Source organism: Panicum virgatum, chromosome 9K (genome assembly GCF_016808335.1).
Source record: "Panicum virgatum strain AP13 chromosome 9K, P.virgatum_v5, whole genome shotgun sequence".
Lineage (NCBI taxonomy): Eukaryota > Viridiplantae > Streptophyta > Magnoliopsida > Poales > Poaceae > Panicum > Panicum virgatum.
Genome location: NC_053144.1, coordinates 56,803,354 through 56,871,998, shown reverse-complemented (window position 1 = coordinate 56,871,998; position 68,645 = coordinate 56,803,354). Strand labels below are relative to the sequence as shown.

The 68,645-nt window shown below is 46.4% G+C and overlaps 7 protein-coding genes and 1 pseudogene across 10 annotated transcripts; 4 read left to right on the top strand and 4 right to left on the bottom strand.

The window, feature by feature from the left end:
• The first annotated feature begins 16,789 nt into the window (after positions 1–16,789).
• Positions 16,790–22,370, top strand: LOC120652584 (GPN-loop GTPase QQT2-like). The gene is made up of 8 exons (XM_039930450.1): positions 16,790–16,958; positions 17,070–17,214; positions 17,339–17,565; positions 18,331–18,621; positions 18,864–19,069; positions 19,153–19,427; positions 19,793–20,893; positions 21,969–22,370. The coding sequence occupies exons 1-6, from the start codon at positions 16,896–16,898 to the stop codon at positions 19,424–19,426; spliced, it is 1,206 nt and encodes a 401-aa protein (XP_039786384.1). The 5' UTR covers positions 16,790–16,895; the 3' UTR covers position 19,427; positions 19,793–20,893; positions 21,969–22,370.
• On the top strand, positions 20,467–22,421 carry LOC120652585 (probable NADH dehydrogenase [ubiquinone] 1 alpha subcomplex subunit 5, mitochondrial). The gene is made up of 2 exons (XM_039930451.1): positions 20,467–20,893; positions 21,969–22,421. Exons 1-2 carry the CDS (start codon positions 20,557–20,559, stop codon positions 22,151–22,153), a joined length of 522 nt encoding a protein of 173 aa, XP_039786385.1. The 5' UTR covers positions 20,467–20,556; the 3' UTR covers positions 22,154–22,421.
• Positions 22,422–22,690: 269 nt separating this feature from the next.
• Positions 22,691–30,123, bottom strand: LOC120648820 (AP2-like ethylene-responsive transcription factor AIL5). Its single transcript, XM_039925466.1, has 8 exons — positions 29,468–30,123; positions 29,263–29,345; positions 25,030–25,038; positions 24,849–24,937; positions 24,271–24,344; positions 24,129–24,179; positions 23,964–24,040; positions 22,691–23,692 (listed from the first exon to the last, which is right to left on the bottom strand). Exons 1-8 carry the CDS (start codon positions 29,995–29,997, stop codon positions 23,259–23,261), a joined length of 1,347 nt encoding a protein of 448 aa, XP_039781400.1. The 5' UTR covers positions 29,998–30,123; the 3' UTR covers positions 22,691–23,258.
• Positions 30,124–40,876: 10,753 nt separating this feature from the next.
• On the bottom strand, positions 40,877–47,001 carry LOC120652582 (nuclear poly(A) polymerase 3-like). The gene is made up of 10 exons (XM_039930448.1): positions 46,562–47,001; positions 46,374–46,451; positions 46,186–46,284; positions 44,818–44,880; positions 44,576–44,737; positions 43,914–44,027; positions 43,216–43,278; positions 42,832–43,131; positions 41,935–42,099; positions 40,877–41,832 (listed from the first exon to the last, which is right to left on the bottom strand). Exons 1-10 carry the CDS (start codon positions 46,793–46,795, stop codon positions 41,503–41,505), a joined length of 1,608 nt encoding a protein of 535 aa, XP_039786382.1. The 5' UTR covers positions 46,796–47,001; the 3' UTR covers positions 40,877–41,502.
• A 1,095-nt stretch (positions 47,002–48,096) lies between these two features.
• Positions 48,097–52,245, top strand: LOC120652581 (adenylosuccinate lyase-like). The gene is made up of 10 exons (XM_039930447.1): positions 48,097–48,450; positions 48,573–48,755; positions 48,896–49,111; positions 49,209–49,391; positions 49,942–50,163; positions 50,337–50,453; positions 50,588–50,731; positions 50,907–51,008; positions 51,334–51,402; positions 51,727–52,245. The coding sequence occupies exons 1-10, from the start codon at positions 48,289–48,291 to the stop codon at positions 51,958–51,960; spliced, it is 1,632 nt and encodes a 543-aa protein (XP_039786381.1). The 5' UTR covers positions 48,097–48,288; the 3' UTR covers positions 51,961–52,245.
• A 1,176-nt stretch (positions 52,246–53,421) lies between these two features.
• Positions 53,422–54,256, bottom strand: LOC120652583. Its single transcript, XM_039930449.1, has one exon. The coding sequence runs from the start codon at positions 54,062–54,064 to the stop codon at positions 53,765–53,767; it is 300 nt and encodes a 99-aa protein (XP_039786383.1). The 5' UTR covers positions 54,065–54,256; the 3' UTR covers positions 53,422–53,764.
• Positions 54,257–55,437: 1,181 nt separating this feature from the next.
• LOC120652580 (probable pre-mRNA-splicing factor ATP-dependent RNA helicase DEAH2) lies at positions 55,438–59,486 on the top strand. Of its 3 annotated transcripts, none has more exons than XM_039930445.1 (7): positions 55,438–55,873; positions 56,390–56,577; positions 56,725–57,809; positions 58,093–58,218; positions 58,360–58,598; positions 58,694–58,812; positions 58,905–59,486. In XM_039930445.1, exons 1-7 carry the CDS (start codon positions 55,583–55,585, stop codon positions 59,023–59,025), a joined length of 2,169 nt encoding a protein of 722 aa, XP_039786379.1. In that variant the 5' UTR covers positions 55,438–55,582; the 3' UTR covers positions 59,026–59,486. The 3 variants fall into 3 exon arrangements, 2 of the variants coding, with proteins under 2 accessions (XP_039786379.1, XP_039786380.1); XM_039930446.1 differs by having other exon boundaries at positions 55,471–55,873; positions 56,677–57,809; XR_005666614.1 differs by lacking the exons at positions 58,694–58,812; positions 58,905–59,486 and having other exon boundaries at positions 55,487–55,873; positions 58,005–58,218; positions 58,360–58,589.
• Positions 59,487–60,757: 1,271 nt separating this feature from the next.
• Positions 60,758–65,586, bottom strand: LOC120652579 (annotated as a pseudogene). Its single transcript, XR_005666613.1, has 14 exons — positions 65,358–65,586; positions 64,532–64,623; positions 64,094–64,225; positions 63,938–63,994; positions 63,784–63,856; positions 63,438–63,596; positions 62,659–62,808; positions 62,264–62,585; positions 62,053–62,139; positions 61,886–61,974; positions 61,721–61,783; positions 61,565–61,621; positions 61,355–61,451; positions 60,758–61,280 (listed from the first exon to the last, which is right to left on the bottom strand). The product of XR_005666613.1 is annotated as a protein REDUCED WALL ACETYLATION 1-like (transcript).
• Between the last annotated feature and the right edge of the window lie 3,059 nt (positions 65,587–68,645).

Below are 68,645 nucleotides of genomic sequence, written 5' to 3'. Positions count from 1 at the left end.
CGAAGCAGCCGCCCCGCCGCTTGGCAGCAGCAGCAAGCGCATGTGGCCTGTCGACCGCCCGGCGGGTAGGCGCTGGCGGCGAGCCCCGGTGGCGTACGTCGGATCGCTCGCTGTGTAGTCTCGTGCGCGCGGGACTCTTTCTGGCGTCTGGACCACCAATAATGGACGGAGGAGGCCGGCGCGGGCGGAAGGAAGGCCGCCGCATGCGGTGGCGTCCATGAGTCCATCCATCTGCTGCTCCTGCGCGCGCGACTTTGCACGGCGTCGGCACATGCGCGTACGACCGATGCGGCTGCCGCTCGCTCTCCACGATCCGGTATCGGGAGCGCGCTTTGGCTGCGGCCCCGCGCCGGCGTCGCGCTGAAAGCGTACGGCGGTAGCTGATCTGTGTCGTGGTCGTAAGCTGGTGGATTTTGCTGCGTGCATGCTGGGTCGGGCCATGCCACCCGGCCCTAGCTGTAGCGCAACCGGCCAAGAAGCCCAACACCGTTTGATGCCAAAATGTACCACCGTGCCGGCCGGTCAGGTCAGAGTACTAGTTCTGCATGAATGGCAAACGGTCACGTGCATCTGCTTTAATCCTGGTTTTTCTTTTTCTTTCTTGTGGCGCTTTTGATAACTTTCGTAGATACGCCTAACCAGTGTCGCCGCGAAAGGAACTCGAGAAGACAAGGGGGGAAAAACAGAAGGCACCAATCTCTCACCCTCCGCTAGTCTGTCGCCTGACGCTCAGCTCAAGCGACAAAGGTTCGAGCTTGCCAGCAACAGACCGACCAGCGTGTCTCCCTCCCAAATCTGTTGACCGCCGATCGATCCGGACGCGCGACGGCCGGCCGGCCGGCCGGGCTGGGCCCCTGTCCATGTCGTTAGCCGCCCGGCCGTCGATCTCGAAACGAGCGGCGTACCCGGCCGCCCTCCATGTTCTCGCCAGGCCCAGATTCCCCTTTCCGGAACAGTGGCTTTACACACGGAGGAGAGAAAAGGTGCCTGCGCAGCGCGCACGCGGCGATGTCACTTTGCCACGGTGTGCTTGAGCGTGCCGATGGCGACTGATAGATAGCTCGGGGCTCAGCCCCAGGCCCCAGCCACCCGGCAGGTTAAAGCTAGCGGCCGGCCGCGTACGACCGCGCACCAAAGCAGGGCACCGCCACCAGCAGCACACGCACGCACGCACGCACTAGCTGCTGCTGAGGCTGAGTTGATCGATCGGGACGCGCACGTTGTTAGGCAGGGCCATGCTGTGCATGCTTGCCCCTTGCATCCTGTCGAGGGTCGACGCGTACAGTCCCGTGCACATCCAGGAGGATCGCCCGGGCACTGGTCGTCTCTGATAAGAGGAGGTGCACGTTTTTCTTTATTTATTTTCTGATGATCGGAGACGGGAGGCTAAGGCCATGAACAATCGGCCGGGGATGTCGACATCGGAGAGGACAGGGTTACTCTGTTTCACCACGAGATCCCTTGGGTGTGTTTAGATGCCCCAAATCCCCCCACCCCACAAATCCAAACTTTCCATCACACCTCCATCACATCGAAACATTAAATATAGCAAATGATTCATGCATGCATCACATCGAAACATTAAATATAGCAAATGACTCATGCATGTAGTACTAAATGTAGGTAAATAAAAAAACTAATTGCATAGTTTTGATGTACGTTGCGAGACGAATCTTTTGAGTCTAGTTAGGTCATGGTAGGACAATATTTACATCAAACAAACGAAAAGTGCTACAATGTGCTACAGTATGCGATGTGACTTTTTCTCCCATTTTTCCCGGGATCTAAACACAGCTCTTGTCATTTTCGGCTGCAGCAGTGCAGTGCAGTACAGTGCAGAGACTGATGCGTTACATTCTAGTAGACCATTGGCGTCGAACACGATGAACTAGTTGGGTGTCAGGATCACTCACTGACTCGCACACCAGAATAATCCCTACTGGGGTATAGGTTCGTCGTCGCTGCCCATCCGGACTCGGCGTTTTTTTATTTATATATTTTCTAAAAACGTTTCTTATAAAAATATATTTTTGGTTTCGCAATTTACAGTTGTATACCCCTACCGCCCGACAGAGGGGCGGCCGGCCGCCCCCTGCCGGGCGGTAGGGACCTATATGCAAATAAATTTGGCTTTTCTCACAAGGAGACCCCTGGCCGGGAGGCGGCCGCCCGGCAGCCGGGCGGCAGGCTCGCCGCCTCCTGTTGGGCGGTAGAGACCTATATGCAAATAAATTTGGCTTTTCTCACAAGAAGACCCTTGGCCGGGAGGCGGCCGCCCGGCAGCCGGCGCTGCGTGCGTGGGTGGTATGGTGCGGTAGTGCGCTACGTACGTACGCTAGCTGCAGGTACGGTATGGTGCACCCGCCGCACGCCTGCCTGCGTCTGCGTCCTCGCTTTTGTATGTACACGTACGTCGTGATGAAACAGCAGCGGCTAGCTAGCGTCTTGTCATGTACGTTGCGTATTGTACGTGCTTGTGCGTACACGTACGCGTCGTGCGCAGCAGCACACGTACACTTGCCTGGGGCGCGCAGGGAGGCAGCAGCATGCAGGTGGCGCCGTGGCGGCGGATGGGATCGCGCTCGCGCACGCAAGCGGCCAGCGGCTCGGACGTCGTCGTTCGGCGACGTGGCCCGCATGCACCGCGTGCTTCGTCGCCACGGCACGGCGGCGCTGCCAGCGCTTTCGTACCCTCGACCATCGCGTACGTACACCCAAACGAACAGCACGTCATTGATGGGACTCACACAACGCCTCCTGCTGCCTGCCGCCCCGGCACCGGGCGGCCGGAGCCGGCGGCCGCCTCCCGGCCAGGGGCCTCCTTGCGAGAAAAGCTAAGTTTATTTGCATATAGATCCCTACCGCCCGGCAGGGGGCGGCAGGGGTATAAAACTGTAAATTGTGAAACTAAAAATATATTTCTGTAAAAAACGATTTTAGAAAATATATAAATAAAAAACGCTCCGGACTCGGGATGGGACTCCAACTGTGTGCTTTGTGTGCTCGCTGTTGCTAATCGATAGACAAGACTCGAGTTCCTCAATCCATTTCTTGCTGTACATGGGTGTCATGGTAAGAAAGTAAATGTAAGATTATTAGAAATGCAAGGAGACATGTCAGGAATGTCACCTTCAGGCTCATGCATGTTTAGCTTACAGAATTGGGTCCTCAACTCCTCATAGTACACAGGGGGGGCGTTAAGCTGAAGATGTGCAGTGCAGTGGATGTATTCTGGTTTACTATTTAGCATATACAATTAAATGCAATGTACTAATGCCTAATGCTGGTGTTCTCACAGAGTTTAAGAGCCGAGACGTCCGAGATTCATCATATCAATAGTAGAACACACTGCCCATGAAGTGGACGGTACGGCCGGACAAGTATCTCTCGTATAGGGTTGGGGATGTCACTAGCCTTCATTGTTCAGCACACTAATTCTGAAGAATCTGAAGAAATGTTTCTCTACTGTACTGCCCGACCAGATGTGGCTCAGCGCATCCTTATCCGATCCCTTCAGAGTTCAGACCAGTGTTTGAGCTTGAACCAATCGATACGGACGAGTACATTCCTTCACTAACAAACATGCAAGTAAGTTGATAGCCACAGTCCAGAAATAAAGTCAACAGACTAATGTCTAGCCTAGGTGTACGGTTTACCAAAGATGACCACATTTGTGCAGACTTTTTCACTGTGTAAGTTGTTCAATCCAGACCCACCATCAAAACTTAAAAAAAAAAGCTTTGAGGAGGGGAGCTGAATTAAGAAGAGGAAAAAACGAGTACTGAATAGCTATGTTCTTGATTAGATGTTCTACTTTGATGACCCCCAATAATTTGATTGAAGGCTAATGATGGTTAGGCCGGCTTAATGCTCCTCTGTCTCCTCTCTTAACTATAAACGACACCATGCATGGGCTGGAGGGCACGATACGTGCGGGCCACTCCAGCACTCTCTTTGCGGTTCGCAGCTAGCTAAGCCATGGATGCAGGCACGTGGGGACATGATTCAAAAGCTACAACTGTTTGTTTGATTCCCCCTAATGAACTCCAACTAAACTATACATAAAGGGAGATGAACCCAAATCCTTATCCTAGAAGAGATCAGTGAGAATCTAGGTGCTTATTTATATATATATGCATCCCTCTTTTGCGTGTTTGTTTGCACCGGCATCGACAAGCTTGCACGCGCGTGTACAGGCGTCATTGGAGCACAATGATAGCCACTTGATCGCGGTTTCTTGCAGGGAAGCATAGGCTCCATCTCTATCTCTCCCATGAGGATAATATAATGCGCCATCACATTGGGAGTAACATGCATTGAGTAGTAGTTTATTTTGAGTATCTGCAGGTCTTTCCAAAAAAAAAAGAGTCTCTGCATAGTATGTGTATCTCATTAGAAAAGACGTCGTTAAGAAAATGGTTCAAGTACGCAGTGTGCAGTTTTAATTAACCTTTCGGTGCTGAATTCATTTTCATAATAATCCTACCTATACGTCGATGTCAAAGTTCTGCTTAGCACCAATATATGTTTTTTTTGGGAACCAACTTAGCACTAATATCTTAGACGCAACAATTTTCATTGAGCAGAATACAAGCTCCCTCATCTATAGTCCCACTCCTTTGTTCCAAAAAGAATACAAGTTTTTTGATAGACCAATATATGGTGCAAGATCGACCGCATTTCCAGTTCTCATAAGAGCAACTCCAGTAGTGCTTCTAAATTTGGGTGAGCAAATGTCTATTTAGAAGCCCACTTCTAAATTTTAGTCACCCAAATATGAGCCTCCACTCCAGCAGGCCGAGTAAATTGGGCTTCTATAGAGGGGCCATAGTTGGCAGCCCAAATAGAGGGCCACCAAATTGAGGGGGTGTGGGGAGAAATTTGAAAGGCCTACTAAAATGACAGCCCATTTGGAAGGTCTGTTGGAGATCAATTTTTTACACCCACCAAGCAAATATAGAGATGAAAGCTCATTTAGTAGCCCTGCTGGAGTTGCTCTAAGAGTGAAATTAAATAAGCCTGAAAGTAGTTTATTATTCGTTGAAACTTCAGGGATGGGTCATGGGTGTGGAAAATAAACAACTCCAAATATTGCAGCATGCATTGACATCTGTGCTGTGTGGACCCCGCTCTGTGTGGACCCCGCTTCTTCCGGTGCAAATAAACCCTGCTAGCATATGATTAAAGCGATTGCCAAAACGTTAATCATCTGTATCCTTATTCTGGAACTTTGCCAGATGGTTAGCAGCATGGACGTGTCATCGATGTACCCGATAATAATGCAAACGGCCAAAGTTCGCCGGCTAACTAACTTCGCGTCTCTCTCTCTCTCTCTCTCTCTCTCTCTCTCTCTCTCTCTCTCTCTCTCTCTCTCTCTCTCTCTCTCTCTCTCTCTCTCTCTCTCTCTCTGCAAGCAAGGGACGTAGCGGAAAATGCACCACACTACACTGCTCGTTGAGCTGGAATGACGGTGCGACGGCTGATTAGCGACTAGGAGCACGTCCCTCCCTCCCAGCAGGCCTTCCTCCTAACGTGCTAAAATATATTTTCAGATTGCTGATGGGTACGCGCAACAGAAATTAATTAAAGGTTGCAGAGACGGGGGGAATAATCCAGCAGGGTGTCGCGATGACAAAAGGGCATCGGCATGGCATGGCATGGAACGAAGCTATAGGCAGGCAAGCAGGGCAAGTGACATATCATAGCGCACGCACACAACACACACACAGGGGGGGCGGCCGATATAATAGCGACGGGTGCATCTGCCGCAGCTGGCGTTTCGGTTTGTTGGACGGCAACGGCATACCGTGCATGTGGCCGCATGTGCTCGCCGCGACGCGCCAGCGCCAAACAGGGCACCACCCACCCATGCACGCACGCACGCCCTACCTATCCGTCGCGCGCGGCTGATTGATCTATCAATCCTAGCCGCCAAAAGCGTATCGATAGGTGCGTCGCGCCTACCAGCATGTACGCATCTGCTTGGTCGATACATCGGCTGGCCGCCGGCGCGACGACGCAAACTAACCTTCCGCGAAGCCACCGCGGCGGCGGGCTCGCGGCAAGGCAATATATAATAATCATCGCACCGCGCCGCGCCGCGCTTGGGTACGTCGCCGGCCGGCGTTGTCCCGCCAACCGCAGCAACGGCGCCATTAGAATAGGCCGCGCCCGCGCAACTTTGTGGGTGGTTCGCGGTGACGGTCCGGAGACATGCCCATCTGGAAGCCGCACCGGCGCGCCCGCGCGCGCATGATTGATTGGGTGCGAGCTGCTGCGCGCGCCCATGTTCGCGCGATCATATCCCTATCCATCCATGGTGTAAACAACAAAGATTGCGGCTATATATGCGTGCGCACTCATTGGCCTGCTTTGCCCGGGCGACGTGTGCCTTCTCCCGTGGAAGAGCACGGCCGCTCCTCGCTGCTCCCCATCGATCAGCTAGCTCATCGCTAGCCAGCTCTCGATCGTGTTTTTTTTCCCCTGTTTCGGCGGCCGGTAACAAAGGCGGCGCTGGTGGAGGATGAGAGGAGATGGTAAGAGCAAGGCGGCGGTGGCGGCGATCAGCGAGAGGGAGATCCTGGAGGACGCTAGGCTGGTGAAGCAGGTGAGGGAGCTGCGGAGGCTGGTGCCGGCCTGCCGCGAGCCGTGCGGGCTCGGCGAGCTGTTCCAGGACGCCGCGACCTACATCGAGGGCTTGCAGGTGCAGGTCAAGGTCATGCGGATGCTGCTCGACAAGCTCTCCGACGAGTGACGACGACGAATTCTCTCTCGCGCGCGCGCAAGCGCTTATACAAGGAGTTGTCAGTTTTGTTATTGTGTCCATGATTTGATCGGACCATCGACAGGATCATACTACTACACTACAATACAATTCGTTGTTATTCATTCATACGAATTATTGCTTGATTCTTGTATGTTAGTTACAATTATTGGACACATGTATATGTTATTTGATTTAGTACCGGTCGTACTTGTTTCCCTCCACAGTAATCATTCATTTATACATGTGAACCGCATATCTGTGTATACCTGGTTGCAGTGGAAGTGTTAAGTGTAAGAACAAACACTCGATCATGTTCTTTTACTCTTCTGTCCAGTCCGTTATTATTTTTGGCGCAGCCTTGCTGCGCCGTACTGAATTGGGCCAGTTGGTGTCCACATTCTTATACAAGATGAACAGTTTTTTTTTTTTTTTACATTTGAGTTGGGCTAGATCTTACTGATTATTTAGTTCCCATGTTGAAGTGATCTGCAGTTAGTAATGATCAGTTTTTTGAAGGTTACTTTTCCAGCATAGTCAAGAGTACTTAAAAACTTGAAACAATTAGAAGAATATAAAAAAGAGTGAGGAATGAGCAGTACTCACTCCTGACTGTGATGAGTGAATTGTCAAACGTGCGGTGTGATCGTGTGCTTGGTCTTTGGTTGCAGGGACACGGGCGTCGAGTGTCGACGGAGAGCTGCCGTGGAGGTGCTGTGGCCGATGGACCGTGCGGTGGACGGCGGTGAAGGGCAGCCGTGACCGGAGCTCGGGCCGGGCGGCAGCTGTGGCGTCCACTCCTGGATCAAGGGCGCAAGCACCGGTGGATGGTGGGTTTCTTGGTTTGCGCCACAAAACCAAGTTGGCGGACGGCGGTTGAAGACGCCAAGTCGTGGAGGCACGGGCGTCGGTCTCGGGACTGGCGGAGGAACGGGCGTCGACGACGTCTAGGGCTTCGCTGCGGGCGAGGATGTGACGGGCGTCGGGCGGCGTCTAGGGCCGTCAGGAAGCCGAGGTGGGAACGACGTCCAGGGCCACGGCGTGGAGGCGGGAATCTTCCCGCGTGCGTGGAGTTTTGGCGGTTTTCTCAAAACCGGCCACCTACCCGGGTTTCGTGGACCCTCCAAAACCGCGGACTAGATCTTCATCGACGTGGCAGCATCGCGGAGAAGGCTTCGAGTCGAAGAAAGAAACTCCGCCGTCAAATGAGATCTTGTACCCTTTCCGGTTTTGCCCCTACGGGCGTTTTAGTGTATGAGTCAAGGTGGAGGTCAAATCTGGGAGGGACCGGTCTGACCGGTCTGGCAGACCGGTCTGACCGGTCGCCCCCGAGGATGTATAAATACATCTCACCTGCCCCCTTGGACAGGTGAGCCTCCAAGCCACGAGTCCTTTTCTGTTTTTCCTTGCTCCTCTCTCTGTTCTAGGGTTAGGTCGTGGCCCCCATGGTGAAAGTGGTCTAGATTATAGCTAGGTTCACAAATTTGAGAGGGTGGATGAATGGGTGGAGGTCTAGCTCTTGTATAGGTGAAGTCCTCTGTAAATCACGATGAATTTAAATGAAATCGAGGACCCTTTTTGAGTAGCTCTCTTGTGTTCTCGTTCATTCTTTGGTCATAGATTGATTTCCTCTCTTTTTGGTGATATTTGGGTTCGAAGCTTTCTCTTGATTGGTTTAGGGACTCTGTAATTTGTTTCTCGACCATCTAGCCTAGAGCTAAACTCCTGAGAATCACGAGTCCCTCGGATTGAGGTTTTTGGAAAACCCTCTTTTGCTTCTTTCCCCCATGAAATTCTAGTGATCCTTTGCGTTTTGTGTTGATTCTTTTTGTGGAGAGGTTCGTCTCTATCCCAGGAACATCTCTGCAAATTTTGAGATCTTTTGGTGATGATTTGAATGAGTAATCTTTGAAATTGTGACATCCCATAGTTTTAAAATGCTAAGTAAGAAATATTAAATATGATATTATGCATAATCAACCAAGAAGATGGACTCGAATACATTTATGTGTGCATGCATGTGTATGTGTATAGATGCATAGGACAGAAACCGTAAATAATTTTGTAAACCAATGCAAGTATACATATGAAATCGAATAGGCGTCTCTCTAAAATCATGTTAAATCAAAGTCTTGTTGAAGTCAAAGAGAGAAAATAAAAATTTGAACATAAAATGACAGGTACTTGGAACCGTAGTTTTCAAAGATTTAAACTAACTTTCAAATTTCAAACTAATATGCTTTGAAATTAATTTCTAAAATATAGCTCAAAAGAATTTTTGTCCAAAACCAAAGTTGTAGGTTTTCAAAAGACGAACAACTTTTGTGTTCAAAGTTTTTCGAGTTATCACACAAAAATGGGAGAAAATTTTGAATTTCGAAGCATATAGTACCTTTTCAAATACACTCAAGTTTCAAATTTTTATCTTTCAAACGAAGCCTCAAATGAAAAAGTGCCTAAAACGAAAGTTGTAGATATCGAAATTTTAAGCAAGTTTGGTATTCAAAAGTTTTTCGTTTGAGGCCAAGAAGGAGAAACATTCAGTTTACAAAAGGAAAGTTTGAACTTTGAATTATTTACGAGATTGCCATCAACTCTGTCACTCTCTCTTCCTCACGGCGTTCGCACGCTGGCGAACGTCGGGAACGGCACCGTCTCTGGCTGGCCGGGCACGTGCGTCGCGCCCCGGCCAAAACTGCCTCCGCGCCCCTGGTTTTGCTCCAACCGCCCCTCCCTGGCACCTCGTGACGGCGACATGCGCCCCTGGTGCCCCTCCGCGCGCCACGCCGCCGCACGCCGTCGCCATCGCCGTGCCCGGCCGTTACGTCGTTGCCTCGCCGCCGTTCCAGTCATCTCACGAAGCGAACTCCGATTTCCCCTCAGCCTCCTCCTCGCGCTAGAGCCAAAACTCAGAGCCGCACTCCCTTTTTCCCCGTCGCTCAGCGACGCCGCCGCCCGTCGTTGCTTGCCGTCGAGCCATCTCCCGCGGAGCTCCCTGCTCCACTCGTCCTCGCCCCCAACCAAACCCCTAGCGAGCTTCTTCTCGACGTTCCGCAGCTCCTCGGCCCGGCCATCGCCACCCAGACCCATTGGAACGCCGCCGCCACGAGCCATGTCCACCGTTTTTCCCTGCCCACTGTCGAGCTCCCACCTCCGCCCTCCGACGGCTTCAATTGACCTCGGGAACGGCTTCACCTGGCCCCAACGGAGCTCCCAAGCCCAGTCAAGCCGCCTCCCCCTCGCCGGAGTGCCGCAGCCGCGGTACAGGACCGCCGCCGGCGCCCGCGGACAGCCCGCCACAGGCCACCCCAGCCCCCACCGAGACCATCTACAGGTGCGACTCGAACTCCTCTCCAATTTCCCCAACCTAGCCCCCACCTCCGGTGCCTCTCCTCGCCGGAAAACGGCCGCCCGACCCCCCTGTTCTGTCCAGTTCCGCCATGGACCTCATGTGAGAAGAAACAGAAATCCAGGGGCCTAGATGCAAAAGTTCGTTTCCTTTTTCTTTTGTTTTCAAAAACAGCAAACTTGTAAATTCCATATAAAATCGTATGAAAATCCTAAAAATGCAAACTAAATTTTTTTGGAATCCTTAGATCAAAACCTACAACTTTTGTTACAGTCACATGTTCATATTATGCTTCTATTTTAATCTAGGATAAAGATTATATTAAACAGCACATAAATGTATCTCCTGTTGTATTCATGAACTAAGGCTAGTTTTTGGACAGTGTGCTACACCATAGATGAATAGATTACTGTAAAAAAATTGAGAACATTTTGACAAATCTAGCTATAGGTTTCATTAGATTTTGGTTTATGCCTATGTTAAATAGATTTAAATACACAAGATTCTATACTAGTTTTGTTGAGCTGAAATTTTTATGACAGTCTTAACTTTGTTTCTAGATGTTATATAAAATTTTTGGGAATTTTTAGTAATGTATAGCTAGTTATTTTGATTTATTCATGAATAAGCTTTGTAAATCAAAAACCCTAGTTTCCTTCATTAGAAAATCTCATATTTTTATTAGAGCTTGGTTTTCAGTACATGAGCATGCCTGTAAAATTTTACCAACTGAAACTAAGTAGTTTACTCTATAGATTTTTAGTTAGATAAATGCCTAGGAAAGGAATTTAAATTACTATGCTTGCTGTATAGCTCAATAAATTATGAAAACTTTACCACAAGCTCACATTAAGGAATCCAATCCTCAGTTAAAAGATCATTACCAGCACTTACATTCCCTAGCCTGGAGAATTATTTTTTTAGGTAGAAATGCTTTTTCTGGATTAATATAAAAGAAAAGCAACACACCCAGCTCTTTTTTGAGTTAGTATAGATAAAATTTCTACTCTATAAATGACTGCCCTGGAAATATTAATTGATAAGTTTCCTCTCCAAACTCACATCATGTTGGACTACAACTTTATCGTGAGGGAAAAATAATAAAACCTAAATCGCTAAACAACTCGGAGCTTTGCATTCATACATATGCATTGTTGCATTTCATTTAGGTACGATACATGAACCACGTAAAGGATGTGACGTTGAAGCCGAGCCAGGAGACGGTGAATGGTGGATACATCTAGAAGATGGACGGATGGATTCCGATGTGCACGACCAAGGCAGATGTTCGCCGAACAGTATTCTCTAACTAACACTGACCTAGTGTTATTTCCAGGCAAGCCCCGGAGCATATCCTATCTATTTTAAATTTATGCAACTTATTGCTGTTTCTATCTACTTGCGCATTTAAGTTTGCAGGAGTTGCTTGGAACCTTAGCTGCATGATCCTAGGTACCTATGCTTGAACACTAGTATGTGTAGGTCGCTAGTTGGCTATGCTAATGGTTCGGTAGAAGTCGAGTGATTTCCTGTCACTCGCGAGAATTATAGGAGTTGAATGTCTACTACATACTGCAACTATAAGGCTCACTGGCGGGGTTGTGGTACTTGTGATACCACGTCTGTTTAGTAAAAATGGATAAGGCCGCAGTGTGTGGTAGTGGTGGTTAAGCTTTTGAACGTACTAACCACATGCCGAGAAATATGGTAATCGGTAAGCTTAAGTACATAATTGGCCCGGCAAGTGGACTTTACTCTCACCTTCTTTGAACGTCGTTTCTCATGCGCGCACATGCGGGTGCAGAGTCGTCGTACTCTGTAGTCGAGGACGGTGACCCTGATCCACAACCCGGAAAGAAAGGGGAAAAGTCGTGTGTGTGACTTGGTTCCCATACATGTGTGTTAGGTCTGCCTGGCCAGGTTAACAAATTCGATTCGAATCGTCCGCTTCTCACGGTTTGAGACTGCTTAACCCTTTTGCCACATAGAGTAAGAAGTGAAATATGATGATGATGATGAATATGGTTGGTTGGATGATAAAAGATAATTGTTTCCCACCATATATGTTATTGGATAGATGCTCACCTAGAATGGTTAATTGAACTAGAATTTGGAAGCTAAAATCTGAAATTAAGGATCTACTCTTTACTGCTTTTCGGCAAAACAAACCCCTCAAGCCAAAAGCCTTGCATGTCTAGATTATAGGCTAAGTATACCCTTAGTCGGATAATCCTTGCTGAGTATTAGTATACTCAGCCTTGCTTGTGGCTTTGTTTTTCAGGTGGTACATCTGAGGATGTGATTGACGTCATGTACGAGCTTTATCATGACGTCTGGTTTCGACGCTAGACTATCGTTCGTTTTTCGTCAAACTTGAACTCTGTTGTACTTTTATAAATTCAAACTTGGGTTGTAATATTAATTCAATTTCATACTATGTGCTATAAAATTTGTGGAATGTTGCATTCTCTGGACGGCTTTGTCGATCCTGTTCAAGTGGTTTAATCGGGATTTTACCCGACAGCACTGCCGGATTACTCCGTTTTAAGTGCGTGTTAACCCTGATTGTCGTTTTGATGATGGTTAGCGCACTTAAGTCGGATTAATTTAGGCGGGACTGCCACAGAAATCACCTCGAATTCGTGGGCTGGAACTCTGCTCTGGACAGAGGCGGTATGACCGGTCGAAGCAACCGGTCTGACCGGCCTGGAATTTCAACTCTAGCCCGACCGGTCTGACCGGCAAGAGCAAGCAGCCTGACCGGTCAGATCCAGTGACACTGCTGTTTGTGGTTTTCTCGTTATTGCTTCCGCTAGCCTCCTAGGGCGTTTTGCAAAGAGATAGCTATTCCATAGCTATTCTCTCATATCCTAGGTTTGAGGGTTTGTGGTGATTTTCGGGATATAGGCCGACGGATCGATTTCGAAAGAAATTTTGATCGACTCTCATTCACCCCCCTCTGGTCGTCAGTTTCGGTCCCTCACAGAGTATTAAATTTTGGAGGACATCATTTCCATATATGACGACCAAGGAGAGAGACGAACACAGTAAAACAGATGAGTTACCAAATGATAAGGTGGATATTGATCCTCTAGGAACTATTTACTGCAAAAGATGCACCGAACAGTTCTATCGGTGATGATGGCAGTTTTGTTATCCTGCTCTGACCATTCTTCATAGGAGCTGCTATATACAACAAAAGGTAGCTCCTGTTTGTTTATATTTGAGAAACCGTTTACAGCAAAAGATCTACCCAACACTTGTATGGGTAATGATGGCAGTTCTGTTGTTCTGCTCTGACTATTCTTCAAAAGAGGTGCTATATACAACAAAAGCAATCCAGCCAACATAGCTGGTAGTTTGTACCCAAAAGCAATCCACTTCATATGTAGTTTTAGATTGTGAAGGACAATATATCCTGAAAAGGATTTCAAATAAAATAAAATTGAAGTCAGTCTAATGTTTTGAATTTAGAATATAGATAACGTTAGTGTCTGCCACCTTCTACGTATTGTGCTCTGGTTGTTTAGTTCCAATCCTCGGAGGGTATGTAGTTGCCAATGCATTTGAGAGTAGCCAATGCAAATGCCAGAGGTTATAAGAGTTTTATTTATAGATATATATAACTTAAGAAATCTGTTTTTCATACAATCCCTGGTCATACAAATAAGTTTGCACATTTAAAGATGTTGCCTCGTAGCAAATTATGAGAATCCATCAAAGAAATCAATGCAGGAGGGTAGCCTTCGAAATTCGAATTCTACATTACGGTAAGCTAAAAAGATACCCAAGTCATGACTGAGCATTCTTGGTTCCTTAATTAAGTGAATATAAACTGTTAAGATCTGTGTAATAGAACAATACCATAAATATCAAATAGGAGCTTAGATCATTGACAAATGTTATCTGGCATACATTAGCTCTTATTAAATATTAGCATACCATATTAAATATAGGTATACAGCTTTTGCTGCTCGACCCCTTTTTCTTCCTTCCTTGTTTTTGATACATGTCTTCTGGCACTCTTTTTCTCAGATTCGTTTTCTAGCATCAACAAAAGTAATTAAACAATTGAAACAATCAATTTGTCATAGGTAGTCATCTAGTAACTGTAACTTTAGAGTAAAGAAAATAAATTCCAAAGTGAATTTGAATGGTCAATCGTTAGATGAGAAAATTTACTGGTAGTTCCTCTTGTCATATTCAGTAAGATGAACACTTAGATTTTTCATCCCTGTATGTTATTTGAAACCATGCACAGGAAATTGCTTTTGTAAGCTCTACTGCAAGTCAGGAATTGCTAAGCAGAGATGTGCAGGTACTTGATGATAAAGCGAAGATTGATTTAAAAGCCAAAATATCAATCACGTCTCATAGTTTTTAACAGTAAAAATATGAAGTTATGAGATGTTAGCAATTCAATGTATTACTGACTGTGTTTTTGGATAATCAGTGGCAATCAAATTTGAGGGCAAATAACATTTGTTTGGATTATATAGACTACTCTCTGTCCTTTTATGGTGAAAAGTTAAACCAAGCATGCTTTCAAGTCGATATTCTGTGAAGATGAACAAAGCTTCATGAGTTTATTATCTTAGGATAGAAGCATGGAAAATTACCAGCGTTCACAGTGCTCATGCATTGCAACAGATGAGTGGCTAGTGTGATTAGAAGAAATATTATGCTACCATAACATGACTAGCTATATAGAGGAAGCAATTCGTCCTCATATCTGGTCTGGTGGTTATCCAAGGAAATTGCAAACTAACTGCTCATTCTGTTTTAATATTTACCTATCAACAAGCAAGAGAACTCCATCCAGTACAACAGGCTTTCAAAAGTGAACTTTTGTTGGCGTCATTTATTTGCAATACAGGAATAGAAGATAGGTATCTTCATATAAAGGATATGCTACACTTAAATTGAATTTTTCTATACGTATGGGAGCTTGTAATTTATGGAGTGCAGTGGCAGCATATTTGTGATTATCATATTGTACTCTAAAAACAGGTTAGAATTGGTTGGGTATTTTGTCGAACACTTAGCAGGCAATGGAGGCAGGGTCGGCTACACCCTCTGTAACCTTGGAGAGATGGCGCAGGAATAGGAGACCGTGGCTGGAGCTGCTGCTTGTGCCACTGCCATTGCTGCGCCCATCCACTCCGCCCCCGTCATCCCAGATCCGCCAAGGTATAGCTACCGGGTGCTGGTCAGGAGTATGTCAGGGGCGATGGGCCGATGGCGTCCCAGGATGGCGCTGCCGAGGCCTGGGGTAGTGGGGGCAACGACAGCTCGCTCTTCGAGGGCATGGTCCTATACGTGCTTGAGCCGGCCGCCGCCGGGGAGGCAGCCTCCGTCCCCATCCCGTCCCGTCCTCGTCCCAGTCCCTGAACCGGATCCCACGTCGCGGCCCGACTCTGATGCCGGCGTGGCCTCCTCCTCCTTCGAGCTACCGCCGATCTCACCCTCCTCACCGCCGCAGGAGCTAGTCACACTCGAGCAGCAGCCACTCCCACAGGACGAGGATCGGGGCCACGCAGCGGGTTCGCCCCGTCATCGGCACCGTCGCGCGTCGCTTGCCTCTGCTCATCCTGGCCGCCGGAACCCCTCGACCGGAACTTTCGTTCGCCTCCCCCGCCACCAAACTGGCTCCCGCGAACCGGTGAATCACTGTCCCGGCATCAGCGCGTGCCCGAGCGCCTCTTGGCCCACTGTGACGTGCTCCACCTCACGCTTTGGCGCATGTGAAAAGGAGTAGGGGAGCTTCTCTTGTGCCTCGACGGCCGCGGAGGTGGAGAGGCAGGCGGCGAGCCGGCGAGGCGTGAGGCGTCTGGCGCTCGCGAAGGGGCTGGAATCGTGAAATCGGGGCGGTCCGATCAAAATCTGATGGTCGTGAAATCGGGACGACGTGGCCCAATCAGGCTCGAAAATGTCACCAACTTTAGGTCTATGGAGATGGGAAAGAGCAGATGGATGGGATTCTTTAATTTCTTGCTTTTCTCAATCACGCACGCTGCTGAAGTACAAACCCTAGCTAGGCGTTTCCAGCTTCGTGACCACTCTGTTGTTGCGAGGCCTCCTATACTAGTGAGGTAGGGGGTTCGACAATTTACAAGTTTTTTTATACTCCGTACTTAACACAGGTTAGGGTTTAGAACTCGGACGAGAGGAGCGTGGCACAACTAGCAACTTGCAGATGATTTGCAGGGTCGCCGCCGTGGGAGGGCAGTGGCGACTGGCGAGGGCAATAACCCGGTTAACTACCGGTGATGAAATGGATACCTGGTCAGAGCCAAGATCAAGGAAGAAGAGTGCGCGGGTGAATAATTAAGGAAACTCAATTTTTTGGAGCATATAAAATTAAAAACTTGTGGAAAGCTAGGAAAGAAACGTTTATCTGAGCAGTGATGCAATGGCACAGTGCATGAAAATTCTGTTGCATGCTTACACGTTGTGTGATGCTTACCTGCGTTTGCCAGAGTTGGGAGTTTTAGCGCAGGCCCCACACCAATTGGCCCATTAACTGTCGCCGTAGCGTGTGGGCCGGATCGGACCATAGTGCACAAGAAGCAGTATGCATGGGTCAAGCCCAGCCAACTCACAGCCCACCGTATCTGGTCGCCGAGTCCAACCAACAAAGCCAACAGCCCCTCGCTCGGTCGAGTCTCCGCTCGGTCTCCCCCATTCTCGTCGTCTCCTTTCCGCCGCTTCTCTTCTCACCGTGCAAACCCCCCCCAGCCCCAGTGAATCATAGGGTTTAGCGACTAAACCACCGCGGCGCCGATGGACGTCGACTCGGACCCCGCCGCCACGAGCAAGCCTACCCAGATGGACCTCGAGCAACAGGCACGCCGCCGCCTCCCCCCAACACCCCCCTTGATGATTTTTCCCTTTGTTGATTGGGATTTAGGGTCATGGTAGTGACTGCTCTGCGCCGTTGCTGTCGAGCATGTGCAGGCGGACGCGAAGGGGAAGGGGACAGCAGAGGATGGGAGCATGAAGAGCGAGGAGCTCGCGGACTCCATCGGGGGCCTCTCCATTGGCCCGGGGCGCACCAATTTCAAGAAGAAGCCCGTGATAATCATCGTCATCGGCATGGCCGGTGCGTCGAATTCGCCCGCCCGCTGTTTAAAATTGAAGTTTTAGGGCATGATTTGTGGAACCGAACCGTGATGAATCCTCAACCGACCTGAGAGCTAACAGCTTTGGTCTATGGTCTCGTGCAGGGACGGGGAAGACGACCTTGATGCACCGGCTGGTGTGCGATATGCAAGCCTCAAACAAGAGGGGCTATGTCGTTAACCTTGACCCAGCGGTGATGACACTGCCGTTCGGAGCCAACATTGACATCCGTGACACAGTGCGGTATAAGGATGTCATGAAGGAGTACGGCCTTGGCCCCAATGGTGGCATCCTCACCTCGCTCAACCTTTTTGCCACCAAGTTCGATGAGGTTGGGTGTTATGACCTATTCTTTTATTGCACAAACGCGGGTCTGTTGTTCAGATAGTTTCTTAGTTCTGTTTGTTATCTTCCCGGTTCTATGAGTTCTGTCACGTGTATTGGAAAGAGGAATACTTGATTTGACAATTTTGATCAACTTTGATAGTGAAAATAGAAAGTAATTTCATCATATAATATAATCCATGTGAACAGGATAAATTTGCCTAGTATGCTGTGTATGGGACTAAATAGTTACTAGGAAGAAAAATAAATTTTTACATGTATCTGGAGTTGAATGATAATTTATCAGTTGCAGCTTCACAATCAATGTTTAGATAGCTTCAGAGTTGCGCTTGAACTCAAGGATAAATTTTCAATTTGCAGATCAGGCATGGATCTTCCTGTAACAGGAAAGTAAATGCTCAGCAGTAGTAACAAGATGTTGTGTGCTGTTAAGATTCTGCTGAAGATAACAGGACTTGGTATGAAAGACATATAGAACTGAATATGCTTTGTGAAATGATGTCTTTATACTGCTGAAATATGCTAAATAATGCATTCTAGATGTGATGCCTATTATTACCATCCCATGCTAGCTTCCGTAGAAATTGTGCTTAATTCAGCCTACATAAGATTCAGGGTATTTATCTGATGCCATGCTGAATAATTCAACTTAAATATATTGTTTCTTTTGTGTATATGGGAAATATGGAAAATGCATTTTCCTGCTACATTTGTTTTGTTCAACTAACATGACGTCGATATTCATTCGTAGGTTGTTTCTGTCATTGAAAGACGTGCAGATCAACTGGATTATGTACTTGTGGACACTCCTGGGCAGATTGAGATCTTCACTTGGTCGGCTTCGGGAGCTATCATTACTGAAGCTTTTGCATCAACATTTCCAACGGTTGTTGCATTTGTTGTTGACACACCCAGATCAACAAGTCCTGCTACTTTTATGAGCAATATGCTTTATGCCTGCAGTATTCTCTACAAAACCCGCCTCCCTCTAGTCCTGACATTCAACAAGGTTGATGTTGCCAAGCACGAGTTTGCAATCGAAGTATGTATACCATTTATGACTTTCTGTTGTCGATTCTATCCCATTTGCATCTGCCTTACATTTGCATCATGCCAAAATTGCAATTTACTTCATGCCATGCAATTGCTTTTCTTTTACTTGGCTGAATTTTCTTACTGGGAAGTATGAGTATGCTCAACTCACATGAGCTATCGTGCTGTATATTCCGCCAGTTTGGCCTTTTCACAATCTGGCATTAATATCTTGTTTTATTACCGGATCAGTGGATGGAAGACTTTGAGGCGTTTCAGACAGCATTGGAGTCAGATAAATCTTATTCCGCTACATATACCCGTAGCCTCTCTCTGGTCCTTGACGAATTCTACAAGAATCTACGGTCTGTTGGGGTATCTGCGGTGGCTGGTACTGGAGTCAATACATTTTATGAAGCTATAGAAGCAAGCGCCAAGGAATATATGGAAACCTACAGGTCTTGTTTCCTAAGATGAGATAGACTAATGTGCCGGCACATACTTGCAGCCTTTTTACTAATTGGTCTTTGGAAATTTTCAGGGCTGATCTTGACAAGAGGATTGCTGAGAAGGAAAGATTGGAGGCAGAACGCAGGAAGGAGAACATGGAAAAATTGCAGAGAGACATGATGAAATCTAAAGGACAAACTGTGGTGCTCAGCACTGGTTTGAAGGACAAAAATCCTGCTTCAGACATGATGGATGATGCTGAGGATGAAGAAGATGAGGAATTTGAAGAGTCTGGTTTTATTGTGGATGATGAAGAGGAGGAAGATGAAGGAGAAGATGAGGAAGTGGCTCATTTTGGCTTTTGAGGTATTGTAGTATCCCTCCATTTAAATTGAGTTCTACCTAATGCAGTCAGTGTTTTGGAATCTAGGAAGTTGTTGATATCATGCACCAGTCTTCATTGGAGATATAAATGTGCATTTTAGGCACTAATCTAACCAGCATATACTTGTGTTTGTTACTTGACAAAGGAGCAAATTATATAGTACATTATTAACACTCATAATATACTGCACATCGGATTTTTTTTAAAGTATCTCACAATGCATTTTTTTTAGTAGTACACAATGCATTGTTAGTCAAAGGCCAATATGAGATGGTATCTTTCCTCGTACTAGTTGCTTTTACATTCTTCAATTCCAATCTGATGCTGTTAAGCTTTGTCTTGGCAGGGTAACCAAACAGCAACTTGGTGGTGGCGTGGTGCACTGATGGATAATCCATGACTTTGCTCGCTTGTTTAAGGTTTACTGAACTGGCAAAAAACTGTTGATATCTGTAGGTTGACTCTGCTATTACTCTGTAAATCAAATCAAGCACTTTATGTAAACTCACACTCCGTATCTTGGTGCTGGCAGTGCATGCCGTATTTTCTGAGACTTGGAGGTTCAATTTGATCCCTTCGCTGAGTTGATGATGCAAGCTGAATTGGTCGAGTTGTGCCATGTAATCTCTCGCGCCAAGTCTTGAGTAACGTAATCCTTAACTGGACCTATGGTCAAATTGACCATTTAGCTAACATCGTCTTATCACTGCCACAATTATACAGTCTTTTTGTTTGTTCAAACTGTAATTCTAGCCGTCGGCAAGAACATGGACACGAAAGAAAGTTTCCCCCGCCAATTGCCTGAAATCCGAAGTAACCAAGAAAGCGTGTGTTTTTTTCTATGGAAAGGGAGCGTTTTAGTGTAACATCTTTTTTTTTTTTTGAGAAGGTTTTGATGTACATGTAGTGATCGCTTCTCTGCGATGAAAGCCCAATCCTCAAAACATGGAGAAAGCGCGAAAGCCCGCTCAGCAGGGAGTAAGTCCGGCCCATACGACCACACAAACTCGCCCCAACCCAGCGGTGCAAGGCTCTCTCAAGCCTCGCCCCCGCACCTCATCAGAGAGACGCCCCCCCTACCACCACCACTCGCAAGGCCACGACGGCGAGATGTTCCTGCGGCGGATCCTGACCGGCGGGGGCGGCCTGGCGGCGCTGCGTGCGGCGCGCGCCGTCAAGGAGACGACGGGGATCGTGGGCCTCGATGTGGTGCCCAACGCGCGGGAGGTGCTCATCGGTCTCTACACGCGCACGCTCAAGGAGATCGAGGCGGTCCCCAAGGACGAGGGCTACCGCAAGGCCGTCGAGTCCTTCACCAACCACCGCCTCCAGATCTGCCAGGAGGAGGACGACTGGAAGCGCATCGAAGACCGAATCGGATGCGGGCAGGTCGAGGAGCTCATCGAGGAGGCCGAGGACGAGCTCAAGCTCATCGCAAAAATGATTGGTATGTGATTCTTGTCTACCGTACCGCCCCCCTCGTTATCTCCACACTTGATTCCATACTGATCCGTTGCCAGCAGTTAGGGTAATTGATGTATTTGGTTCAATAAGTTTTGCCTGCCTGATAGGTGGCTTCACTGATTTGGGGACATCACTAATACAATATAGTAGAGATTAATGCATGGTTAGCTCATCTAGGAAAAATGTATCGTTTGATAATAGTTGGTGGTAGTATTGGAATTTTGGATACTCATTGGAATTATAGATAGATGAAAGGTAGGCGTGAGGGTTGCCTTATGTTCCCAAGAAGTCTCCATGATATGTTCATTTAGTGTCTACAGCTCTAACAAAATGAGAGTGAGCTTTTTTATGGACTGATTGGCACTTGAAAATACTATGGTGACTGGAGTGTTTATGGATGCCCTGTGTGGTTCTAGTCTCATGGTGCATGCTGCACCTGGAAATCAGGAAATGGCCACTTATAATGCCTGTTTCCTCCCATCAGGAGCAGTGCGTTGGACCAACACATCAGTATTTTTATCACACAGTATCCTTTGTAGTATACCACTAGGTTGATTGTGCAGCATTTAACCTCTTATTTTTGTTAGTTCTGATGGAAATATTAGTGTGCCATTTTATCTTTTGAGAAACATGTGAGAAGAAAATTTGATGTGTTTAGTTAGTCAGTCTGTTTCTTAGTAGAGTATAACTGAAATGAATCCCAAATAATATATGTACCCTTTATTCTTATTTCTTAACCTGATTTTACCATTTTAGCTTACTAGCAAGAATGCAAATCTATTCATATATGTTTTGTCCATAGAGATGCAGAACTTTAAATTTATATCAGTGTGGTAGTTGAGAAACAAACTTTTTTAGTTGCAAAAGCTCTGTTGAGTGCATGGATTAGAAGTTTATGTTCGATTTCTGTTGAGTACACTGTATTTGCAACTCTGCTAATCTGCATAAAGATGTCCTATGCTTTCGGTTTCAGCATATATGTGTCTGTATATTGCCGGCTGATACAAAACTTTGCTTCAATTTGTTATAATGTGATTCTGCGTTGCAATGGATGGCAGAATGGGATCCCTGGGGTGTTCCTGAAGACTATGAATGCGAGGTGATTGAAGATGACACCCCAATTCCTAAGCATGTTCCTCAGCACAGGCCTGTTGCGCTTCCTGAGGAGTTCTTCAAGACACTAGATGCTGTCAAATCTGATCCCGCTCTGCAGGGCGATGCTCCTCCTCAAGTGAAGGCATAAAGATGGGGAGTCTTCATGATTATGGCATTTCACATTTTGCTGCGTTGAGTAGACTAGTTTCTTGTGCCATTTGCCAGCAATGTGCTTGTTGTTCCAAGCAGAATAAATTTCTGGTGAGTACTATCAAATAGTGACTTTCAAACTCAGTGGTTTGACACAGTAAATTTGTTGTCCATGAATCCATAATACCCCTAAAACATCATTTACTTTGATGTTACTCGTTGGCGAAATATCAAACGCTAGTTGGGCTCAGGCTCAGTTTCTTGTACGAGACCCCTTTTAATTGACATCTCATGACTCGTGGTGATTGTGTGAATGTTACCTGGTGCGGACACGGTGGCGCACCGCAAAACCACATAGCTCACCGCGGATAGCAGCCAGACTACGGGTGCGGCGAACGGCGATCTGAACTGGACCGCTGGTCAGGCAGCCGGGTCAGGGCTGGCACTGTTTCGTCGGCACGAACTGCTTTCTACGGTGGCATATTGGCATGATGCCAACCGGACGGGACGCAAGAGACGCGGGGGCGCTGGAGTGGGCGGGCCCAGTTCGGAGCGCTGCACTTTGCGGGGATCAAAGGATGAGACCAGTCGCAACTCGCAACATGCGGGCGCAACGTCCAGGCCGCAGGCGATGTGCCGGTGTGGAGGCTGGATGGTGGCACAAAGCCGCTTCTGTATCTGTATCGGCATAAAGAACCCACTTCTCCAAGATCACTGAGCTGAGCATCATAGATTCGTAACTATGGAGATAAAACGGAGTAGATTCATAGCTAGGCGCTAGTAAAACTTATGTTCGAAAAGAACCAATTGATCAATACTCCAAACTAGCATTTCAAAGGTAAATACAGGCCATTCCGGGGAGAGACCACAGACCTAGCGTTGTTACCGCATTTAGCCAACTTAACTGGAGTCTGGAATTCTGGCTGTCTTTCTACACCAAAAAAGGGGACAGAATCACAGAAACTAACGACACGACAGAATGTTATATCCTATCTTGAGGCTATCAGTTCCACAAAATATACCCTCCAAGTCACGCAACCAAACCATCAGTTCCTCGCAGCTCCCACGCAAAACACAGGCACTTCAGAGTTCAGACACCCCTGTCAGTTCGCGGCAGAGTTAGCCAGCTGCAGGAGGCCGTCCACGAGTTCCAGCTTGCTCTCATGCTGCACCTTCTGCTCCACGTTGCCATAGGGCCAGTAGAAGCTGGGCTCCCCAAACCCGGAGCTGTAGTTGTAGATCGGCAGAGGCTGGGCCAACGGGGGCTGGAGCGGCAGCGGCTGGTGGAGGTTGGGGAGGAAGTACGGCGGCAGGCTGTTGCTCGACTGCTGGGACTGAGAGAATGGAGGAGCGTCGAGAGCGGCCTGGCTTTGTGCCTTTGGAGCTGGCTTCTGATCCAGCCGCCTAAGGATGGGGATGTCGCGCTGAGCGATTTCTCGCAGGTTGTACCGGCTGGGCTCGAAGTTGGTGACGGCGTTCTCGCCCCTGAACTTCAGTGCCGCGATGTCATACGCCTCTGCAGCCTCTTCTTCTGTTGCTGGAAGGAGCAGGATTCAAATTAGTCCGGATGAGATGAGGCGTGATTCATGACTAGACTCATAAAAATAACCATTGCATAATGAAACATGTATATTATCTTTAGAGTTTTAAGGCAAGCTAAGATATGACCATAGCTCCCTATATACTACACAAGTGTAATACCATGCTAGGCTCTGATATGAAAGGCTAAATTCGTTCAGTATATTCGTTCAGTAAATACGTTCAGTATATTCTTGGTACAAGGAGAAGTCGGAATTACAGGCTCTTACCAAAAGTCCCAAGATACAGGTCCTTGTTGCCTGCAACACGGCCGATCCTCGCCTGCCAGCGTCCATGTTGGTGGTGCCTGACAAAATAAATCGAGGGAGTGAAGCAGATTATCACTGGCAACTAAGACATCGATCAATTGATGAACTCCTGTAACTAAAATTTACCTTGTTACCCCCCTGTAGATTGATGCACCTCTAGAAAACCCACTGCTATTCCTGAAGATGGACATCATAAATTTGCAAAGCGTACATATATAAACAGCCATGAACATTGTATGGTTGCAGTAGTATGAAGTTACAAAAATACCTCCTCAGTGAACCTACAACATCTTGCCTACGCATGTTCTGCATATCCTCAATCTCTCTGATGTAGTTTTCTCTCTAAAAAGAAAAAAATAGCTCCTTTTTCAGTCACGAGCAAATATGCGAGTACATCTACAAAATACTTCGTGCAGCATAAAAATGGAGAATAGAACATAACTGCACCAAAAAGTAATATGTGACCAGACATTTCTCAGTTCACAGCCAGAATAATTGAGTTCAAAACAGAACAAGAAATTGCTGTCGGAATCTAATTCTGGTACATGGTAAATATATTTATAATGTAGCTAAACAATTGAGCGACTTTCACAATACAAACAAGAAATTGATGACTTTCAGCCTGGAAAAAAAATGTTGATTTTTTTAAAGTTCGAAACGTGCAGTGTAATGGATTTCAACGCATGTATATTCATGACAATAGCTACCAGGATGTCTTATTATGTGCATGTCTGAACTGAACCCTGGTGTTTGGTTCTTTGTGATTTATTGAAACACAACTCTGCTGCATGTCACCGGGAAAATCTGAAGTGTTCAGAAATAAAGAGAAGTACAGCAAGCACTTACAGGGAAGTTGGTAGTAGCACTAGCACCCCAATATTTCAGAGCAGCAATATCATATGCCCTAGCAGCTTTATCTTCTTTGTCATAGCCACCTGCACCACACGCATTTTCGTCTTATAACATTATAATGAGAATTGAGAAGGTACACCTTAAAAAATAAAATGAAGGAGGCAACTCTTCGTACCCAAGTAAACTGCAGAAAGTCCACATATAGTCGGCAGGATAATGGACACAAGCAGAGTAGACATGAAAAGCCCAGTTAGTTAGAACCAAAGGAGAAGAGAAAAATACTCAGTTGTGCAAAGGAAAAAGTATGAACTACTCCTTCGTTTGTTGTAAGAATTTATTTTACAAACCTTAGCATCTAATCAAGAAAATATTCAATGGGTAAGTGGTACCATCAATGCATGGAATGCAAATGAGAAACTTTATCCTTTTTCTTTTTTTTAGAAAAAGGAAAGATATTGTATCAGGTAGGTATTAATCAAGAGCAAGAGAATGTAAGATGTGTATCATCTACAATGTCATAAACCACTATTTTTGTATTATGGCAACAATAATACAAAAGGCATCCGGCTTAAAATCTAGGGGAATGGCTTCCCCAAACAAACTAAGCATGGGCTGACATCAGATTAAATGGTACTGTTCATATCTTATTTCCAAATACAAGTAGTAGTGCAACATGAGTAAAAGTAATCTAACGACATAGTTTATAGTTTTCAATTCCCACTCTAAACTCATATTGCAACTCATTGCCATACACAACAGCTGCAAACAACAGCGAGTCAGCAACCAGATGCAGCACTTCATTGTGAAATTATGGCACTACTTCTGCTGCAGTCGTAACCAGAGCATGTAAGAAAACTCGACCAGGGGGAGACGCCCCCCTGATTTTCATCTTAAGAAGCTAGTGCTGTGACTCGAACCCGAGCTGGCTCAGCAAATCGCTTCTCTGGCGAGTTCGGCTGACCAGTTGCACCGTGAGAGTGTTGGCTATTCGAAGTATGTAACAGTTCCCTGTCTTTCCCTCAAAGTCATGCATGCCTACCCAACAGCCCAGAGTGTATTTTTCCGCTCTGTTACGCGGATAATTCTAGGAGGCGGCGTATCCGTATCCGACACGTTTCGGATACAGATACGCCTCGGATACGTTTCCAGACGTATCCTGGAAATGCAGATACGTTTTGTGTTGGATACGTGTATCCGACACGTTTGGGCCAGATGGGATACGGCCCAAACCATCAGTCGGCCCAATTAGCCCACCCCAAGTCTGATTTTAGACCCCCACCTCCGTGAGACCGTGACCTAACAGCAGCCGCCGCAATCATCGACTCCTCGTGCTCCCGTTCCTCCATCACGCCTAACCTCTTGTCGCCCTCTGGATCTGGTGGCCGCCGGCGAGCTCCTTCCCGGCAAAAATCGGTCGCCGGCGAGGCTCTCCCTTCAAAACAAGTAAGTTCTTCTCTCACTGGACAGCTACCCCTCGGCCTGCTACGATGCAGACGGAGTAGAGCGGGGCTGGAGGGAGAAGGAAAGCACGGCGGCGACGGGCGACCAGCAAGCGGGGGCAACCCAGCCTGGGCGGGAGAAGGCAAGCACGGCGGCGACGGGCAACCCAGCCTGGGCGGGAGCTCGGTGGCGACGGCGCCCTCGCTCATGCTCAGCTGGCGGCGGTGTTGCTTCCTTCTGGGAGGAGAAAGGCAAAGACGTGGCTCTAAGCTGGGCCAAATGGGCCAGCCCATGTGGAAGGACTCCCAGACTGCCAGCCCAACAAGTCGTTTTTATCTTTTTTGGACAATTAATCATGTAGATGACCTGTTGCTTAATGCTGATTATGTGATATTATATACATAATTATTAATACTAAATTAACCTAGCTGTATCCCCGTATCGGTGTTTTTTTGGGAAGTGTGTATCCGCGTATCCGATACCCGTACTGGTATCCGTGTAACATAGTTTTTCGGCTCTGTTACGCGGATACTTCTAGGAGGCGGCGTATCCGTATCCGACACGATTCGGATATGGATACGCCTCGGATACGCCTCTGATACATTTCCAGACGTATCCTGGAAATGCAAAGACGTTTAGTGTTGGATACATGTATCCAACACGTTTGGGCCAGATGGGATACGGCCCAAACCATCAGTCGGCTCAATTAGCCCACCCCAAGTCTGATTTTAGACCCCCACCTCCGTGAGACCGTGACCTAACAGCAACCGCCGCAATCCTTGACTCCTCGTGCTCCCGTTCCTCCCTCACGCCCGACCTCGTCGCCCTCTGGATCTGGTGGCCGCCGGCCACCGGCGAGCTCCTTCCCGGCAAAAATCGGTCGTCGGCGAGGCTCTCCCTTCAAAACAAGTAAGTTCTTCCCTAACTGGACAGCTACCCCTCGGCCTGCTACGATGCAGAGGGAGTAGAACGGGGCTGGAGGGAGAAGGAAAGCACGGCGGCGACGGGCGACCAGCAAGCGGGGGCAACCCAACCTGGGCGGGAGAAGGCAAGCACGACGGCGACGGGCAACCCGGCCTGGGCGGGAGCTCGGTGGCGACGGCGCCCTCACTCATGCTCAGCTGGCGGCGGTGTTGCTTCCTTCTGGGAGGAGAAAGGCAAAGACGTGGCTCTAAGCTGAACCCTATTGGGCCAAATGGGCCAGCCCATGTGGAAGGACTCCCAGACTGCCAGCCCAACAAGTCGTTTTTATCTTTTTTGGACAATTAATCATGTAGATGACCTGTTGCTTAATGCTGATTATGTGATATTATATATATAATTATTAATACTAAATTAACCTAGCCGTATCCCCCGTATCGATGTTTTTTGGGGAAGTGCGTATCCGTGTATCTGATACATATCATATCCGATACTCGTACCGGTATCCGTGTAACATAGTTTTTCCGATCATGTAATCTGATTACTAATAGTACGATGTATGGCCGACCAGATTCTTGAGTTGAATGCCAACATTCCGGCTTGCACATCACAGTTCATCCATGGCGTTAATCCATGCTTTCCAAGACTGAACAACAAATGAACTGTCAACTGACCTGTAGCATCCTATATGCAGCTAGAGGCCAACACTACCAAATGTGGATGTGCAGTGGCGTGCCGGGTTTGCTAGTTCCAGTATATACCGATTGAATTCGTTGCCATCATCTAGGTTCATGGGCAATTCAGCAATCATGTACAAGTCCTCTATCCATCTCCAAAACAAAATTTTCAACAATAGGAACTAGCTTACCAGCATTACTCGCAGCCTTAAGCTATCTATAACAGTTACAGTACATGATGTTCAAACTAAGTACTTCTACATGCCAACTCAATATCAGCCAAGGGACAAAATTTCGTGACGAAGATCAACAACCATACAAGAAAACAGCCCTTAACTGAAAGGGGAAAGAAAACGTCAGTGCAGTATTGCTGAGCTGTTGGCAGCACTCTAGCTACTAGAAGCTACCGTAACAAAATGCCCAGACACCTCCAAATTCAAAGATTAAAAACCTCCCACCGTACCGTACAGCAGGTGAAAACCACACAGGGAAAACCTGCTCGTGTACAAAGCCTCCCTGAACGGCTGAACACCAACTGAAAAAACACGTCACTACGGGCGTCCCTGGTCTGTTGGCGCTGTAGCTAGCGTTGCAACTTGCAAGTTCAAAGCCCGGACGACGCACGGCAGGCCGAAACAAAAGGGGAAACTTGGCGTCGAAGAAAAACCGATCCAGCCATAGACGCCTGGAGCATGAGCAAAAAAACAAAAAAAAAGTGGAAAAGGCAAAAAGCTGGGTACGCTGCTCTGCAACTTTGACCCGAGCAAACAGAACTGGTACCCGTACTGCATCGCCCACAACGGCAGGTTACTTACCACGGCAGGAGATTAACCGATAGCATTCCAAGATAAACTCGAGCACAGGTAAAACCATAATCAAGCCGGTGTAGCGGCGACGTTAGCCACAGGAAGACACACAGACTACCTAGGCTAGTGATCTACTGTACATACAGTACGTACTGGATCCTGCACGGTCAAGTCTCAAAAGGGTAGGCCCCGGCTCCGCAGAGAATCCGGGAACTGGGGCGAGCAGGGTGAGTCATGAGTGGTCCGGTCTCCCTGGTCATCATGGTTTTTGCCACGAAGAGATGCTCGGTCGTCAGTTCATCCCTTTCCTGAAACGGCGGCGTCCCATCGAAATCCTCTTCGCCCCGTACACAAAAGATCCGCACGGCAGAACGAGGGAAACCCCGTCCCGTCCCGTCCCAGCACCACCCTGTGACTGCACCGTGGGTTCCACCCAGCCCGGCCACACCCACGGTGATCGCCGCCTCATGCTTAATTAAACATTTTTCGCTTCCAAAAAAGAGGATTTACTCGAGCTATGCATGGGGGGATGAAGAGGGTTGGGTTGATAACGGTGTTAATTACCTTGGCGGCCCTTGCGCTTCTGGCCTTCCTTCCTGCACGTGTTGTCCCAGAGGTGCGCCTCGTATCGCCCCGTCCACCTGTGCCTGGCCCCACACGTGCGGCGGCGGTTAGTCACGTGACGCCCGTTAATCACACTCCCTAATCACGCTTACTCACGCTAAGCGCATCGGCTGGCGACCACCGGTCACCGCGCACGCTCACGTACCTGGTCACCCCGCGGTAGATGGAGGTCCGGCTGCCGGTGTTGTGCGCCAGCGGCAGCGCCGGGGACGGCGGCGCGGGCGCGGGGGAGCCGCCGTCCGCGGCGTCGGCGGTCGCGACCTCCCACGAAACCGGCGCGGGCGCAGGCTGGGGCGCGATCGAGAAGGATCCGGCGTCGGCCGCGACCCCCCACGAGACCGGCGCGGGCGCAGGCTGGGGCGCGAGGGAGAAGGATCCGGCATCGGCCGCGCCGACGGCGATCGTGACGGCACGTGAAGCCGGTGCAGCCTGGGCTCCAAAACCCTCGGCGGAGGCGGAGCCACTGCCGCCGCAGCCGTTCGCCCCGGGGCACAAGGGCAGCAGGAGGAGCGTCTGGTCGGCGGCAGCCCCGCCGAGGAGAGTGGCGTCGGCGCCGAGGAGGTCCTCGTCCGTGAAGCCGTCGTCGAAGGGGAGGAGGAGCGGGTCCTGCAGACCTCCCGCCCCCATCGCCGGCCCGTAGGAGAGCGAGATGGCGCCGCTCGTCGGCGGCGACATGGCCAGGATCAGCCTCGGCCTCAGACCCGCCCTGGTGGGTTTTCTCTCTCGCCCGCCCCCTCGGCGGGGAAGAGAAGAAAGAAAGAAACGCGGAGCCGGGGGAAGAGGGCGGCGGGGCGCTCGCGGAAGAAGTGGCGGAGAGCCGGAGGAAAGGCGGTGGGGAGGGGACGGGCGGATATTTATAGGCGCAGGGGTGACAATGATGGGGCAGCCGGGCATGGGGCCGGCGCTTCTCCGCTGGTCTTGAGGCTGTGTGGAACCAGACAGAAGAAGAAGCTGTGGAAGGAAGAGGTGGTGGTGGTGGGGTAGCCATCGGGTAGGCGCTCGGATGGCCTCTGCCAGAGGTGGGCCCGGGTCTTCCGCACCTGCTGTGCTGGGATGTTTTTGGCGGCTACTGCGCAGTCCGGTGACCGTCTTTCTTCTGTTTACGAGTTCTAACAGCACCTCTTGTGCGGCGGCCTCGGGTTTGAATATCTGATTTGAGTTGGCATGGTAAACGCAACGAGAAAAAGAATCAGTACATGTGTGTATGTCGCAATTCAAAAATGATGTTCTTTTTTCAAACAACAAATAATGAAGTTTTTTTCCAACAAAAAGTCTAAAAATATGCAAAAAAAAGAAGAAGGGGTAGGGATAGGTGGGGGGGGGGGTGTTCTCGGTCAAAACATAAGGCAAACGGGGTGAGAGGATATCTAAGTTAGATATCGACAAACTCACAGGTCAGATTTCTAAGCTAGATGTCGACAAACTCACAGGTCAGATATGACGGATGTCTCGTAACTCTTTGCTACATATTAAATTATCATACATTCTAATTTTTTAATGTTACTACGTATTTATGACACTACGCGACTAGTTTGACCGAAGGTTTCCAAAAATATCCGGTCATAGACAGCTAACTCCTACCAAATTAGTTGTCAAAATTAGGAGGTTAAGCAATCGAAAAGCAATACATATGTTTTGCTAGTTTAAGTGAAATATGTCATTCCTCTAACCTTTTAGCTGTTTTTGAATTCTCACTGCGCTGCACCTTTTTCGACTCTACAAGATTTAGCTAGGAATAACCACGGTTAGTGGTATGGTTTTATCTCAACGTGCACTATGCACTAAGCTTATGTATTCATCGCATTCTCAATGGACATTATGTCCACGGGTCTAAACAAAAATGATTGTTAAAAGAATAGCGAGAGTGCTACAGAATATTGGTTTGTATCACGGCATATAGGAGGATTTCGTCCGACTAATTTAAAATTTTCTTTTATTTCAAAGGATTGACATCATCTCTGTTGAAGGCTCATGGGTTGCACCTCACTTCCAGCAGGCTAGGAAAACAGCCTAATGATATCACCACCCAAAAAGCCAAAATTGGTGAGGTTTTACACCATAGTAGAATCTTAGTCGCAATCCCATAGTGCAATCCTCTTTTTTTTTGTTAAATAAACCATAGCAGAGTCTTATGGTCTATTTGGAGGGCCCCAACTCTGACTCTTTTAATAGCTCCAACTGGAACCCTACCAAGCACTTTGAAGGTGGAATGTATCTGCGCTGGAGGCTGCTGTGATAGTTGCAGGAATGACATTGCCCGTGAGAAGGTGGAGCAGGCGGAAGCGGAACCATAGTTACAGGATTCGGGGTCGAAGGTACCGTTCCTCGATCCGGAAACACCGACCCCGTCCCGGAAACGTGGGATTATTTTCGTTTTCACTTTGTAAAAACCTCTCATGAGGATCGTATATCGTCCCTCGATTCTATTCCTCGACCCATCAACCCTGAATCTTTGTGACTATGGGCGGAACTATAAAAACCAGCTCCGGCTTCTCCCTTCCTGCCGCAGCCGGAGCCCCTCCTCCGCTCGGTTCGTTTGATCGTTCAGACTTCAGAGTTTTCTTCCTGCTAGTGCAATTCTTTTGTTGGGTCGCTGAATCCGCCGCACTAGGGACATACGCTTCGCTCGGCTCTCCGTCCCTTGGCGTTTGGCGAGCCACGCACGTACGCTACGCCCGCCCCGCACGAGACGGGCTGGAAGCACGCGCGGGGTCCGGGGAAAGAGGCCGAGGGTACGTGACGTCGCCCCGCGCGCTCGGGGTCGGGGCTAAGCGGTAGGCCGTGATGATGCCGCCTCGCCTCGTCGCGTCCCCTCACGGTCACGGCGTCGTCGTCACCCGCAGGGGGGCTCTCTGGGCTGAGGCAAGTCAGGGTCAGGCAATGCGGCCGCGGGCGGGACGGCGCGTGACGTGCCGTCCGCTCGGACGCCAGGCCGCGCGGACGTGACAGAATCTGATTGAGGTGCCAGGTCGTACCACGACGTGCTGTGCTGGTAGCGGCTCGCTCGACGATGGATTCGATTCGGTTGGCCTCCGATCCACTGCTTATTCCGCAGGACGCAGCGCCGCTCCGGGAGCCGAGGCGGAGTCCCGCGGTGGTCAACCAGGTCAAGGCGCCAATCGAGTGGACTCGCCGACTCGGGCACGCCGCCCGCGCCAGGAACTGAACCTGCCTTTCCCTTTCTGCAGGCCGCTCCTCGGGCGCTCCTCCGCGGGAGGTGGACGGGCCTCTCCGACGAGACCATCACGCGTGACGGCGGCCTGAGCGTCTGCTCAACTCCTCTCTGCCGCCAGATGACCCTAGTCCTCCACGCAGCCTCTGTGACCTGTATGTAACGTAGAAGGCCCGTCGCCGTCTCAAGGCTGCAGGTGCGCAGCTCCTCCGCGCCACGGCACCAGCACGCCGCCGGCAGCATCTGCGAGGAAAGTTCGGACCGTTAGCAGCGAGCGCAGGGAGCCGGCGGGGGACGACGGTTAGGCATCGGCGAGCAGACGAGACCAGGTTGTTCCCAACGCCCTCGACATGAAGCTCAGGGATGACCTTGAGAGGCTGTAAAAGATCAGGTCAGTCTCTTGGCGCATCCAAGTGTATAATATCTACCATTTTCCGTATTAGATTGATGTGTCATGAACTAAGTTATGTAAAGTTTTTGGGTTATTAGTCTCTAATGTTTAAGTTTGGCTAATTCTAACAAGAAATGCTAGCTGCATTTTTGTTCTACGTTAGTTGCTGACAACGCGATCAATAATGTACCTAGTTAGTGTAATCGTGATGATATAGCCTATCAACACATTTGTGTGTTTGAAACTTCCAGCTGCTCTTTGCACTGAATATGCTCGTTTTGTGATTTATATAGTGTTGCATCTTCCATTATATGATGATTGTCCTGTAACAAAACCCTCGTGCTGGGGGCGTGTCCGTGGCCAGCACGCACCTAGAGCACCTGAAGGCGTGGAAAGACCGTTGGTGTGTCGAAACTCGAAAGAAGAAATAAGCCCCCTGTAGAGGCGCTTTGTAAGTTTGTATTGGCCTAGGCTGTATCTTGTGTTACACGAACCTTTGTGCCGTGCTTTGCTGGAGGATATGTTTATCTCTTGGCAGCGTCGATTGAATTCCAGTGTTCTAATTTTTTTGGACGAAAATTTCAGTCAATTTTCGAAAAAATAACAGTTTGGATCCGATTTAGGGGTGTTTCTGTCAAAGTTCGGGTCAAAATATTTGCAAAGAACCCCCTTTAATTGTATCTTTTTGAAAACTTCCCGTTCCTGCAAAAGCCCCCCGAACTCTGACGGCTTTGCTTCCGGCTACCGGCGGGCGGCGGCACACACGCCCCGTCGTCTCAGGAGGTTCTCCTATGTGGCTACGTCGCCCCCGGAACGCTGTGACAGAACCGCCAAGTTAAACGACTTAATTAAGCATAATGATCATTATTTAAACGCATCAGTCACATTAGCTTAATTAAGTGTAACCTGACAGTCTGTTTCCAACCTACAGGCCGATCGAAACACACCAGAAGTCTCGCGCGACGGCGAGCATAGACGGTACCAGCATAATATAATTTCACAAAAATAGATAATAACATAAATATTTACAAAACAACTTTAAATTTAGAATTTACATAAAATAAATGACAGCAGCGAAAAAGAATATGACCTGAGAGAAAGAAATTTGATTGAGAACCAATAAAACAAAGCGATAACTATGAACACGTGAGGACGTCACATCGAGCCCACTGATGCGATTCCTGGTTAGCTTCTATACCTGAAACAGGGCAAACAACAAACCCTGAGTATACTAATACTCAGCAAGACTTACCCGACTATGGGTATACATAGCCCACTAGCTAGACATGCACGGCTTTCTGGCTGTGGTTATTTTGCGGAAAAACAGATAAGAGTGAGTCCTTACTTTCAATATTTTAGCTTAAGATTAGAAATTGTTACCTATTTTCTACGGTTTGCATTTCTATACCAACTAGTGTGGAAAAACAATTGATTAGGTACCACTATACTTATCATTTCATCCCCTTCCATATTCTTACTACGATGTGACTCGGAGATCAAGGTGCTCATGTCCGAGAGCGACTGACGGCGAATCGATCCGATTTAACCTTGCAAGGTGGATCTAACCAACACGGCACATATTTGCCCCGTCGGACAATACAAACCAACCATTCCCCTCCCCGCCTCGAACTACAGGAACCAGCCCAACGACATATGGTCAGCCGAGCTCAACGTGAGACCACCAAAAGTAAACATATGCATCCCCATTTCTCCGCGACTACTCAACTACCCCAGGAGTTGGGTGCGGGTTCCTGTACTTTCGAAGTAAGACAGTACTCGGCTTACCGGTTTCGACTACCTCCTACTCCCGGTATGCGGTTAGTACAATTCAAACATGATCAGCAGGGCCGACAACGGTACGGTCCTTAACCGACACAGACGGGCTAGACAATTCCCGCCGGTCTCCAATTTCTTTCCTTTCCTCCATATTCCAATATCCCATAATCAAATCATAAAGACATCCTATATCTCGCGGGTAACAGGAAATTACTCGACTTCTACCGAATCCTATTTTTAGCATGGCAAGGATAACGACATACACATACCAGTATTCCGACCAATGGAACCTAGGAATCATGCAACTAGGGTTTCATCCAACGCCTAGAAACTTAATGCATAATCAAGTATATATATATATATATATATATATATATATATATATATATATATATAACATGTCATAAATTAAAATAATAGGTTATACTCCGGGGCTTGCCTTTTGCTGAGTGAGGTTAGTATTACTTGCGGTCTTGGGCTCGTTCTTCACGAACTTTTTCCTGGTCCTGTATTGCTGGTTCTGGACTTCACGACCAACTCATAGACGACGTCCTCGGCTACGATTCTACATGAGTGCATATGAGATACCAATTAATGCAATGCATATTTCTACACATACACATGCAATCATTGATCGAGCAATAATCAAATTAGTTATGTACATAAAGTAACAAGGTCGAACACGATAGCAATGACACACATCTTGTATGAAATATTTTCTATGTTAAACCTATAGACAAATAAACAAAGCTACACAATTTACCCGATCGTCGTACCGGAAAGGAAAATTGCTAGCTAATGACTTTAGCATACATTAAACTAGGTTTTTACTGGTATAGTATACACTCTGCTCCTAGTCCATTCTATCATGATTAGCATCCAACAGAATTATTATGTCAAGATTATACACCAAATGTTACATTTACAGGGCAGAAAACAAGAGAAACTACAAATGCTAGAAACAAATTAAATTGCATGAATACAATTTAATAGCACAACTAATTCTTACAAATTATAACATATAATTATACCTAACAATTTATTTTACATGGATTTATTATGATCTTTTATATATGGAAAGAAACTAATATTTCGAATACAACATGCCTAAGTACTAATAAAAATTATTTTTGATTAGCAACCTATATGTTCCGAACATAAAATATTTACTAGTGACAAAACAATAGAAAACAACCCTAGCATGAAGTTTTCATGATGCATCAGCAAGCATAATTATTTATGCATATTCCTATTACTCATAAACTATTTATTAAACACTAACCAAGTTAAATCAATAACTCATGCACACGTGCACTAATAAATCTGAAGCTTTTACCACATCACATACATCACATGAATAATCTACCATAAAAATTTCACAGCAAAATGAGCAACATAACTACATATATGATTTTATCCCTAACAATCATGAATAAAATTCTAGGACAATATTTTTCCACAAACCCATGTCATATTATAGGTTCATTGCATATATCTAATCACAAGGATTCCAAAACATCTTTATTTTCTATTTTATGATTTTTCCATGATTTACTATGCATTTTCAAAGTTTACAGCCACTTAAGCTAATATTTAAACTAGAGCAAAAACTATTTAGAAACCAAAGATCAACCTGTAAGGAAAATTGTAGATCTTAGAACAAGGAAACCAACAAATTTTAGGTTGAATTTTTATGATTTTTCTATGATTTTTAATTGAATTTAGAAGCTTGCAGCTAAATTATGCATAAAAGAAAAGACTACTTTACAGCAAGGCCCCTGAACTTTTCTAGAATTGCGCAGCACTATTAAGAACTATTCAAACGAGTCACAGACTTCGCAGAGAACACCCTGCACTTTTACCTATTCACGCACGAAGCCCTTGGCCAAGGAAAACAGGGGAGGCGGCGCTAGGCGGCCGGATTCCGGCGAGGGAGCTCGCCGGCGGCACGAGCTAGGGTGGGGAAAAGGGAAGGGAGGTCGAGGCACACCTATTGGTGTACTTGGTTCACGAGGATATGGTCTGAGGCGGCGGCTCCATGGCGGGCGGCGGCCGGCGGCGGTACTGAGCTCGCTCCGGTGAACTCCGGTGGCCGGGGCGGGCAGAGGAGAGGCCAAGGAGCTTCAGGGAGCCGAGGTCGAGCGGATTTGGGGGTTGGTGGAGAGCGGGGCGAGCTCGGTCGATGGCTCGGCGTGGAGGTGCGGGCGGCGGCCATGGCGGGCGTGGCGGCGTGGCCGTTCCGGCTGGCACAGGGCCAGATGGCGGCGTTGGGGGGCGGTGCGGGCTCCAGCGCGGCCGGGCGGTGCTAGCGCGCGCGAAGGCACGGCCTGGTGCCGCGCGGACACTGCTCGCGGCTTGCGGTGGCGACTGGCGGCCATGGCGAGCAGCGGCGAGGCGAGACAACGCGGCGCGTGCAGCGACAGCGAGCGGAGGGCGAAGGCGTGCGCGTAGCGAACAAGAAGGCGAGCTCGAGAGGGTTCGGGAACGGGCGACGCGGCAGCAGGAGGTGAACGAAGGCGCTCGGCGCGAGCGGCGCCGTGGTCAATTCGTCCACGGTGACCACGCTCGGAGAGGAGAGAGCTACACGTGTGGCTTGATATTCTTGACTCAATTTGAATCTTTAAATCTTGTTTAAGACTCCTAATTGATTGCTAGTTGAGGGGTGTTACAGTTGCCATCGGGATCCATCCGCTGCCGCCGGCACGTCGCACGCCGCCGCCCCAAAATGCGCTCCTACACCGCCACCGGCCCGCACGCCGCCGTCGTGTGCATCACAGTGGAAGCTGGTTGCGTCTCCACGACGCGCCGTCTGAAGAACCCCACGCGCGCCAGCACCTTTGTCAGGGCGCTTGTCAAGGGCGGGTGGGTCCCGTACATGCTGCTGGCCGCAGCGGCGCTGGTCTCTCCGTTCCTGCAGCTGATGGCCGGTGTCGTTCTTCGCCGGCGTGCATGTTCACGGCCGCGCTGTTCCTCGTCCGGGAAGCGGAGGAAGAGGAGCGGCGGCGGAGGCAGACGCAGACGGAAGTGAAGGGTTGCCTGCTGACTGGCTGGCTATCTCGGCGCTCCAAGAATTAATCAGCGTGGTCAGTTGGTGACCAGTGGACTCGCGTGTCAAACAAGCTTGCTCCAGCTACTTGCAGAGCCATGCGGCCATGTTTCATGCATGCTAACATGAACTTCCGGCGTACAATTAGCTAGAGTTCTTATGGGTCATGTTGGTTGTTGTTGTACTTTGTTTGTTCCTCTAAATATTTCTAAGGCAGCTTAATGCTTGTCGAAAGAAAGAAAACGACCATATACTTGTAGAGTAAAAACAATTGTGTTTCATTCAGGCTTTGAGATGCTGAAGCGATGCACAAAAGCACTTGGGCTGAAATCCATGGCACAACAGAACATGCAACTCCAGCTTAGAATTTTAAATTGGGGAACATATCATGTGCAAACCAACCTATCCGTACAAACTATATAAACTTTAAACTGAGGAAAGCTAACATCGCCCAAATAAAAAAGGCACCGTCCAGAACAACGCAGCTCAACGCGTGCTTTGCTCCCACCGGTGGGATGTACACAGAAGGGATGTCTGTCCGATAGAGTTGGAGAACATTTGTATCTACTATGAAGGAAATCTTTTCCCGAATAGGGAATGAACCGTGAAAATTGTTTCAAAAGGATGGCAAGCCGGGTTCTCCTTGGTGAAACGTGTTCATTTATCAGGTGAGTCCTAGATCACAATAAGAATTTAGCATCTGGAAATTTCAAAAAATAAGGAAACATAGGCGAGCCTAACGTATAAATCTAGAACCCCACATTCGGTGCCGCCCACGCTAATATCACAAATGCATATCGCTCTCTAACATTAAAATTGTCTCGGCATCTAAAACATCAATTTTTCATTTGCCATGCATCCAAATGAGCGTCATCTTTGACAAAAGTTGGTTCAGTCACAAACCAAACGGATGTATTCTAATTCAACTTGCAGGTGGGGCGGGTTATTAAATGAGCCCGTTTAGCCGCCCCACAAAATTGTAATTTGTGGAAGATGCGGCCCAGCTGCTATTTCTTTGCGGGTCAATACTAACCCGCGTGCGAAACCCACGGACGAGAGTGCCTGTCCGCGAGAACCCGCACAAACCCGCAGCCTCGTCTCCGCTGCCGCTGAAATCTCTCGTACTCACTCCGTCCCACAATAAGTGCATTTCTTTGACTTGCACACATCATGTTTCACTATTCGTCTTATTTAAAAATTTTATATAAATTATAAAATAAATAACTTATTATTAAAGTATCTTTAGTGTTGTAATAAATCATAACAAAATAGATAATATTTACATAAAATTTTTGCATAAGACGAATGATCAAACACGATGTTTGCAAGTCAAATAAATACACTTATTGTAGGACGGAGGGAGTAATCGCGGCCCACCTCCCCCTTGCTGTTCTCCCTCTCCTTTGCCGCGGTTTTTTTTATTTTTTTATTTTCTTATTTTCGTTTTTTACAAAAATATATTTTCGTTTTCAAAATTTATAGGAATATACCCCGGCCGCCCCGCTGCCGGGCGGCCGGGATTTGGTCGCCCCGCTGCGGGGCGGCATGGGCTTTTCTGCAAAAAATTTCGCGAAGAATTTGCGCTGAAGCCCCTGGAGGACCGATCGCACGACAGCGGGGCAGCCGGCCCCCCAGGCCGCCCGGCAGCGGGGCGACCGCCTCCCAGAGGCCGCCGGCCCTCGTTTGCTTCACCAAAAATTCAGAAAAAATTCTCGGAGCGTCCTAGTGAATAGTGATACATTACTATTTACACGCTCGTCATACATTACTATTTACACTCAGGATCACAACAGTTCACCGGAGCGGGGTCTTCTTCGTATCACCCTATGCCGCCACCAGGAGGATATCAAGGAGTTTATTCCTATCCACCACCACCACCACCTCCAACACAGGGTACGTACAATCATTTGTACGGAATTGCATTCACCTATTTAACATTGCTTAAAAAAAGTTTTTTGTGATCCGTAGGGTGGTCTCAAGACAATGACGAGGCCTCCTTCGACGACTTTACACGGTTGTTTGCTACGCCTGCCCAGGACGATGATCCCAGCTTGCATACACCTTTGGCTCAGTTACGCCGTGCTGCCAGAGATGTAAGGCCACCGAACCGTCATAGCTACCCTACAGATCATGTACACGCACAACGTAAGAGAGGTCGTCACAATAGGGGTGGTTAGTTGTTGCCACTTGTTTCTCTATTGTTATTATGGACCTGTCGTCTTGGTTTTCATATTTTGTACTCAAACTTTGTTTATACTACCTTGCAATGCAAGCACACTATTGCAGTACCAATGAACTGTTAGACCATTATATGTTATATGAATAGTATTACGACAAACCGAGAATTTTTTTTCTGAATTTTTGGTGAAGCAAACGAGGGCCGGCGGCCTCTGGGAGGCGGTCGCCCCGCTGCCGGGCGACCGGTCCTCCAGGGGCCTCAGCACAAATTTTCAGCGAATTTTTTTGCAAAAAAGTCCCTGCCGCCCCGCAGCGGGGCGACCAGGTCCCGGCCGACCGGCAGCGGGGCGGCCGGGGTATATTTCTGTAAATTTCGAAAACAAAAATATATTTTTGTAAAAAACGAAAATAAAAAATAAAAAAATAAAAAACCGCCTCCTTTGCCAGGGCTTCTCGAAGGCCTCGATGGCTCGCCGGGCTGGCGGGCCGAGAACTGCAACGAGGTGAGCACCAGGTACGCCTTGGCCCTGATGTTCTTTCTCGCTAAAAAATTCTGGGCGGACTAGATGTCCTGCGTTGTGGGCATAACTCAGGCGAGCAACTAGCATGAGCAAGGTGCGGAGGAGCAGCTGCTGCACACTGCAGACCTGCGGTGCTGCCAAAAGCTATACCAAACCTGCTATCCACACTCGCATGGTCTCTGTGATTGGTTCTGCGGGTTTTTGCGGCGGAGCACGCAGCATACGCTGATACGCAGCAGGCGGGTTTATGCGGGTTCCACCACCAAAGCTGCAAGGACCACAAAATTCATAACCGTGATGTTGTTGGGTTAGCCGCTAGCTGCGACTGCGAACCCTCAAAATTTGCTTTGCGGCGAGCTTTGTGGGCTGGTGGCCGGCCACAACCACCCCCGCCTGCACTTTGAATTCTAATCTTGAACTTTCAACAACACTTGAATAACATAGAGAAATAGAAACAACATTGGGAGCAATTACATCAAGCTTTGGCCAGACTTAATGCTTGAGTACACAATTTTGCTTCCTCAAAAGTCATGATCTCTACGACGAATTATTGGTTGGTAGGACAGGCAAAAGTTCTTTTGCAGCCTACAACAGCTAAAGTGGCTTGGATCGATCCAAAACACTTTCATATCGACCTATAACTTTCATTCACAACCCATTTCATACCAATGTCCACATCTTTGCTCACTGCCCAGCAGCATCTCTAACAACAGGAAGCAATTTACACATTTTTTGCTGCCGGGTACAAACAATACCTACAGTATACATACAGCTACAGGGTACCTCCTTGTCACTTGTATACCAAATGCTATGTTGTGTACATGAATATACATGTACCTGCACAAGCCTCACAACAGGAATAAGTCGCTTGAATGGCCCTATTTTGTGCTGGATGCTTGAAGAATGATCCAGCTCTCGACATCCAGCTCCAAGAAAAAAACTTCCATATTCCTTGTGCCACAGGCATGAGCAAGCCCCTGCCTCTAAAGGGACAGACAAAAATTCTGAGTTCTGATGTTGGAAACGACCTCAACATCGGCTTCTCACTGTTCTCATATGCACAAACGAAGCTCACGGGCAATATGACACTGGAGCCCTAACTAACTGCATTGTAGCTCTGCTTCATTAGTTGGTGCCCCATCATATGTGGTGGCAGCTTCTCTGAGTAAACTGAGTGATCAAAAACACTTTTGGGCAGCTGGGGAGACCCAACAATGGACATTGTGATATCCGAATGGGCACACTTTTTCTTTCCATAGATGTTATTCAGGACACTTCTCATGAAGTCTTCTTTGAGAGAACTTGTACATATTTGAATATTCCTTCTGTACATGAGACCCCAGAAGAATACAGCATTCGGCTCATTACTGGTATGATCAACTTGCTCCGATGGATCTGGGTCACAGTAAACACCAAGACTCTCGAGCTGCAGAACATCAGTTCGGAGATTTCAAGATTAGTATTAACACGAAGACTTAGAAATGTGAAAAAAAAAACCCCACACATGCTTAAGAACAGGTGAAACAACCTTGAGAATAAGGTTGCGGAAACGTGATTTCACCCATCCAACCCAGTCAAGTAATTCTTCAGCCATCGGAGCAGAGAGAAATATACGGAGAAAGCATTTGTATCTTGCACCGTATGGAAAAGGTGCAAAGAGCCAACTCCAGTCAAAATCAGTAGTCCTGGTATCCTGCGGAAGAAACAAACGAGATAATATCGACCTGCCACTCAGGGACAACATGCAAGCCTTCTACATTGCACCAATAACAGAAGTGAGTGAAATGAAAACTGTTTCAAGACATTTAGCACGAATACTTCACAATAACAAATTTGAAGAATAATCAACAAGTAAAAATCTAAAATGTAAATAGCAATGGAGTCAGTGAACTAATTGGTGACTAGTTAAATGATAAAGATAAGTCACTTGTTGGTAAATCAGAAATTTATTGAGCATGGAGGAGTCATGCTCATCTTGGGCTCCGTTAAGCTCACGTGTGCAGGAAATGGCAATGTAAGATATCTATAAGCTTTCAGTTTTTCAGGGGAAATAAAATCAGTTAACGTCTTTCCTTTTAAGAGAAAATGAAATAGTGACCAAATGAAAAGAAAAAGAAAGGAAATTAAACAATTTGAAAGAGCAAACCTGAAAGTAGGAAACGATCCACTCAGATGTAAAATTACTTGGTGCCTTTTAACAAAGTGCTACAAAGGAAATTAATTGGGATCTCTACCGATTTTAAAATATGTAATATGATAATTCAGGAAAAGAGAAAAAAGAAGGGGTGGGGGGGGGGGGGCATGATGTGATAGTAGAAATATAAACATAAAAAGGATTGACTTTCACACACGCACACAAAGACAGACGGACAGATAGAGAGAGGACATTATTAAATAAATAAAAGCCTAGCAAGAATAGCTATACCTTGGTCAAAGCATAACCTCGCTGAAGTTCTTCTTTGATTTTGCTGAAAGTACTTTCTGTCATACTAGAAGAGCAAAATTCTGGTGGAATACAGGGCAACATTATGGGCATGTGAGAGCACCCATCAGGACCCCGACAAAGAGCTGGTGGATCAAGCAAACTCACTGGGAGAGGCCAAGGCCAATGAACAAAAATATCGAAGAACAGAGATAACAAAGTATTTATACTAGCATTTGGATGTCTGCGACAAACATATGCAGCAAGAATCGCCAAATGAATCCCAGCAAAGAAGCCAAGTAGCTGAAAATATCATCAACAATCATTAATAGCATAGTTATAGAAGATAATGACAACATCATAAGCAACTATAGACAGATCACCTACATGGCAATGAAGTCCTCTTTTTCTTGCCCATAGTTTAAGACACCGCAACAGATATTGAAACTTCTGCATTGACTCACCCCATAAAAGGAAAAAAGATTAGAACAGGAAGTGTGATAGCAAGAAAGGTTTAAGGAACTCATAAAAGGTATAGCAGAATCTAACATTAATAGCAAAATAAAGGGGACATTTGATCAGCGCTGAATAAAAAAAAATTAGCAGATACAAAAACTGAGGAATATAACTGATTATATATAAGGAACAGAGTGATACAATGGGAGACAACATGAGTTTTGAAAGGCAAAAAGTGTCACGAACGTTCGTGGAAAGGGAATTGGTAGGAGGAACTCGACGTAGATTGTATTCAAAGGACGTAGCTGGACGAGGGCCTGGACCTCGCCGGCGCGCAGGAGCTATGGCTGAAGCTCACGGCGCGCCGAGAAGGCAGGCTCCCGGACCAATCTAAGATACAATCTGAATGTCCGTTCAACTAACACAGGTCAAGGCTTATATACGCCAAGCCTGATGATAACTTGTGCAACAAACTAAACTCAAACAAATCTAAACAACCTACTACTCGGACTCTTGGCATATCTTGTTGCGACGGGAATACTGAAGTCCGACCATGACAAAAAGGCACAGAGTCGGATAAAATAAATGAAGAAGGATAACAGAATGTGAATAAATCTAATGAGGTTAACCTTCATATTAGGAACCAATTGAATGATCTGTCTATTAACACGAACTCCAGATAGACATTTCCAGCTTGCCCCATCAACATTCTCTAGCACGCGGGGATCAAATGCACGTATAGCCTGCATGGTGTAGAGAGTGTGAGAACTTAAAACGAGCACTAGATACCATATAGAATATCTCTTGTTTACAAACTGACAAATAGTTAAATGACTTCAAAACTTAATAGTAAAAATCAAATGACAGACCAGGGAAGATGGAGTTATTATGCAGTATAGGCATAAGGATATCAAAAATAGTTTTCACAAATGTTATCATGCTTTACTCAATTACATATTTACATGAAAAACCCAAACCATGCTGATAAAAATGTAGTAACTCAACTCATTAAGTTGCTGGACTGATTTTTCTTGGAGAAAAATTTATTTCTTCATAATTAGGCGTCGCTTTCAAAAGATATAATCTATACCTCACAGTATGCTACCACAAGTTATAGCAAGAAATAACTAAGCAAAGGCATAGCGTGACCAAAATGAAAACATAATGTTACAGGATGGGCAGGGAAAAGATGTTCTGAGAAAACTAGAAATACGAGTTCCACGGAATGAACAAATTAACACATGTAATGTAAGATTGCAAATAAACACCAACGGGAGACCATGATGCTTACCTCTGCAGCATTGATCACTGGGAGTTGGACATAAGGAAAGTCAACTAAAATTCCGTTGAATTTAAAACGCATCAATGGAACCTTAGCTCCTTCAATTGAATGCAATTCTGATACTTCTGGCCTCCCTTCAAGCATGTGTCGCAGAACAACAAAAAAATGATGCTGCAAATTAACACATGAACACTTTTCTGAGTAAAATTAAAAATTGATGAGCAGAATCAAAATACAAAAATGATACTCACTTGCAATGATGTAATATAGGGACCGACACAGAGAACATCAATATCGGATTCAGGTCCGTATGCCTTCAAAGTAGAAGACTTTTAGTCAAGGTTTGTAAAAAAAAAGATAAATCAGAAAATTCAAAGGGATAAATAACAGAAGCAATACTATAAACTGTCAAGTATATAAATAGGCAAACTCAAATTATAATCCTTCAATTAACCTAGCTCAGCTGCTTAACATGCAATTAAACTATCAAAAACTAATTTAATCAGTATCTAGAAACTTGAAAACAAAATGATGGCATGGCAACAATGATTTGGAAAATGCAAAACAAACTGTTGTATGAAGTACAATGTTCATTCTTGAAAACCTGCATTTAGCATCTTCTTCTAACTCCTTGATTTACTTGTCTGGATTAACTTCAGTTAAAGCTTTCAAAGCACATTTATACAAGCTCATGCATGCTATTATAACCATACAAGAAGACTCCAATAAGAAATCTCCCATACTCCTAAGCCATACATATACGTCTTTTTGGTTTACATGCAATCAACTTAATTAAACATTGGCTAGCTATATATCTTTTTAACATTGAGGTTCGATATTTCCGAACGATATGAGTAGACTGTTTAAAGAAATATCATAATGAACTTCTATGTTTTATATACATATTATACAGCACAGTTTTTCTGTAGAAGTGTTTTGGAGACCATGTATACATGCCCAAAATTGCACTTCTTTGTTATTGGAGGGAGTACCTAACCTCCACCGTATGACCAATGACATTCTCTGCTTAGATTCACAACTGCACATTCTGATTGCAGTTTGCACTACAGATCGTTGGCCTTACATCAATTGTATAAGAGAATTGCATTCAGACAGATCGTTCCACCATATCATTAACTCAGCAAGCCCAGAAAACAAATGGAAGAAAAACAGAGGAGCTATGTGCTCCTCATTTTGCTTCATTAAAACACTATCGGAGTCATCATAATTGGCAGATTTTTATCAATGCAAAAGATGCTCTTTACTAATATGATCATGGCACATATGCCAGTATGCAACTCCAACAGACAGTTGCGCAGAAGAGACAACTTGTGGAATGAATATTGTATAAAACTAACAATACCACATGTCTAGCTAAGCAATTCAAAAGGCTTATATGATCAACTTGACACACATAACAGGCAATTGAAGATTACTGGTGTCGATTTCAGTAATTACTGATGTGCTTATATAGAACACCGTATACAATAGATGAGTAAATGCAACACAGACACAACAGATCATTCTAAATCAATGCCATGACCAATTATACCAACTGGATGTCACGTCACCATAAAAAAATTCAAGAAAGCGTGCACAAATTCTGCATCCCCGCTTACCCCCAAGGCATAGGAGCCGAAGGTCAACACCGCAGCTGATGTGATCCAATGTTGTTTCCCCTGCTCGTACGCCACCCTCTTTGCCCAATCCATCACTATCTGCAACAGCCATCGCCAGATGAAAACATCAATTCCAGCCGACATTGCAAGAAGAAACCTCTTAAGCCTAAAACCCTAATCTCCATTACCTTGCCCAGTTCGCGTACCACCCGATCCCTCCTCTGCTCGTCCTCTAGCGAAGGCACAGCCCCCACATCGGAAATGAACTTACCTCGTAAAACGTCAGTTCCCAAAATCAACCACGAATCCACAAGGAAATTTGGAATTACACAGTAAGGGGAAACCGTGCCTGCGAGCTTTAAGCTCCAGCGCTTACCTTGAGGAGGGAGCGGCTGCGGCACTCGTCCATGTGCGCGATGACCTCGCGAGTGAGCGGGGCGGGGATCGGGCGCGGCAGGAGAACCCCGGGGGGCGGGGGACCTGGGAGGTACATCCCCGGCGTCGGCGGGATAGGCGGCGGAGGTGGCGGACCCAGGAGCAGCACGGGCGCTAGGGTTTGGACCTCCGGCTTGCGGGCCGCCGAGCCCGCGACAGCGAGGTCGAGCGCCATTGCTGCCGGAGCGCGCCGGCGGCGGTCGCCGGCCGGCCGGTGGCGATTCGCCGCCGCGTCGTTGGGGTGGGTGCGGGACGCGGAGACGACGGTCGACGGGAAGGAGAGCTTCACGTTTTGAAATTGTTTAGGCTTTGGGGTTTTGAAGGAGATGGACTGGACGGAACGGAATGGGAGAAGGGGAGGAGAAACGGGGACAACGACAGGAGACACCGAGAGAAAGAGGCTTTTATACAGGCGCGACGGTTCGTCGGCGCTTTTCGGCCCCGGCCCCGGCCCCGCCGCCCGCGGTAGCTGGCTGGGGATGATGGCTGGCTGGCAAAGAAGAGGAAGGTCGCGGTGCTGACCTGGAGATGGCCTTTTCTATGGTTGGTCGCCTCAACAATGTTGGTATAAATTTGAGTATTATACTATTGTTGTTTCTTTTCTATTAAAGCTTCGTGTTCTTTATAGAGATGCGATCGGGAACTCTCTCTCTTATTTCTTTATCTCGCTTTCAACCAAAAATCCTTATGTTGAATTGAGCAATTGTTTTCCTAAAAGAACATGTCATGTTATGCAAAAAAAAACACTAAGTTTTATAAGTCTAACAAGGGACAAAGATATCAAGTTCTTGTTCCCTAGTTCAAGAAATCTAATACTTTTAGTGTAGCTTACCGAAGTATCAACTTAAGACTGATTGAGTATTCTACTTCAACCCTTTTACCACTCAATAATTTGAAACTTATTGACGAATTCATTGTTATGATCTAACTGATATCAGCCTATTCGGCTGGGCTGGAAAGCCAGCCGAAGCGGCGGCTGCTGGTGACTTCTCCTCCGTAAAATATTGTGACGACAATAGAAATCCGTGCCAACAAATAGAAATCAGTGCCAACAAATGCTTAAGCCCAACCAAATCATCTGAGCCGAATAAGATCTATAACATCTTGTCATATTGCATGTAAAAAACTAGTAAAGCTCAAGGATGTCAAGCAGTTAGATTTTGGATTGGATACATTTAACTATGTCCTATTAATTCGATAAGAATCAAATGGGCATGTTTAGAAGTGATTCAATGTCGATAGGTATATTCTAGAGCGTATATTTATTGCTAGGTCTTTAATAAGATGCTCGGTGATGTTCAATCAAATAAATAATAGTGATCTTAATATTAAAACATTGAAACGCGACAGTTTACAGAAGGCCAGGGAATACCAAACGAACGGCTGCTGCCCAAAGCAATTCGAGGAAAACCACCCCCACTATTTCTCCCGAAACTCGAAATCCCGGCCCGGAGTTCCCAACCCCGCCACTGCCCTCGAAACTCGAAATCTCGGCCTGGAGTTCCCAATCCCCGCCGTCAAATCAAATCAACAAGACACAAACCCCGGTTAAACCCCGGCACCAACGCCCATTAATCCCCTTCCACCCATTTTCCTCACGCCGCCCGCCGCCGTATCCTTCCGCCGCTACTAGGGTTTAACCACAACACCCGCCGCGCCTCTCGAAGCATGTCGGCGCCGCCGTCGCTCAAGCCCCCGGCAACTGCCGCCGCGGCCTCTCCCCGCGCGGCTGCCGCCCCGAGGGCCACCGCGCTCCGCAGCGCCTGTGCCCGCCCGGCGCGGCGCCTCCAGTTCTCCGCCTCAGCGGCCGTCGCCGGAGCTTCCACCGAGGTGATGAGGCGCAGCTTCCCGTAGAACCCCCCCCCCCCCCCCCCCCCCCCCCCCCCAAATTCCAGCTATTCAGCAGTACTGATGCTTGTGACTTACGGGTCGTGTTGTGTTCTGTTGGTCAGATGACTGATGATAACCTGGGCTGGGCGGAGAGGTCCCTGGAGGAGCTCAGCAGCTTGCCGGACAACGATACGTTCTGCCTGATGGCGCTCTCGCCGCTGGATGGGCGGTACGATCGCTTCATCAGGGACCTGATGCCCTTCTTCAGCGAGTTCGGACTCATCAGATACCGTGTCCTCATCGAGGTATCTGACATTTAATTTATCACGGTTTGTTCTCCTAGTGTACAGTACATCTGCGCCCAAGCGTGGTTCGGGAGTGGAATGCTTAAGAGTGTGCCTCTGGTATTATTGTCAATATTGCTTATCTGAGGTGCCTTCTGCAGGTGAAGTGGCTACTGAAACTTTCTCAAATTCCTGAAATCACCGAGGTGCCACCATTCAGCGAGGAGGCCCAGCTCTTCTTGAATGGGATTGTCCAGAATTTTGGCATCGATGATGCTAAGGATGTCAAGAAAATCGAGAAAATAACAAACCATGATGTGAAAGCTGTTGAGTACTTTCTGAAGCAGAGATGCAGCTCAAATCCAGAGATTGCAAAGGTATGCTGGCCTTGAGGTTGCAACCAGGATTTTAACTGGTGGAGTATTTATTTGTGATTAGCCTTAAAGCTGAGTGACATTTTGAACTACTTCCCAGGTGTCGGAGTTCTTCCATTTTGCATGTACCTCTGAGGACATCAACAACCTGTCACATGCATTGGCTCTGAAAGAGGGGGTAAATGGAGTTATGTTCCCTGCCATGATCGACATATGCAAAGCAATGTGTTCATTGGCAACACAAAATTCAGCCTACCCTATGTTGTCTCGAACTCATGGGCAGGTATGAAGACACCTTAATTGTATCTCGAGTAATAGTTGCTTGTACTGTTCTACAGTAACAATAACAAGTTTTTTTGTACCCTGATTTTGAGGTATAACTTTCCCATAGGCAACTCTCAAAGGCCTTCTATGTGAGATAGTATGGTATAAACAATTACCAATCGGAGCCTTGTTTTTGCTTGTTGTTGATGCAGTAAGGTGATTCTGATTAATGATAAATTGATAAGTTCATAATGAAAAGAATGGAATTGTTTGGTTGATCAACTCACTCTGCTAGTCCAAGACTACAGGGATGAAGTATATTCTTTACCAACATCGACTAGGAAATTAAAAAAAAATGATACTATTTGGTCAGATATTCTTCAGACTTCTCAATTTTACAGGAAAATGGGGAATTGTATGTCTAAGTAAAAATTCTGTTCTTCAGCAGGGTCACTTTGTAGAGTTAAGCTTAGTAATTCTTTCGATGCAACAGCCTACCCAATTACTTTGCTCGATTGCTTGTTGCTTTTTGAATACTATCTTGAATTGTTTTCAACTCTTGCTTGTAGCCAGCGTCACCAACAACGGTGGGAAAGGAGCTGGCAAACTTTGCAGCCAGATTATCTGATATCGGGAAGAGTTTCTTAGAGGTGAATATACTAGGGAAATTTGCTGGTGCTGTTGGTAATTATAATGCCCATGTGGTTGCTTATCCAGAAGTTGACTGGCCTAAGGTGGCAGAAGAGTTTGTTAGATCCTTGGGTTTGCAATTCAACCCTTATGTGACTCAGGTGATACATATTTGTTATTTTGACATTCAGTTGTTTCTCATTTTCTTCTCTGGTCTTCAACGTTCTTGTACAAATAGAATCTTTCCCCCATTATTTACCTTATTATGTTTCTCAAATACTACCGTGATCATAACCATCAACACTGTTCTAATGCAGTGTTATCCTTTTTACAGATTGAGCCTCATGACTACATATCAAAGCTCTTCAATCTATTCATCCAGTTCAACAATGTGTTGACTGATTTTGATAGGGACATGTGGTCCTATATATCACTGGGCTACTTCAAGCAGGTATCTGTAAAAGGGTTGACTGTTTGAGGGAATTACATTCATACTGCAAGGGGGGAGAGGAAGTAATGATTGTTGATTTATATGATTATATCTTCCATTATAGCTTGCTATATTTTCTCAAATTCTGTTTTCAGATACCAAAAGCTGGTGAGGTTGGTTCGTCCACTATGCCTCATAAAATCAATCCCATTGATTTTGAAAACAGTGATGGCAATTTGCATTTGGCGAATGGCATTTTGTCTGCTATAAGCATGAAGCTGCCGATATCCAGGCTGCAGGTATTCCCACTAAATCTATGTTATCCTTCAATTTTATTTTATTTTTCCAACCTGAGGTGTAAAAATGAAAATATGGTGCTTGTGTTGCTGCATCTATGCAAGGTTGGAACTTAACCTTTATGTTTCATCTTGGTAACATCTGTACTAATGAACCACTACGCTATACCATTGACAGCGTGATCTGACAGACTCGACTGTTCTGAGAAACTTGGGTGTGGGATTAGGTCATTCTCTATTGGCTTACAAAGCTACAATACGTGGAATCAGCAAGGTTCAGGTACGTGGCCCAGAGTTTATCCTTTCTTGCATCATAGGTTGTACCTTGGATATTGTTCTTGGTGCGTGACTTTCAGTTTATCATCGTCATTTATCAAGTACTTGAACGATGCTTGATGCTCAAGCAGATAGACCCACCTCACGACTTGCTCTTTTCATAAGTTTTGGTCTAACTGTAAACACACACTTAAGTTAGTTGAGCCAGTAGACTTTTAGGTGTTTACCCAACTATTATTTACACCACTCAAGTTCATGATAGCTGAGATGAACTCGGTTAGAGTTACACGAACTTTTAAGTAATTATGATGAATTGACTGTTTACACAGGTGAATGAATCACGTTTAGCTGAAGACCTGGAGAAAACTTGGGAGGTCCTTGCCGAGCCAATACAGACTGTAAGACATTCTTCATTCTTGTGTTCATTCTCCCTTTTGAATTTTGGTTTTGGTTTCCATCATAATGGTCAATCCTATGCTTCAATAGAGTAGTTGTACTATTAGTTCGTCAAAAGTTTGGACGGGTTGAGTTGCTATTAGTTTGTCAAAAGTTATTGTGTGATTGCCTTGATATTGCATTAGCTTGACTGAGTCAATAGCATTTCTAGACGCATATTGATATTGCCAAATAACTTCAACTTTCAACTCTCAAAGCCAGATTGATTGTTGTTTCCCCATCAAGTATATATCACATTATCACGTTACTTTTATTAATCTTTGTAGGTGATGCGGAGATATGGAATACCTGAACCTTATGAGAAGCTGAAGGAACTGACTAGAGGCCAAGCTGTCACCAAGGATAGCATGCAGCAGTTCATTGATGGTCTAGACATACCAGAGGAGGTTCGATCAAAACTTGCGAAGCTAACCCCGCATTCTTATACTGGACTGGCAGAGGATTTGGCCAAAGACATTGAGAAGTTGGTTGATCTAGAATCTGGATTCAAGATCAAGTGAGCTTCCATTAAAAAAAGGATAATCATCTCCACAATTTTTTCTCTTGACAATGACGGTGCAAAAATAACATAGTGGAGCTCCAGAAAACACTGATCTGTTGTGGCCTCAAGAGATTGTCTGCCACGCTAATTTTACCTGGTTCTCATTTAAAATATTTTTTTGGTACATGTAAAATGCGGCTCATGGAATTGTGCCAGCTGCCCAGCTGTACCCTGAGGGGAAATTACCAAGCTAAAAGTGCTTGATCCATTTTTACCAATAATTATTTGTGTTGCAGCGGTCAAAGTTAAAATGGCTATAGGCTGCTTCTTTTAGTAGCCTGCTCGTGTTATTCTCTCTTTTCGAAAGCATTGAGATGGGGCAAAAGGAGACTTTGGATATCGTTAAATACCGACTCGGTTCCACACGCATTTCCCGGTTCGTGATTCGTTTGCAAAGCAATAATGCTCGATAGCGACAGGAAATGAGCTTTACGAAGTTACCAGCCAGTCAGCCACTCATTTGGAATTGACGCCAAGTTGTGATACTGATACGGTGTTTGTTCATCCTTATCCGGCCCCGTTCAGCACCCACTACAAGCTTCCAAGAGGGGTTTTTTTGCTGCACGGCACGGAAGACGGAGGGGGTCAATCCTTGCGTGCGTTCTACTTGCCGTTGCCGGCCGTGTTGGCTGCCTCTAGACTCTGGTCGAGGGAGGCGTTCTAGCATTGCAGGGTTCCAGGCTTCCAGCCGACGCGCGGGGCGGCCTGGGACCACGGCTCCTGTGCTTTTCGGTTGGGAGCACAACTGCTGCTGCCTGGCAGGGTGGCAGCTGGGCGTCGCCGCTGTGCTACTACTAGTAGGCTGGCCGGTGTTTTTTGGCAGCAACGTCGAGCGCGACGGCGACACGAGTCGTAAGTGGCGCGGCCGTTTGTCTCTACTCTCTTCGCAGCTACATGTGGCGCGCGGCGTGGTCCTGCTTTTTGGGCGGAGCTTTCGTTTGTGAATTGTGGCAAGAACAGGGACTGAATTGAATTCGATGGGATCAACGGACATCACGGACTTGTTGGAGTCTTCAGCCTTTACCAACAACAGAAGTCGAAACAGCCGTGAACTGCCTGAAGTGCAACCGAAATGCCTGAAGAGAGAAGTGTGCTTGAAACCGAAATTCATGAACTACCTGAATTGCAGGACAAAGGACCAACCAGCCCGTGCGACGCTTCGCAGGAATTTGGCCGAACATCTGAAACACGACCTGTGCCGCTGTGCGATTCAGATGGTGTCCTGGGTTCTGGGTCCTGTACTTGGAGCCGCGGATAGGACTGAACAGTAGCACTAGCACGTGACTTGTACCAGTGCGCGACAACCTACTATACCAAGCGTACAATTCAACGCCAGAGTACGTACGATAATTTTAGACTGAAATTTCTTCAAAAAAATAATTTTAGGCTGAAACGCAACGGAAACCATTGACCCGGCTGATTCAGAAGGAACTGAGATATTTTGCCGCAAATAAAGTCGCCCCCGATCCCACCACGCAACTACATCCTCCAATTTAATCTCCCCCACTAGTTCTTGCTACAGCAGCGCACTTCTGCTCGTTGTCAGGGATGATCCCCAAATGCGCAAATGGCGCACAACCGACAGTCAAATCCAATAACGAAAGGCACATCCTGATTATCATTACCATGGCAGTAACACAGCTAATTCATTCATACCCGACGGAGCTAATTCACCACAACCACACTCGGCGAAACGAAGAAATCGCACGGGGGGGAATCGTTCATACTGCCGGCAGCCGCGGAGCTCGTCGGAGGCCCGCCCCTCAGAGCGTGCAGCCGCAGCAGAGGAAGAAGCAGCACATCATGGATACGAGCGCGACGGACTCGACGGCCGTGACGACGCCCCAGAGCGCGGCGTCCACCAGGAGCGGCACGTCCCGCACCAGCTCGGGCCAGCGCCGCGCCGCCACCGCGCCGAGCTGCTCGGGGCTCGACCACTGCCACTGCCACCACTCCTGGACCCGGAGCCGGAGGTGCGCGGGCGGCGAGGGGAGCAGCGCCGACAGGCTGGGCAGGCCCAGGTCCGGCGGCCACCGGAGCATGGACACCAGGCTTCCCCCCATGGGGCCGCGGGCGGCGGCGGCGGCGGCGGCTCCACCCGCTGGCTAGTTCCCCCTCCCCCCCTCCCCTCTCGGAGTCTCTCGGTCTCGGTCCCGACTCCCGAGCGCGCGGTGCGTCGGCGTCGGTTGGCCGAGCCGCCGAGGTGGCTGTGGCCGAGCGGGTGTTTTGTTTTGTTGGTTTGACAGATTGTTTTGGTCTTGATGGTGGCGATGTGATGGGCTGATGGCTGTGTAACGTGTTCTACTTCTACCTCCGTCCCGTGTGTGGCGCGCCGCACTGCGTCCGTGGCGACTGGCGAGACCGCGAGAGTCGCGGGTTTTCTGCCACGAGGGTCACATGGTGGTGGGCCTCCTGACCGAGGGCGACCCGTCTGGGGTTGGTGGTGCCCTGGGCCTGCTAGGCCTTTTTTGTGACTTGGGCCTGCTAGGCCTGGTGCGTTCCGGAAGTGTGCGGTCCATATGGCCGGCCCTCTTGTTTGCGTCGGGGACTCGTGGGTCCGTGGAGACATACTAAAATTTTGGTGATACAAATTAAGCATCATCAACTTCGGTATTTTTACCCTGCAAATTTCAGCGCAACAAGCTCCAACACGCTCAACAAAAAATCATTTAGACCGTTAAGAGGGGGAGTTGCATATATACGATCTAGTCCATCGCCTTTATCTCCTTTGCTAAACACCTGCTAGACTTTTTTTTTTGGAGAGGAGTGAAAAGGGAAAGGGTAATAACTAATAACACACAAGCACAATTGAAACAATAAACCAGTGGAGATAATGTTGCAATAAGATAACGCTTGTATGTGGCGCCCAATTTAAATAGTATGTTTCCATGAGTCTGCAATATGTTATTTCTTTCGGTGAAATTATTTCAAACTGGTTCATTAAACACCCATGATGATCTGAATGCATATTTATAATAAATATTTTTATTATAAATTTGATCAAACTTCAAATCATTTACGCTAGAACAAAACTCACAAGTGCTTAAATGTTAGGACATATATAAGTATTTTTTTCTACAATAGATGTTGCCAACGTTTTCTTTTGTTTTTTAATAGATGTTGCCAAACTTGGCTCCCTCCGATCTTCTTCTCCGTTAGGCCGTCCACAACGGGCCGAGCAAACTCAGGAGCATCTCCTCCTCGATTTCCACGCCCCTCTGTCTACAGTGCCAAACAATACATCTACAATGCCAAACAGTAAATTTGCTCCTTCATTTGCTCTTATCGCTGTGGACAGTCTTAGCGTTCGGAAGGCAAGGGCGAAAAGCACCGTCGGGACTCGGGACCCTGAAGGAACCCGCCTTCGGACCTCCAATAACCCGCTTTCGCACCGTGCTATCGCGCGGGCCTCACGCTCTCGCGGTCTCGCTGGCCTGGTATTTGTCTGTGCAATTTCCAAATATAAATCGAACGACCCTTCCAGAACCAAGCTAGGGTTTCGCTTCCCCCCACCCTCCCGCTCTCCCGCCTCTTCCTCCCGGCCACCGCGCGACCGCAGCGCCGCTCTCGCCGCCGCCGCCATGGGGACGGAGCGGAAGCGGAAGGTGAGCCTCTTCGACGTGGTCGACGAGACCTCCATCTCCGCCAAGCTCGGCCGCGGCGCCACCAACGGCGCCGCCGCCGCCGCGGGCGGGGCCAACCCCACCGTCAACCGGTGGAACGGGCGGCCATACTCGGCGCGGTATTTTGAGATCCTCGAGAAGCGACGCACGCTCCCCGTGTGGCAGCAGAAGGAGGAGTTCCTCCGCGCCCTCCGCGACAAACAGACCCTCATCCTTGTCGGCGAAACGGGAAGCGGAAAGACCACTCAGGTACAGCAATCCGTGCTCCGATACCCGCACGCCTTTGATGTTATTGATTAGTGTTTGCTGCTAATGTTAGGAGATAGGAATTTTAAAGGTTAACAGCTTTTTGCTTTGGTAATTTGTTCAGATATGGTTCTGCACTTGCTTCTGTAACTGAAGTCAGGCTATTGCTCGTTTTGTTCTTGCGATGTTTGTCTGTCATTATTGCTCAGTTAGTTGTGATGATTGATTTGTGTCATGTTGAATGTATATCCCTTAATTAGGTACTTGGATTGCTGGAATGTTTAATCTCCTTAATTGTGTAATTTTTTTTGTTAAGGTTAGGTGATTGATACTACTCACTTTTGGGCAAGGAAAATTGGTCAGGTCTATTTGTGCCTACCTGTATAACGGAGGAGAGGCTATGCTTATTGTGATCTTAGGTTCACTGTAGCTCGATAGTTTTTTCTTGTTACTTTGTGGTGTTTATCTGTCATTCTTGCTCAGTTGGTTGTGATGATTGATTCACGTTATGTTGAACAGATCCCCCAATTCGTACTTGAGACTGAAGGCCTGGGTAACCGCTCAATGGTTGCCTGCACTCAGCCGCGGAGGGTTGCAGCAATGTCAGTCTCCAGGCGTGTGGCTGAGGAAATGGATGTTACTATTGGGGAGGAAGTGGGATACAGCATCCGTTTTGAGGATTGCAGCAGCCACAAAACTGTTCTCAAGTAAGCCTTTTGAGTCTTAATGTTTCATAGAAGAGCATGATTAGATGCACTATCCTTTTGGCAGATTGATATGGAGTGTATGTTTTTCTTCCTTTTTAGGTATTCTGATCTAATCATGTTGTGTTGAACACTATTGCTTCCTATCAGATATTTGACAGATGGTATGCTTCTGAGAGAAGCAATGGCAGACCCACTTTTAGAGAAGTACAAGGTGATTGTTCTTGATGAGGCTCACGAGAGAACATTGGCAACAGATGTTCTGTTTGGGCTTCTGAAGGAGGTTCTAAAAAATAGACCGGATTTGAAGCTTGTCGTTATGAGTGCTACCCTTGAAGCAGAGAAATTCCAGGGTTACTTTAGTGGGGCACCATTGATGAAGGTACCAGGGAGACTTCACCCGGTTGAAATCTTCTATACTCAAGAACCAGAAAGGGACTACCTAGAGGCTGCTATCAGGACAGTTGTGCAAATACACATGTGTGAACCTGCTGGTGATATCCTTGTATTCCTTACGGGAGAAGAGGAGATTGAAGATGCCTGTCGTAAAATTAATAAGGAAATTAATAACATGGGAGATCAGGTTGGCCCAGTTAAAGTTGTGCCTTTGTATTCTACGCTGCCTCCAGCCATGCAGCAGAAGATTTTTGAACCTGCTCCTGCCCCATTGAAGGAAGGAGGCCCTCCTGGGAGAAAAATTGTTGTGTCCACAAACATTGCTGAGACGTCCTTAACTATAGATGGTATAGTTTATGTGATAGACCCAGGGTTTTCCAAACAGAAAGTTTACAACCCAAGGATAAGGGTGGAATCCCTCCTGGTGTCACCAATTTCCAAGGCAAGTGCTCATCAGAGAGCTGGTCGTGCTGGAAGAACGCAGCCTGGAAAGTGCTTCAGGCTATACACTGAGAAGAGTTTTAACGAGGATTTGCAACCACAAACCTACCCAGAAATTCTTAGGTCAAACCTGGCAAATACAGTTCTTACCTTGAAGAAACTTGGAATTGATGATTTAGTACATTTTGACTTTATGGACCCTCCAGCACCGGAAACTCTTATGAGGGCTTTAGAAGTTTTGAACTACTTGGGGGCACTTGATGATGACGGTAATCTAACACAGTTAGGTGAAATGATGAGCGAGTTTCCCCTGGATCCACAAATGTCGAAGATGCTTGCCATCAGTCCAAAGTACAACTGTTCGAATGAGATCCTATCAATATCTGCCATGCTTTCAGGTATGTCAACTTCAGGTCACCAAATTTTATTTCTACAAATGAATTATTACGCTTATCTGGACTACTTTGCTTGTCAATTCTGTGCAAGCAAAGTGCCAGTTTTTCTTGTGCATATATGGCTGTCATCAGAAACTGTCATTCACCTGGCTTCTTGAGCTATTGGTCGAAATGATCATACAGTTTAGGCTGATGCAGATAGTTGCTGTTTGTTGAGTACGTCTCGCCTCTTTGCATCTGCTGACCACCATGGACTTCGTCTGTTATTACCATATTCTTTCTCTAGTACCCAATTGCTTCCTCCGGCCTAGGGAGGCTCAAAAGGCTGCTGATGAGGCGAAGGCTCGATTTGGCCATATTGATGGGGACCATCTCACGCTTCTGAATGTATACCACGCATACAAGCAAAACAGTAAGTCCATAATCCTCATTCAATTAGGGATGCAAATAGGTATCCTAGTATTTTTGGCTTGTTCTACCATGAATACAAAATTAATTACCAGTTCAGTGTAAAGTATTCTATGCATTAACAATTTTCTCGTTGACGGTGCAGATGAAGATCCCCAGTGGTGTTACGAGAACTTTATCAATGCCAGAGCACTTAAGTCTGCGGACAATGTCAGACAACAGCTTGTTCGCATCATGACTAGATTCAATCTCAAGATGTGCAGCACAGACTTCAATAGCCGTGAGTACTATGTCAATATCAGGAAAGCACTGCTCGCAGGGTATTTCATGCAGGTTGCTCACCTGGAGCGCACTGGACATTACCTGACTGTAAAAGACAACCAGGTCTATATTTTTCATGTTCAAAGATAACTAACATCTTAAAGCTTTCATGCTCAGGGTGTAGTATTGCAATCTTGTAACTCTTCCTTCCTCACCAGGTCGTCCATCTTCATCCCTCGAACTGCATGGACCATAAGCCAGAGTGGGTCATCTACAACGAATATGTCCTGACGACTAGGAATTTCATCCGCACAGTCACAGATATCCGTGGGGAATGGTAAGTTGACACTACCTGAATAAAGCTGATCATACATTGATGTTTAAGCATTTGAAAGATATCTTGATGGTTTTTCTGTGCCTTGTGCTCAGGCTGATTGATATCGCTCCACACTACTATGATCTGAGCAACTTTCCATCATGCGAGGCGAAGCGTGTTCTCGAGAGGCTGTATAACAAGCGGGAGAGGGAAAGGGCCACGAACAGAGGTTGAAGTTGATGCTTCTTTTTTACCCGGTGCCCGTGATTGTGCTGCCAGTAAAGGGCCAGAGCCAGAACTCAAGTGAAGCCTTGGCCGTCCCCCCCCTGATACATCTTGCCATCTTGGGCCCCAACCATAAGCAAAGGCACCACATTTCATCAGCAGGGTGATTATTTTGTAAACAATATCAAATGTTTGCTGATGCAACTGTGTAACAGCGACGAGGTCGTATCTTTGTTTTTCTTCCCGTAGAAGGGTAGTGCAGATTGGTTGGGTATCATCTCCGTATAAATGCTTAGAAGACTTTAATTTTTCTTATTTTTGCCATTTTGCACCGGTTTCAATGAGAACGTGCTGATATATGTTCGTAGTTTTAGCTCGTATGCTTATGCTTCCTGTTTTTTCCCTCTTTTTCTGTGACACAGTGAAGTATATGTACAAGTAGCATATCTATATAACCTATATAGATGCAATCTACTAAGCTGACACGTCATCTACTTTTTTCTGCACTACCTCTTCCTGTACCCAACAAAATCCATTGATATTACCCTCCCACTCTTGAGCTACGAGTACCAAACTAGCATTAAGATATTGGAAGTTCATCGGGCCAGTCTATTGCTAGCAGGGTGGACGACCGTCTTTGTTGGACACACCGCTGCCTGCCATTGATGAAGACGGGGAAACTCTCGATCGTCTCTTGGGCTTCCAAAATGAAGCCCTTGCTATCCTTGAGGCTGGGAGACCTGGATCGATGCAATTATCGCCGTCTGCATGCATTCCCAAGAGTTGGTCGAGGAGCTTGCGAAGGGTCGGGCTCACCCTCTATAAATCACACCAATGATTAGCGGCCTCCACCATCCCGAAATCTCATCGTGAATTCTGTGACGCCGCGTATGTGCTATGGGCATCTATCGCCAAAGCAGCGCACAAGGTGGCGAGCTTTTTTTTCCGATCTGTTCCGCGCGGTGGCGAGCTTCTTTTCCGGCGTGGCTGCCTTCGCCGCTGCGTTGGTGTACGAGGCCCTGAAGAGGGCGGCCGCCGCCGCCGCCGCCTTCTTCAACCCCAAGGAGGACAAGATCGTCGCCGTGGCTGTCGTGGCAGGGCTGTGCCTAGCGTGGTGGTTCGTGCCCGTCGCAGCCGGGCCCATGATGCCGGCGCTAGGTGCCGGCGGCCTGTTTAACTATTATTACAGATCATCTCATAAAATAGTAAAAATTAACAGTTTTGTTTTTGACATGATATCATTTTCTAATTAAGAGATACTTGCGTACAATACAATTGAGGTTATATGTGGAATGAAATTTAAAAGTATTGAGAAAATAAACTTAAGTGTTTCCAATAGGATGGTAGGATCATCTATTTATATCTTCCACCGATTTTCTATAAATATTGCCATGCAATTACCTTAGTATTTCCACTACCAAAGTATCACCTTAATTAAAATTATATTTAAAAAATTCCGCAGCAATGCACAGGAGAATCACCTTGTTTCCTTTATGTTCCGACCCAGAGCAGCCTAGTATCTAATATACGTGCTAACAGGTGCTACTCCAAATACTCAATTGTTAAAAATAGTCTTCAATGTAGAAGTGACATTTTTATGCAACCCTTTTTGTGCTGACAAGTCCAAAGGTGCTCTATTCTTTCTTTCTATCCTATTTGTGTTGTCAAATCCAAACACGACGTCTTAAAACAGTGCACATGGGGATCCCATAATTCCGATCACTATCAACATCCGAGCATATAAAACGAGAATCAAGTAGTCGAACTTCTCATCACCATTCTGTCTATATTAAACAAAAATGGGAAACATCTGATTTCAACAGCCGACGTATGCATCTCAACGGCTATACAGGAATATCTATTCTTATCATATCCCCTTCATGGGGTTGGTTCCCTCGTATGTTACACTGATCTTCTGTTCTTGTGAGGCGCAGCTCGATTACTTTTCACCAAGGAACTCAGGCAAAACTTACTCCAGTGAAAGAAATAGCAGCTTTCTGGGCAGTGCGTGACGTGTCGCCTTGAATTTGCTCACGATTGAACTGGCCTAGTCATTGAACTAGAACACCAAATAGAACACTTGAAAATGAAAATAAAAAGATTTCCTAGTATCCTGCAATGCCAACTAGAACAAATGATACACAGTATAGTGCAACTGAAATGGTAATGCCTGCTACAAAATTGTATGAGAGGCGCTTGTTGTCACGACTGGGCACAAATGCCATCTTCAAGGTATTAGTCAACTCTAAGAGCCTGTGGGAAACCTGTGGGAATACATGAAAACATAAGTGGCTGCAAGTAATGTCTTCAATAGCTTACATAGGGAAGATCTACATACCGCGACATATATAGCAGTAGTGAGCATGAAATTGAGCAGTGGGTAATTTGGGATTATTGTCAATAGCCATTTCGGCTGTCCATTGGGCACCCTTGATCTGAAGTTAGTTTAAAGTAAATGAGACAATTGCGGGCATAAAAAAAAATCTAAAGTCCGCTTTTTTCTCCAGTGGTGCAAATGGAAGAACAAAGAGAAACAGCATATTGTTACCTGAGCCAGATGTGGAACTGAGATATGTATGTCTCCAGTGTAATCTTTCCAAGCCAGCTAGAAAAGGCAATGAACATTTACATGAATCACATATTCCCACATCATGGTGGAGTTCAATGATAAAGGTAAAATGCATTACAAGAAACCATTACTTACGCAAATAGTGTGAGAGAGAAGCTCCTGAATTCCTGGGTGAAGTTGCGTAGGCATATGTAGACACTTTTAAAGTAACAAGTGCACAACAACCATGGAACAAATCAGATCTTGCGCACTTAAAGTTACAGTTCCAAACAAAATATATTAGTAAGGTGAGGTACATACGTTATGGGGATCCAGGATGTATAGGGATGTAACTTGTTGTATGTAATCTTATCCAGCTTATAAATGTATTCATACCACAAATAACCAGCCTGTGATCAACACACAGCATGTGTCATAAAAAATAAGATAGTTAAAAGATTAATTTGGCACGTTTGTTTGATCAATACCGTCAAAGATACTGTAACTATTGAGCCCTTAATATAGAGTTTGGTTCTCAGTTCAGTTTCTTCCAGCTTCTCCATCCACTTCTCAACCTGAGACAGAAATATTTCATCAATGCTTTTCATGCCAAGTACAACTTTCTTTGAGTTTAAAGAAACAGAAGTACAGAACAGTTATGTTACACACACAAAACAAAATAGAAGGTTGGAAGCATACAGTTGGGTGGTAATACGCATATATCATCCCCACGATCCAAATGTAGCGATCCAGTCCAGATCGGAATTGCCACTCATGCAACCGGGGGAGATCTGGTTTAGAAGGATCAGTATAGCCTGCACCCAAAGGCAAATCGCACCGTTCATCCTTGGAAGGGAAAACACATCACCGATCTAATCTCGTTATATTTGTTAAGAATTCCAAGAGCACCATAAACCATTAGGGTGAAAAGGGTGTGCATAGGGCAAATATAATAGAGTGTATAGTCATTGTTCAGGACAATGCAGCACAATATAACAAAGAAATTGAGGCGCCACATCATCTGTTAAAGGTGTAACCATGTTAGGAAAACTCCAATATAAAGAATCAAGAACTAGTGGGGTGTAAAGATGCACCTGAGCAAACCTTCCTAGACTGAAATCCTTCCTCACATAATAATAAGAGAAGTTGCCAAATCCAGTCATCCAGACATATGCAGCAATAAACACACGGATTGCATTGTAGATCTCTTTAGCGTTAAAGTAGTGGTACATCAAGAATAACACCTGGAAATTAGACAAAGTAATGCTGAAAACTGTTGTGGTGTTGCTTGGACTAAAGCAGAGAAGTTTTTTTTTCTTCCGGAACGCGCAGGAGAACTGCGCATCATTATATTAAGAAGAAAAAGGGTGAGGGTTTTATCCCCCGGGTGTTACAGATATAAAGGGGCTGTAACCCCCTCTAAAGCAGAGAAGTTGAACCCAGTACTGTCCTTACAAGGAAATTCCTGAGGAAATTATCTACAACTTAGGGAAGAGAAATGAACCATCACAAGGCAGTGTAGTGGAAAAGTTAGCATGGCAAAAGATTTTTGGTGCTAGGACATGTCAAAAACCCATATTTCACAACAACAGATGCTAGTGTCCAAATAAGCTTATCTGCAACTCAAGAGAGGTACATAAACCATGAATGGACCATCATGAACGCGATTATAGTATACATGTCAGCGGTGCCAGATGAGTAGATGCTTATAACCGCATACATATGCATCATTCCTGTAGTTCTGATATACCAATGCTCATGCATGAACTGTAGCTATTCACCCAACTATGTTTCTGGGGAATAATATAAGAAGAAAACGTTCCTGTGGAACCAGGAAAGACCACAGAAGAAAGAAGATGAGAATGATAAGTACCTGCATCCAACCCTTCCATTCTTCGGTTTGATGCCTGTTCAAGTACAATATAGATTTCCCTGTGAGTGCAGACTTGTCTTGATGGACTTTAAAGGAAGTCATAGCTGATACAATAATGAGAAGAAAGTAGAGGAAAAGGAACAGATCTCGGCTGTAATTCTGCAGATGCAGCATACCAATAAAAAGGGTTAGTGGGTTAAAGCATAACACACGATGCATGCACCTTCCATGCAATCAATTTGATTAAGCAAGCAAATCTGGAAAGCTCTAGCAAAGGGTAATTTTACTAGTATGCCACTTAGGCACATGGCCAAACTTTGTGTAACAATTATAAGCACAAGAATACCTTGGCAGACTCTCCGAGTAAGTCAGTACGATCACATATGTAAAAATAAAGTAGATACCCTCCAAACTCAGATCTGAAAGAATCAATGCAACTCAGTTAGCAGAGTAGTGCAACCATGGAAGCATGGATTACTGAAGGAGCAACTGTAGCTTACATTGCCCTCAGTGTTAAACGATTCTCCAGAAGAAGCATCTGGTCCATGAAGAAAAGTCTGTTGAACCCAACATTTTTTTCTGTCAGACTCGATGCCTTTTGAGCCCTGATATCTTAACACATAATATCTATTGAGAAATTAAAATTCAAAGAGAACCTGAGCATTTGTGATGTGAAGGAATTATAAGCTGGCTTTGCAGCTACAGCTTGGCCACCCTCCTCCAACAGAAGTGTTTGATCTTCTTTGACTGAACTATTATCCATTACTGCTAAATTGACATCCGAGTATCTACTGACAAATATGAAGAGGTAGAAACTCCAATAAGACTCCTTATAGAAGGTCATTGTGATGTTACTACACTGTAGTCTCATTCAAAGCAATATGCAATGGTGCAGAGCAATAGGCATTCCAACACAGAGGAATGGAATACAGAACGTATGGCAGGAGACGGGCATCTAAAGTTATGTTTCTTGTAAGTTGTAACAGAAGCAGAGTTCTTCACAGACAACAAACGAAAGAGCGTATAATATTATAAAACGCAGCATCCAAGATGACAAATCATGGATTCTCAGGATCAAAGCAACATATGCTTACGTTTTAATAGAAGCAGCATTCTTCCTATGAAAGAGAACCTCAGCATATGCCCAGGCTGCGAAAACCCAAAGAAACCCCAGAATAGCAGAAACCTGCATGGAGTACAAAGCAAGTTAGTTCCAGAGATGGAGGTCCCAAATAAAATACACATCATATTGCATGAACTTGAAGGCTTCCTTAAAGTCCAAGATCTCCAGATCCACTGACAATATATGGAAGGACTGCAGATTCTTCAACATTTAAACCCTAAACCCGGAATTCACTGATTTCCATTCGGTGCTAAAACTACAAGGAATGCAACCTGACCAACGCTACTTGAACAGAAAAACCATTCCACAAATGCCAATCCGCATTAGCTTCAGTGATTCCCTATCTCAGAATATCACCTCAGTATCACCATATAATTTGCATTAACAGTAACTTGCACCAACGGAGCAAACGCAGCCAGCACCGACCAGTATTTCAACGATAACATCATCCCTCAAATTGGGCAGTTACAATGTAAGACAGCAGCATATGATGCCAATCGCCGAATTCGCGCGAGAAATTCCACGCGTATCGCATCTCCAGCGCTTCTCCGTCTCCATGATGATCACCAAAAGACCAAAACCCAGCCCGCGATTTAGCGTCGCGACCGCGTACGAACCCAGACCCGACCCGTCCCATTCTCCAGCCCCCCCCCCCCCCCCCCCCCCCCCGACCCCAAATCCACCCACCCTCCTCTCCAACCCCGCACCCAACGCCAATCCCCAAACCGTGGGAGCAAGCGAATGCCCGCGCCAGCGCGCGCCCGGGAAAAATCGAGAAGGCGCGAGTTAGGGCTCACCTGGCCGGGCGTGACGGAGGTCGAGGCTGCCGCCATGGCGAGCCCACCCGCGGACGCGACGGCCTCCGCCATTTCTCTACAGCATCCGCCGGCCGGGCCTGTGCTCGGATCCAAACCCGAGCGAGCGACGCGAACAGGGGTTCGGAAATTAGTAGGTGGGTGATAGAAAAAAGGAAAATCAAGCGCGGGTTTTCCCGAGCGGAAAATGCTTCGCCGGTTTAAAGCGGAGGGCGGTGCACGACCGGACGTGCGCGTGGGGTGGGGTGGTAAACCGGTAAAACCGGCCGGTAAACCGGTTGCACGGGAGCTTTTGAATTTCAAACCGGTCAAACCGACCGGTAAACCGGTAAAACCGGCCGGTAAACCGGTCAAACCGGCCGGTAACCGGTCGGAACCGGTTGCACGGGAAAATTTGAATTTATTTGAATTTGGATTTGAATTCAACCGGTTTCCACCGGTAACCGGTCAAACCGGTCCGGTAAACCGGAACCGGAGCCCGGCGGTTACCGGAAACCGGTTGGGAAATAAAACCCTGGGTGGGGTGAGGGAATGGGAGCCTTGCGGAGACTGTCGCGTGGGTCCAGGAACGGATACTTGTAGGAGACGCGGTCACTGAAGGTGGGACAGGGAAGAAGTTCCCTGGGCCGCGGGGCCCGCAGCCTGTGGGGCTCGGAAGTGACCGTGTAACTAAAAAGGAGATTGCTTCAGAAAAACTAAAAAGGAGAGCGGAGTTTGGTAGATTCTGGTGAGAAATTAGGAAAATAAAATTTTCTTTTCTTTCCGACTAGAAATGCAATAAGTACTTGCTAAGATTCAGAATACATAAATAGTAACTTGTAGTAGCATTTACGAAATGACATGGTTGCCCCTGTCGGTCGCCTGGATCTGCCGCGTCGTGCTTGCGGCAGCTCTGCGTTTCTTATTTCTCTCGCGTTTACTTGTGTTTGCGTTCTCGATGATTAGTATATACTCGCAACTTTGATCTCTACTGCGTGCTCTGCTCTCGGATTTTGATGCACTGAAAGCAATTAACGCATCGCCCAGAGGAGTCAGCTCGTCACTAAAAGCGTCAGATTCTGCAGACAGATCTTTCTCCTGTCAGTATAATATTCGGCCGCTATTCAGTGCATGTTTGGTTCCAGGGACTTTTTTTAAGTCCCTGGAACTTTTTAATATTTAGAAGTATTAAATAAATGTTAATTATAAAACTAACTGCAGAACTCTGGAGCTAAACTGCGAGACGAATCTAATGAGGTATCTTAATCTATGATTAGCGAATGGTTACTATAGCATCACTGTAGCCAATCATCAATTAATTAGGCTCATTAGATTCGTCTCGCGAAAAAGCACTCAGCTGTCAAAAAACATTTATAAACAGATTTTATTTAATACTATAAAATAGTAAGATTCCTTTTAATGTGATAGGGACTTTTGAAAAAAATCCCGGAGCCAAACAAGCCCTCGTAAACTCGGAACTATCAGCACTGAATGTGCCTCACGGTCTCCTACGGAGAGAGGCCCATGGCCGGCGCCAGTAGTTTAATTTAAATTATGTGTACGGACGCACCGAAAGAAAAATGCAAAACAGTGGCTCTGTTTGGTTTTCGTAGCACGAGTAGCGCAAAAAGAAAATTTTACATGCACAAAATACTAAATAAAATTTATTTGCAAAATCTTTTCACAGATAGGTGTAACTTTTCGCGACGAATCTAATGACAGTAATTAATTAATAATTTGCTATATTAATACTACAATAACTAACCTCTAATCGTACGGTCAAAGATCTCATTAAATTCATCTCGCGAAATAGCGCAGGGGTTGTGGAGTTAGTTTTGTAAATTAATTTTATTTAGTACCACTAATTATTAGTTAAAATTTGTGCTACTTGTGCTGCTAGAGGCTAAACCAAATAGGGCCTGAAGTCAACTGGAAGAAGAGGATTGTTTAGAGATCCGAGGCGATATCTTTTAACCTGGTGTGTCCGTGGTGAAGAAGTTGGAGTGCTGTTGTGAGGCTTGGAGAAGGCTGAACGTTACTAGTAGTAATGCGTTCGGCATTGGGTCAAGGACTCAAGGCGACGGATTGACAGCAACTTCCACCTTTGCTTCTGCGTGGAAAGTGGCTCAAGAGTCCATTGTTTGCTGGTGCGCGTCCTAACCAAGCAGGATGGGGGCTCGCACCGCATGTACTCCGTCTGGTTGTTGTTGATGCAAAAATCAACACATTAGAATCTGAGGACAAGTGTTCATCGAGTCACGGAAAAGTCAATTAAACGTGCCAGTCAATTTGACCTGTAATTGACAAGGGAGAAAACAAAATCAAATTCGAGCGCGTATCGGCTGGGATTCCGAATGTCTCTCAGATGGGCGTATCGGCAAGCTTTGTCGATATTATGGATGCCAAAAAAATATTAAATGCAAGCGCGTAGTAAACGAGCGTATCGACAGGATCAGCCGATACACTAAACGACAAAACCGGCTTCGATTAGCCAATCGTGTATGTATGACAAGATCTAAGCTATGAATGTGTAACTTAGATGATGTGAAACTAAAAACAGATCTAAACCGGCTCTTGAGATAACAAAAGTGTCACTCCAAAACCTAAAGCCGATCTAGTATGTTTTTAGATGTGATAATGGCCAAAAAGCATAGGAAAACCTACAAGTCTAGCCAATATCGATAATTGGTGAATAAATCTAGACGAGACGACAGCAATGCGCCCGGAAGTCAAAACCTAGATAAACTCGATAACTTTTGAATAGATTTGAACGAAGCCACAGCGATGCGCCCGGTAGCTAAAGCTCAAATATACTCGGTAAAACGAAAACTCGCCAGCAAATCAAGTCGCTCGAATGTGAGGCGTCCTTGATCAACTTGAAAGAACTCGTCGAAAAAAAGAAGAGAAAAGGCGAAGTCACCGAAAAAATGCAAAGGAATTGTAAAATTTGTTGTATTGGATGTGTATCAAATTTTTTCGGTCCCTTACAACTCATATTTATAGCCTAGCGCTATTAAGTCCTAGCCGATTACGGCAAATGTTATTTGACTCTAAAGAAAAGACTATCTAAAAGATAAACTATTTAAAATATTATAACCAAATCATCAAAATTTTCATAGAGTCCAGATCCTCTTCTCCTTCCTTGACTTTATCGGCAACTTTTCCATCGGCTGAGCACCAGAGCTGGCGGATTAGCATCTTCGCAGAATATTCCCCTGGCCCATTGGACGGACTCCCATCGGCCAATTCCTACTCTGTACATCTTTTGGTTTCTTTTGAATCAGTCATCTT

Bases quoted from the DNA above. Each gene is read 5' to 3' on its own strand.
- LOC120648820 (XM_039925466.1), bottom strand. From the start codon at position 29,997: ATGTCGCCGCCGACGAGCGGCGCCATCTCGCTCTCCTACGGGCCGGCG. The intron at 24,041-24,128 runs GTAAATTTTAGT...TTATTTTGTCAG, and splicing joins ATCTACAGGGGGGTAACAAG to GCACCACCAACATGGACGCT. The intron at 23,693-23,963 runs GTAAGAGCCTGT...TGCTCCTTCCAG, and splicing joins CCTGTATCTTGGGACTTTTG to CAACAGAAGAAGAGGCTGCA.
- LOC120652582 (XM_039930448.1), bottom strand. From the start codon at position 46,795: ATGGCGCTCGACCTCGCTGTCGCGGGCTCGGCGGCCCGCAAGCCGGAG. The intron at 44,881-46,185 runs GTAAGCGGGGAT...TCTACTTTGAAG, and splicing joins TCGGCTCCTATGCCTTGGGG to GCATACGGACCTGAATCCGA. The intron at 44,738-44,817 runs GTGAGTATCATT...GTTAATTTGCAG, and splicing joins CCTATATTACATCATTGCAA to CATCATTTTTTTGTTGTTCT.
- LOC120652581 (XM_039930447.1), top strand. From the start codon at position 48,289: ATGTCGGCGCCGCCGTCGCTCAAGCCCCCGGCAACTGCCGCCGCGGCC. The intron at 50,454-50,587 runs GTATCTGTAAAA...TTCTGTTTTCAG, and splicing joins CACTGGGCTACTTCAAGCAG to ATACCAAAAGCTGGTGAGGT. The intron at 51,403-51,726 runs GTAAGACATTCT...TAATCTTTGTAG, and splicing joins TTGCCGAGCCAATACAGACT to GTGATGCGGAGATATGGAAT.
- LOC120652585 (XM_039930451.1), top strand. From the start codon at position 20,557: ATGTTCCTGCGGCGGATCCTGACCGGCGGGGGCGGCCTGGCGGCGCTG. The intron at 20,894-21,968 runs GTATGTGATTCT...AATGGATGGCAG, and splicing joins GCTCATCGCAAAAATGATTG to AATGGGATCCCTGGGGTGTT.
- LOC120652583 (XM_039930449.1), bottom strand. From the start codon at position 54,064: ATGGGGGGAAGCCTGGTGTCCATGCTCCGGTGGCCGCCGGACCTGGGC.
- LOC120652584 (XM_039930450.1), top strand. From the start codon at position 16,896: ATGGACGTCGACTCGGACCCCGCCGCCACGAGCAAGCCTACCCAGATG. The intron at 17,215-17,338 runs GTGCGTCGAATT...GGTCTCGTGCAG, and splicing joins CATCGTCATCGGCATGGCCG to GGACGGGGAAGACGACCTTG. The intron at 19,070-19,152 runs GTCTTGTTTCCT...GGAAATTTTCAG, and splicing joins GAATATATGGAAACCTACAG to GGCTGATCTTGACAAGAGGA.
- LOC120652580 (XM_039930445.1), top strand. From the start codon at position 55,583: ATGGGGACGGAGCGGAAGCGGAAGGTGAGCCTCTTCGACGTGGTCGAC. The intron at 56,578-56,724 runs GTAAGCCTTTTG...GCTTCCTATCAG, and splicing joins AGCCACAAAACTGTTCTCAA to ATATTTGACAGATGGTATGC. The intron at 58,219-58,359 runs GTAAGTCCATAA...TTGACGGTGCAG, and splicing joins CCACGCATACAAGCAAAACA to ATGAAGATCCCCAGTGGTGT.